General features: G+C 35.7%; 3 protein-coding genes, 1 long non-coding RNA gene and 2 other non-coding genes across 6 annotated transcripts; 4 read left to right on the forward strand and 2 right to left on the reverse strand.

Annotated features, from left to right (window-relative positions):
* Nucleotides 1-36,861: 36,861 nt before the first annotated feature.
* LOC108456435 (outer envelope pore protein 24B, chloroplastic-like) lies at nt 36,862-38,984 on the reverse strand. Its single transcript, XM_017755017.2, has 3 exons — nt 38,592-38,984; nt 38,161-38,517; nt 36,862-37,119 (listed from the first exon to the last, which is right to left on the reverse strand). The coding sequence occupies exons 1-3, from the start codon at nt 38,859-38,861 to the stop codon at nt 37,039-37,041; spliced, it is 708 nt and encodes a 235-aa protein (XP_017610506.1). The 5' UTR covers nt 38,862-38,984; the 3' UTR covers nt 36,862-37,038.
* A 2,060-nt stretch (nt 38,985-41,044) lies between these two features.
* On the forward strand, nt 41,045-45,150 carry LOC108456131 (uncharacterized). The gene is made up of 5 exons (XM_017754728.2): nt 41,045-43,302; nt 43,389-43,464; nt 44,065-44,402; nt 44,574-44,672; nt 44,819-45,150. The coding sequence occupies exons 1-5, from the start codon at nt 41,695-41,697 to the stop codon at nt 44,945-44,947; spliced, it is 2,250 nt and encodes a 749-aa protein (XP_017610217.1). The 5' UTR covers nt 41,045-41,694; the 3' UTR covers nt 44,948-45,150.
* Nucleotides 45,151-45,915: 765 nt separating this feature from the next.
* On the forward strand, nt 45,916-48,610 carry LOC128290373 (uncharacterized). Its single transcript, XR_008280176.1, has 2 exons — nt 45,916-46,230; nt 46,618-48,610. It is a non-coding gene; the product is annotated as an uncharacterized LOC128290373 (long non-coding RNA).
* Nucleotides 46,369-46,456, forward strand: LOC128290900 (small nucleolar RNA R16). The gene has a single exon (XR_008280678.1). It is a non-coding gene; the product is annotated as a small nucleolar RNA R16 (small nucleolar RNA).
* Nucleotides 46,483-46,568, forward strand: LOC128290899 (small nucleolar RNA R16). Its single transcript, XR_008280677.1, has one exon. It is a non-coding gene; the product is annotated as a small nucleolar RNA R16 (small nucleolar RNA).
* An 8,115-nt stretch (nt 48,611-56,725) lies between the features above and the next one.
* Nucleotides 56,726-58,333, reverse strand: LOC128290582 (uncharacterized). The gene is made up of 3 exons (XM_053026289.1): nt 58,123-58,333; nt 57,964-58,028; nt 56,726-57,856 (listed from the first exon to the last, which is right to left on the reverse strand). The coding sequence occupies exons 1-3, from the start codon at nt 58,226-58,228 to the stop codon at nt 56,726-56,728; spliced, it is 1,302 nt and encodes a 433-aa protein (XP_052882249.1). The 5' UTR covers nt 58,229-58,333.
* Between the last annotated feature and the right edge of the window lie 13,756 nt (nt 58,334-72,089).

Raw genomic sequence — 72,089 nt, forward strand, 5'->3', positions numbered from 1 at the left:
AATCCTTCTTCAAATCTTTTGCACATCGCAACCTCATCAGCCACACACTCCGAGCATACCGACTAAGTCTTACGAACTCATGTTCGATTCGAGATCTGATCATCCGCCTTGCTTGAGTTCCAAGAATTCCTTACGCTCGATCGATGAACTGTTGACTAATGTATTTCTTTCAAATTGGATTGGAAGAAATCCCAAGTAACTCGCTCATTTGGGACTATGGAAATTAAAGTCCTCCACCAATAGTAAGTCGAGTCTCTTAACAAGGATATAGCACACTTAAGACATTCGTCGGTGTGCATGACAGTTCATCTAACACTCTAATGGTGTTATCGAGCGTAACTCGGCCTTTTCGGCATCATCAAGAACTATGGCCTTGAACTCCTCGGCCCCACGCTTCCTAACCAAGTCCACGGTGGTTTACTCACCTCACAGGATCAAGAATCGGAGGCATTATGGAGTCTTGGGGTGGAGTATTTAAATTCGGGAATGGTTGGACAGCCGGGTTGGTTCGGGCATATTATGCGACCCACTCATTCATCATAGTGAAGAAGGCTTGTTTCGCGCCTTCATTTTGATTATTCGCGGATGACCGAGGCTCAACAGCGGTGTCCCTTGCGCAGAGCAGCCGCTACACTTTCAACGTCATCCGCCAAGGGTCTCTACCCCGGTTCCATCGCTAATCAAAACAAAAATTTCAACCGTCAAGTCATCACATTATTAAGCACTATCAATTTGGCATGTATAGCTAGACTCACACGCGCTATGGTAGTCCTAGAACCGACTAAACCATAGCTCTGATACTAATAAAATTGTAACACCTAACTCGTGACCGACACCGTGTCGGACACGAGGGGTTAACGAGACAAATCCTCTTAAAGTACCGACCAATTTGGCATTTCTGGACAGGCTGGAAAACTGCGTCACCGTCGCCTTAAAATCATATCTCGAGTTCCAAAACTCGGAAACTGGTTTCGTAAATTTTCCTGAATTTAGACTCATATATCCATCCATGGATTTATTTTTAGAATTTTGGTTGGGCCAATTGGTACAGTTTATTAGTTAAAGTCACCCATGTTACAGGGATCGACTGCTCTGACCTCCGCGCGTTACAACTTGAATATCTTTCTGTACAGGGCTTTAATACTGGTGCCGTTTGTTTCTAATGAAACTAGACTCAAAATGGAATCTGTACATATAAGGCATGACTCCTAATTCTTTCTGGATAATTTATGGTAATTTTCAAAGTCACGACAGGGGACCCAGAAATCGTTCTGGCCCTGTCTCACGAGAACTTTAATATCTCCCAGTATACTGCTCATATGGTCGTTTCGTTTTGTCCATATAAAATAGATTCATCAAGGATCAGTTCCATAATTTACTCACTATTTAATTCTACTTATACTATTTTTAGTGATTTTTCAATCTCATCTCACTGCTGCTGTCCGCAACAGTTACTGCAGTAGACTATGCCAATTTCATGAATTTTTCCTTGGCCTTAATCATCCATCATACATGACACAAATTATGGTCACCTTAACAAAATTTGAGTTTCTAAGACTCGTGGCTATAGGTTCTAGCATCCCACTCGACGACCACGTAGGCCATTTTCACATGGCTTAAAGTTTACAACCCACAATTCGACAAAATATAATAGCCTATACATGCCAAATGTTCTTCAACAACAAAAAAAAAGTAATACCACAAGATTTCAGCCGGTGTGATGACTTCAACGACGGTTCCGAGCACACAACAAAGACGAGTCCCAGTGACCTAAAATGGGTGACAAGAAAACACCGAGTGAGTTTACAACTCAGTAAGTCATAAGCATTTATCAATCCACTAATAAAGTCACTACAACATGTACAACAAACGAGGCTAGGTACTCATCCATATCGAATCTATACCATAATACCTCGGACCTTTCGGTCCAATCTCGCATCAAGTCATACATCCACATTTCATAATCTACACAACAAGATAATCAAGTATTTTTCACACATTAACTCATTTTCCAGCACAACCATACAATTTCAATCATCACATAGATTTAAGGCTTACCAATTCAACCCCAAGCATGGACGATTTTCTATTCATCATGAGCTCGAGGTACTTACCCGATCCGCTGTCCGTGATCAACTCGATAATATCGCACACTCAGTGCCAATAGTGATGCAAAAGCATATAATAAGTCCGCACACTTAGTGCTATATAATCAGCTCGCACACATAGTGCTATATAATCAAATTCGCACACTTAGTGCTGTACAAATTTTAAATCCGACACTTAGTGCCAATCTTGTCACCGTGTCCATTTATACCCGCACACTTAGTGCCAAGACCAATACGTTATGCATTTTACTACCTTTATACATTCAACAATGGCATCATTCCATACACATACATTTCCACTTACACATCAATTCATTAAACACAATTGCATATATATATTATGATCATTTAAATCAATGCCAAATATATGCTTTATGACTTACCTTATATTGGATGAAACGATTTCCAATCGACTACTCGATTATCTTTCCTTTGCCTTTGCTTGATTCTCCACCTCTAGCTTCTTGGGCTAAATTTAACAAATAAATTGGTTTTATCATTTGAGCATCGGAAGAGGAATTCAAGATGCCTAGCCAATATATAAATATCTACTCATTAGGCATCAAAGTCGCATATGTACAAAATCATGAATCGAACTCAACACCTTAGTTAGTATTCCTCTTAGCGAATTTTTTAAGCCAAGAATAGGCATCAATATGCTTGCCTCTAACCGAATGCATGCACACCAATTTCCCTCATGTGGCGAATATGCATGCCCATGTTGAGGCCGATTATGCACTTAATACCACACAAAACAGCATGCATTTTACTAACTAACGATTACATATTGTAGCTCAATACACATCTCTCATGTACTACATAACCGAAAACATCATCCCAAGCAAATATATACCTTGAAATAGTATATATGTCATACCAATTCATCATGTGCAAACACATATTCAAAGCTCAAATCTTACCTACCATGCAACATGCATGAATCATACTTGTGGATATACCATGACCGAATACATCACAACACCATCATTTTGGTCATGATTAAGCAAAGAACTTAATGTCTCACTCAAAAATACTAAAAAGAAAGTCCAAGAGCCATCAATCCCCATCACATACACCATTAACAAGCTTCATATTTAACATGCAATGGCATTAACACAAAATCCACCTTGGCCAAATACCATTTCCATGGCATAACAAGGATTTGAACCATGGCTAACATGCACATCAAGTTAGCAACCAAAACAAGTATGAATCTCATGACACAACCTCAAACATACCTTAATCTTGATGCAAGTATAGCCAAATCTCCTTCTAGTTCTCTTCTAAACCAAGCATGAAGCAAAAATCCTCCCTTTTCCTTAGTATTTTCGGCCAAAGAAGAGAAAATGGATGAACAAAATTTTCTTTTCTCTTCCACAATGCACGGCAAGGGGGGTTTCACTCACACACACACATTTTTTTTTCTTTCTTTATTACCCATACTCATTTGTTTATTGTTTCTCCCTAGTGCACCAACAAAACATGTTTCATGACATGTTTAGCCCATGATTCCTTGTCATGGCGGCCACTTCATGTTAGGGGAAATTTGACATGCAAATCCCTTATTTTTGCATGCATTATAAACTAGTCATCCCACATTTCCCATCATACTTTCAATGTTTACTACTAGGCCCTTTCTAGTGAAATTCACATTTATAACTCTAAATCGAAACATCAAAAATGTCACACATGAATTAACACATATTATAGGCATCAAAATAAATTATAAATTATTTTTATGCCTCAGTTTTGTGGTCCCGAAACCACATCCCGACTAGGGTCAATTTTGGGATGTCACACATGGTTTTTCTTAAGGTCTTACCATGGAAGAAGGTTCTGAGGTTCGGTCGCAAGGGCAAGCTGAGCCCTTGGTTTATTGGGCCGTACCAGATTTTGAAGTGAGTAGAGATAGTCGCATATCAGTTGGAGCTACCTCCAGAGTTAGACCGCATACATGATGTGTTCCACGTCTTGATGTTGAGACGCTACCGCTCTGATCCCATACATATTGTCCCTGTGGAAGAAATTAAGGTTAGACCAGTTCTAACTTTTTAAGAGGAGTCAATCCAGATCCTAGATCATGACGTTAAGGTTCTGCGTAGGAAATCTATCCCTTTAGTGAAGGTGCTATAGTGGAATCATAGCACTGAGGAGGCCACTTGGGAACCGGAGGATTTGATGCGACAGTAGTATCCTCACTTATTCCGATTAGGTAAATTTCGAGGACGAAATTTTGTTTTAAAGATTCCATAAATTTTATAAATTTGTTTCTATAATTATTTGACACACAACTGTGAATTTAGTTCAGTGGTTAAGTGTTCTAAGTGTGTGTGTGAGGTCCTAAGTTCAAGCCTTAGCTTGGGAAAAATTTTGGTTTTTATTTGATTTAAGCCTTGTCTTTGGTTATTAGGCTTATAAGTATTTAATTGTAGAAGCTTATCAGAATGGGCCTGCTGGTCTGTGGTTAAATGGAGTGTGGAGATGTTTGAGGTCTTGTGTTCGATTCGTAGGATGGGCATTATTTTTTATGTTCGATCACTCAGGGAGTTTGAGTTGGATCAAAAGTCTGAGTAGTGAGGAGTGGGGGAGTGTTTTATGGAGAAAACTAGGGGATCAAGGGGCTACCCATATCTTTTCATATTCTCCTGCCGAAAATTTCTGTAGTTTCCTCCTCTCTATCTTTTCTGTTACTTTTCCTGATCAACCAGGCTTCCCTATTGCTGCCGAATTTGGCACTTTTCCCTTAGCTCCAAACCTTAATTTCTCCTTTTCTTCGTCGTTATTTCACATCGTTGTGCTTAGAACATATTCGATAAGTTTCAATTCTTGTGTTTTGGCATGGCTGTTAGTTACGATATAAGAAGGGTTTCTTTAGATGATTAGGTGTTGATCGAAGGACTATTCTTCGTTCTCGAATAGCGAGTTAGGGTGTAGAATCTGCTGGTCTTCGTTTGAATGTAAGAGTGGTTACTTTTTTGTAGAAACTACGATTTAAGTTCGTTTAGGGTGCGTTAAAAAGTTTTTTTATTACTCGATTATTGGTTTTGGAGTGCTCGGTGGTCGTTTAGGCGTCAATCAAAACCAGGTGTATACTCTGAACTCTCTAAAAATGAGATTCGGCGAAAGCCAAAAAGCATTCTGTCGATGCCACATGGGCGTGTAGTAGGCCGTGTGGCAGTACACAGGCGTGTGGTCTACGAACCATGCCATACGCACTCGACACAGGCACGATGGACATGGCCGTGTAAAGGCTGGTAGGTCGTGTGCGAGACACGGGCTCGATTAATTAGGCCGTGTGGGCCACATGGGCGTGAGGGAATTTGGGCAAGACCATGTGATCCACACGGCCAAGGCCAATTTGGGCCATGTGGGCCACACGGGGGTGTGGGCCCACACAGGCAGGCCACATGGGCGTGCGAGTCTATTTTTCTGAAATGATCTAAAAGGTTGCACAGGTCGCCCTAGACGACTGTGACCTGTTATAGGATCAGTAAGCAATACTTAGATATGATATTGTAATGTATGTATGTATTTATGTTCTGAACTGATTATGAGTACTTATCAATTAATCTGCATTTTAGCATGCCATACTTGTATGATGCATTGCTTTGGGATAGGTTTGATGAAGTGAAGGAAGAACTCAGAGGTTTCATAAGCCCGTTATCTGGCAGCCAAGCTGCATTTGTATGACATGTGTTGTATTACGGTACTCTATGGTGTGCAGGGTCGGATGGGTTGATTTTATCCTCATATTTGGTGTGTAGGGATAGGTGGGTCAATTTTATCCCCATATGGTGTGTTGGGTTGGATGAAGATGGTGTGCAGAGTTGGTGGGCATATTTCTGTTATTCTGATATGATATGCATGCTATGTTTGAGATGGGCTAAAGCCCTAAGTTGTAATTGATTCTAATTCAGAGTGGCCACACCGATTCTGTAAAGGGCTTAGGCCAAATTATGATTGTATTTTTCTATTTGATTATGCATACCAAACTGTGGGGATGTACACACTGAGTTTACGAAAACTCACCCTTTATTTGTTTATCTGCGCAGGTAATCCCCAGCAGTAGGAGAATCGGCCGCAATCTCCCTATCTCCCTATCTTTTTATCTTGTGCATGGAATGGCTCGGCCGCAATATCCATTCTCGTATCAATTTTAGGCATTAGAGGCCTATTCACTTGTCTCGTTCAACTCCTCCACTTTCTAATCTTTTTTTTAGTAGATGATTTCATTTTGTTTGGTCAAGCAGAGAGGGCTAAGCCACAATTATGAAGAAAGTGCTGGATAGTTTCTGTGAGTATTTTAGAACAAGTTTAATGCTAATAAAATTAATATTTACTTCTCAGAAGGACTAAATGAGAACTTGGGAGGTAGCTTATGCAACCTCCTTAGATTTCGAAGAGTTCAGAATCTTAGGATCTATCTAGTGGTGCTTTTGTTTCATGACAGAGTAACTGTAACACCCCTTACCTGAGTTCAAAACTGGAATAGGATACGAGATGTTACCGGGCTTAAACACATACATACAATCATTTTTGGGTCATAAATTTTGCTCGATTTTTGAAACTTTCAAACTTTCTTTTAACGGCCCAAGTATAGACCTACGAGGTCCAAATCACGCTTTGGAAATGGTTTGAGAATAAACTAAACACTTTAGAAAACTTTGTAAAATTTCAAAGCAAATAAGGGCACACGCCCGTGTAAAAGGGCGACACGCCCGTGTGTCTTCTTAACATGGCCATGTTGAAGGCCCGTGTGGCTCACAGGGCTTGAACATATCGAGGCATGCCCATTTCCCTAGCCCGTGCGAATTTATTTCTAGATTTGGACCTACAGGGGTTATCACACGGCTTAGCACAAGCCCGTTTCCATGACCCGTGTCCCTCACACATCCATGACACACCCGTGTACAAAAACCTTGACATTCGATTTCTGATGTCAACAACCCTTTAAGGGCACATGGCCATGGTACACGCTCATGTACCAGGCAAAGTTGAGACACACAGCTGTGTCTCCGCCTATGTGGTTGCTACTTGGCATTCTATTTTGCCAACTTTAGGTGCAGGAGACATACGACCTGACTACAGTCCATTGGGCAAACCATGTGTCACACACAGTCTAGACACACGCCCGTGTGTCTGCCCATGTGGACAAAAACAAGGCTATCCACCAAGCCTTTTTGCCACCCTCATTTGGACCAACCTACACAACATCAAACATAATCTATCCAAGCATAAACATACATAATCAGAACAACCACAACCATGAGAATTTTCATCAAATGCATTTAATAATAATCAATATTAGCCAACATTAATGGCCTATACAAAATGAATATTACATCCATATACTTGTGGCTAAACTAACATGACACTAAACGAAAGGACTAAGTCCCTATACATGCCACATTCAAAACATTTAAACTAGCTATACCAAAAGCTTCAGGTGATAGTGTGATCGATGCCTCTGACGTCCCTTGATTCCCATTGCTAGTTTGGCGGCACTATATGAAGATGGAAAAGAGAGTGAGTAAGCATAGAGCTTAGTAATTTGCATATAAATAAGTAACAACATCAACCATGCATATTTAAACACATAGCATATTATAAATCAACACAACATTCTTGAGTGAACAAAGGTAAATATCACTACATGCTTATATATCACAAGTTTAAGACAAAGAATACAAAAGCGTTCCAAAATCATTTTCATAGCTAGAACATACCCATGTCATTCTTACCATTAAGGCATCCTAACAAGACTCATATCTCATTAGTTTCGAATAAGAACCTGTACCACTAACAACATGATTATATTATTCCATATATTTATCATAAGCTTTAAGATAACCCCTAAAACCATTTGGAATACTAAAGGATATCCTATAAGCTTCACACAAGTGGGTAAATTGCCAATGCCATGTCTCAGATATGGTTTTACACTGGCTCACATGTCGAGGTCGATGCCATGTCCCAGACATGGTCTTAAACTGGCTTTCATAATATCGCCGATGCCATGTTCCAAACATGGTCTTACACTACCTCTCATAACATTCCCAATGCCATGATCCAAACATGGTCTTACATTGGCTCTCATAACATTGCCGATGCAATGTTCCAATCATGGTCTTACACTGGCTCTCATAACATTATCGATGCCATGTTCCAAACATGGTCTTACACTGGCTTTCATAACATTGCTGATGCCATGTTTCAAAACATGGTCTTACACTGCTCTCATAGTGTGGCCAATGTCATGTCCCAAACATGGTCTTACACTAACACACATATCACCCAAATGTAATGGCATGGATATCCAATCTATTCTTAGGTTCAACCGGGAATTTACCACATTGAATTTCATCATACATTAATCATAAGCATATTCAACACTATTTTGCAAAATCAATCATTCCACACATAATAACGATAAAGTTGCATTACTTACGTAAGACTTACCTCGGTATACAGAAGGTGGACGACTAGTTGGTTTTTAATCCACTAGCTTGGCTTTCCCCCGGTCTAGGTCCGGATTTCATATTTCTTGATCTATAACAATAAAATTTACTAGTTTAATAATCACATTCATCAAGACATTTTAAACACCATATTTTTGGTAAAATGACAAATTTTCCCTAAACTTTCATAAAATTATGATTTTACCCCTAGGCTGGTAAATCGATTTTCATCAAATTTTCTCACTAACCAAGCCTAGCCAAATTATTTGTATACTAGAAGTAGCCCACAATTCCAATTATTTCACACATTTACCACATAATTTATAACTTATGCAAAATGGTCCTTAGTTAGGGTTTTCATGAAAGCTACTTCACAAAAGTTGTTTATTTAACAACCATAACTCATTTTCTTCTATAAAATTTTAGCAAACAACATGAATAATCTCATGGAAAAACCCTAGATTCTCAACCATTTTGCAAAATAGTCCCTCCATTAGTTAGCTTATGCTACAAATGTCTCAAAAGTACAAAAATCATCAAGAAAGACCATCAAAATCACTTACTTGCAAGAGTAAAGAGTGGCTGCAATTTTGAAGCTCCAAAACCCCTAAAATGGCTAATAATTTCAATGGTGAAGAGAAGAAATGAAAAAGATGATAGCTAGTCTTTAGGTTTATTATTATTTTATCAATTAGTCACCTAACATTTGACCATCCCTTGAATTAAAGCTCCATGTCCAACCACTAATATTTTATTGGTCTATTTACTCAATAAGGACATCTACTTTAATGTTCCATAGCTATTTGACACCTTTAACTGGTAGAACAAAACTTTCGCACTTTATGTGATTTAGTCCTTTTTCGCAATTAAGCATGCAATCGCTAAAATTATTTCACCAAACTTTTCATGCACTCATATAATCCTGCTATAACACATAAAATAATATTAAAAATAATTTCTCTGGCCTCAGATTAGTGGTTCCGAAACCACTGTTCTAACTAGGCCCAAAATCGAGTTCTTACAATTCCCCCCTTAAGGATTTTCGCCCCTGAAAATCTTACCGTTAAAAAGGTTTGGGTATTGGTCTCTCATGGTCTTCTCGGGCTCCCATGTGGCCTCTTCTATCCCATGTCTATGCCATAATACCTTTACAAGTTCTATACTCTTATTCCTCAATTGTTTAACCTCCTGAGGCAAAATTTTAATCGGTTCTCCGCTATAAGTCATATCTGGCCGAATCTCAATCTCTGTTGGTGAAAGAACATGCAAAGGGTCAGAATGGTAACAACGCAACACCGAAACATGGAAAACATTGTGGATATTCTCTAACTCGGATGGCAAGGCTAGTCGATAAGCTACCGGTCTAATTCTCTCAGTCACCTCATAAGGTCCAATAAAATGAAGACTTAATTTTCCTTTCTTATCGAATCTGAGGACTTTTTTCCATGAGGATACTTTTAAAAACACCTTATCACCGACTTAAAACTCAATTTCTTTTCGTTTTAAATCCGAGTAGGATTTCTGTCTATCAGAAGCGGTCTTTAAACAATCACGAATTACCTTTACTTTCTTTTCGGTCTTTTTGACTGATTCAACCTCGTGAATCTGATTTTCTCTGAGTTCGGTCCAAAACAAAGGCGTTTGGCACTTACGCCCGTATAAAGCCTCATAAGGCGTCATTTTCAAACTCGGCTAATAGCTATTGTTGTAGGCAAACTCTACCAACGGTAAATACTTTTCCTAACTACCTTGGAATTCAAGGACACAACGCCGCAACATGTCTTCAGGAATCTAAATCACTCTTTCCGACTGACCGTCGGTTTGCAAATGGAAAGCCGTGCTAAAATTCAACTTTGTCCCCAAAGCTTCTTGTAACTTTTTTCCAAAATCGCGAGGTGAATCTAGGATCCCTATCAAAAATAATCGACAAAGGTACTCCATGAAGTCTCACGATCTTAGAAATATACAACTCAACTAGCTTATCGAGTGAGTAGTCGGTACGTACCGGAATAAAGTGAGTTGATTTCGTTAATCGATCAACTATAACCCAAACAGCATCTTTCTTTCTTGGTCACAACGACAATCCCGTCACAAAATCCATGGTCATTTGATCCCATTTCCACTCGAGAACCATCACAGGCTGAAGTAGACCCGAATGTACTTGGTGCTCGATTTTCACCTGTTGATAAATTAAATATTTCAACACAAACTCTGAGATGTCTCTTTTCATACCCGACCACCAGTACAATCTCTTCAAGTCATTATACATCTTGGTACTACCCGGATGGATTGACATACAACTACCATGTGCTCGTGAAGAATTTTCCCAACAAGCTCATCATCTCTAGGTACACAGACCCTATCTTGGAACATTAAATAACCATCATGACTAATCCGAAAATCTAATTTAATACCCGACTCACATTGAACTCTCTTGGTTTGCAAATCACGTCACCTTTTTAAGCTTCACAAATCTCTTAAAGAAACATCGATCTATTTCTCAACTCCACTAGTATCGAACCATCATCGGGCACAATCAACTAGGTATTCATAGCTCTCAAGGCAAATAAGGATTTCCTACTCAAAGCATCAGCAACCACGTTCGCCTTCCCCGGGTGATAGTCGATCACCAGCTCATAATCTTTTATGAGCTCTAGCCATCTCCGCTGGCGAAGGTTCAATTCCTTTTGAGTCATCAAATACTTTAGACTTTTGTGGTCGGTGAATACTCGGCATCTTTTGCTATACAAGTGGTGTCTCTAAATCTTCAATGCTAACACTATGGTTGTTAACTCTAAGTCGTGTGTCGGATAATTCTTCTCATGCGGCTTTAGTTGTATCGAGGCATATGCTACCATCTTGCCTTCTTGTATGAGCACGCATCCTAATCCATTCAAGGAATCATCACTATACACTACAAATTCTTTTCCCAGTTCCGGTTGTACTAAAATTGGGGCTTCAATCAACAACGCCTTAAGTTTCTCAAAACTCTGTTGGCATTTTTCCGTCCAATATAACTTGACATCTTTCTATAGCAACCTCATCATCAAAGTAGCAATCATGGAGAATCCTTTCACTAATCGTTTGTAGTAACCCGCTAAGCCTATAAAGCTTCTAATCTCCGATACATTCCTTGGCAGTCTCCACTCAACAATAGCCGAGATCTTACTCAGGTCAACTTTAATTCCATCACTCGACACGATGTGTCCTAAGAATCTGACCCCTCGGAGCCAAAATTCACTTTTACTAAAATTGGCATACAACTAATTGTCTCTTAAAGTCTGTAAAACAGTTCTCAAATGCTCTGCGTGTTCACTCTCATCACGAGAATAGATTAATATATCATCGATAAAAACAACAACAAACTTATCCAAGTACGGTCGAAAAATATGGTTCATTAAGTCCATAAACACGGCGGGAGCATATTTTAAGCCAAAGGGCATGACAAGGAACTCATAATGACCATACCTCGTCTGAAATGTTGTTTTCGGCACATCTTGTGTAACATCCTAAATTAGGGCCTAGTTAGAATAGTGGTTTCGAGACCACAAATCTAAGATGGTAATAATTATTTTATGATTATTATAAGGTCTATGATATGTCTCTATGCTTGTGTGAAAATTTCATGAGGAAATTTTATGCGAAAAGTGTTTAGTTAGACTTTAAGGACTAAATCGAATAATTTGTAAAACTTGTGTTCTAGAAGCAATTTGTATGAAATTGAATTAGACTATTAATTAGAGGTCCTTAAAGAGTAATTTGACCAAGTTCTAAAAATTTGGACAAAAAGGGGCTTGGAAGGGTAAAATTTGAAAGAATGATAAAAAGGGCATTTTGGTCATTTAGGGGTAAAATGAATTAAAAGGCAAAAATTAAAAGCCAAATGTGTCCATCTTCCTCCCATGGCCGTGTGAATCAAGAGGGGAGCAATAGCTAGGGTTTCCAAGCTTTCAAGCTCAATAGTAAGTGATCCCGAGCCCCGTTTTTAACATTCTATGCATTTTTAAAATCCCGGTAACATGGTCTACTCATTTCTACCATTATTTTGAGCTAGGGTTTATGTTTAAAAATTTACCCATGCATTACATACTAGTATTTTGATTTCTAATGGTAGAATATGAAAGATTGAAGTGTATTTAACACCTTTTACTAAGTGATTTTTCATGAAAAAGCCTAAAAAGGACTAAATTGAAAAGGGTGTAAAATAGGTAACTAAAAATCTATTTTAGTGAGAAATTTGGGCTGCCATAACCTTGAATATGGTTTCGATAGGCTTGGATAATCAAGAAATTGAACTCATTTCATTTTACGAGCCCAGGGACTAAATTGCAAATATGTGAAAGTTTAGAGGCAAAATTGTAAATTTTCCAAAATATGATTTTTGGGTCAATTTGAATAATGTGAGTCCTAAATAGGCTATATTTGAAATGATAGATAAAGGAAATTGAAATTCGGGCTTAAATCGAGAAAATACAAGTTTTGGACTAAAATGGTAATTTTTTCGTTTCCGTATTCGAGGTAAGTTCACGTGATTTAATGAGCATATTATTTTATTATTGTTACACATGAAATATATCTTGCTATGATTGTATTGAATTTGATGTTAATGGAAATTTGATGAAAATTGACATTTTAAATGAAATGAATAAGTTTGCATGAAAACTAGGTGATATGTTATTTTTATTATATGGATTAATGCTCAAATAAACATTAAAATGTGTATTCATGCATGAATTATAATGTTGATAGACATTGTGAAATAATACATGGGGAAGGTTGTACTAATGAAAAGTTGATAAAGTGTCCCGGTTGAATAAAAAAAGGGATATCCGATGGATATATCATTTCTTACATGATATGAGATCCTGCATGTGTTGCAGTAAAGGATTTAGCCCAGGCGAGTAATCCATAGATCTTAATATAGAAAGGATCTAGCCCAGATGGGTGTTCCTTGAGTGATCAAGCCTCCCAAAGAATATGGGTACAATAAGGATGTAACACCCCTTACCCGAGACCATCGTCGGAGTCAAGCACGAGGCATTACCTAACTTAACTTACTAATTCGGGGCATAAAATTTACTTTTAAAATTAATTTATTTACATTCATTCAATATGTCCCTAAAAATGGCCCTCGAGACCCTAAAACATGCAATTGAAAGGGTCCGAGACCAAATCGGGAACATTAAAAATTTTTTGAATACTTAGACAAATCAAAACAATTTATTTCATTATTCCTTATAAAACTACCCACCTGCATCATAGTCACTAAATAAATCATAACTTAAGTAAAAAAACTCAAAATTTAAATTCATTAATTTTCCCTGAAACTAGACTCATATATCTTCTTACTAATTTTTTTTCCAGAATTTTTGGTCCAGCCAATTAGTACAGTTTATTAGTTAAAATTTCCCTTGTTGCACTGTTAGACTACTCAGACCTCTCCTCACTACGAATTAATTTTCTCCCTGTAAAGAATTCAAATAACCATGATGTTTGTTTCTCTTGAAAGTATATTCACAGGAATCTATAAATATAAACTATAACTCCTAATTATTTTTTTTACAATTTTTAGTGAATTTATAAATTCAGAACAGGGGATTCAGAAATCGCTCTGACCCTGTCTCACTAAAATTCAAATATCTCTTAATATACACTTCTGTTGCTTACTTTGTTTCTTTCATATGAAAATAGGCTCAATAATCTTTAATTATATATCTCATTCATCACCTAATTCCATTTCTACTATTCTTGGTGATTTTTCAAGATCACGTCACTGCTGCTGTTTAATACTGATTTAATGCTAATTTCACTTTTTCATGATTTCTTTGTATTAACTACCATTTAGGCATACACAACACCGAAACATGTTCTTCATTAGCCATTTCAATAGATCATCATTATCAAATATTTACATACCATTATTTAGCCATATCATAAGGACATACACACAAAATGGCTAAGTCCCCATACATGCCATAAACTAGAACGTTTGTAAACGAAGATACCCATTTGGTAACTTGATAGTCGATAGTGTGAAGTGATATCCGATGACCTCCAACCCGAGCTTGCTTTTAAGTACTCTGATGGAAATTGAAAGAAGTAAGCTTATAAAGCTTAGTAAGTTCACATGTAAAATAATAAGCATTAGCAATCAATTTAGCTTACTACTATGCTGTCATAATTTGCTTAAATAATGTTTAGTTCTTACTTTCCCATCTTACTCATCGGTAACCTTACCAAAGGCTTAGAATACAAAAGGCACCTTACTTAATAGCTTGCTTACATAACTGCAACATCTCACTTAACACATGAGTACTCTTTCATAATATAGGCATATTGCCAATCATGTCATAAAGTGTTACAAGCATAACTGAAAACTCATCACTTACTTAATACTTGATAGTCTCAATTACTTACAATCTCATTATTAAATAAGCCTTAAATGCATACCTATACTCTTTCTTCATGTTCTCACCTTGTTGTTTCTTTGACTTACTCTTTGGATTACTCGGGAACCTTTTCCTTTTTGAACTTACCATAGCCATGTCTTGACATGGTCTTACGTGGTATCCTTACCTTATAAACTCACCAATGCCATGCCTTGGCATGGTCTTTTATGGGACCTTTTCCTTATAGTAACTCATCAATGCCATGTCTTGACATGGTCTTACATGATTTCCTTACCTTATAAAACTTATCAATGCCATGCCTTGGCATGGTCTTACATGATATCCTTACCTTACCAAATGCCATGTTCCAAACATGGTCTTACATGGTATCCTTGTCTTACCAAATGCCATGTTCCAAACATGGTCCTACATGGTATACCTGTCTTAGTGCCAATGCCACATCTTGATGTGGTCTTACATGGAGTCCTTAATCAATGCCGATGCCATGTCTTGACATGGTCTTACACGAGATCCTTGCCTTACCAATGCCATGTTATGAACATCGACTTTTTCATCAATTCTTCCTTAATTGCCATGGTACAACCATGGAATTTGAGATATTAATGCCTTGTCAGGTCATAGCTGAAACATACTTGCTCAAATTCTCAAGGTTAGTCGCATAACTCAATAATAACAATACTAATAACAATAATTGCATAATAATAAAATGCTACTCAACTTACATACTTACATTCTCAATCTCATCATATCATCAACTTAATTTATTCTCATCAAACTATGCTAGTCAATACTTTCTTGTTATCATACAAAGCCATAATACAAAAATGGTCTTACATATAAATTATACAAGTTCTCTTTCCAATATTGAATTATTATCGAACATTAATCATTATATTTGAAACTCAATACTAAATTATTTAAGGCCAAAATATCAATTTATCATTCAAATATGCATAATTAAATGCTTATTAAACATATGAACTTACCTCGATACCAAAACGACCATTTTACCAACTTTCTCGATTTTCGATTTTTCTCTCGTTCGAGGTCCAAATCTCACTTTTTGGGATCTAAAACATCATATTTTACTTATTTAATTAATTTAATATTCAAAACATTCCCTAACTCAAACTTTGACAAAATTACAATTTTGCCCCTAAACCTTTACAGAATTACGATTTTTCCCCTAGACTCGAAAATTAAAATTTATCCATTTTTAATATGTTTTATGACAAGCTGAACATTTTTCCCTTGTATGGAAACATCAAATTCCCACTCTATCATGTACTTATGAACATTAGGTATTTTTACCGATTATGTCATTTTACTTGTTTTCACTCAAAATTGCTTAGCAAAAGTTGTTTAACATAATTTCAAGCTTCATATTCTACCATAAAATATCAAAATAAACACATTTAAACTATGGGTATTTTTCCAAATATGAACCCTAGCATAAATTATTGCTAGAATAAGCTAAATCAAGTTATCGGGACTCCAAAAACGTAAAAAAAAATTAAAAACGAGGCTAGAACGAACTTACTATTGAGCTTGGAAAGCTTGGAAACCCTAACCATGGCTTCCCCCATGCTATATTCGGCCTCCATGAAGAAGATGGACCAATTTTGGCTTTATTTTCCCTTTTTAATTCTTTTAATTACTAAATGACCAAAATGCCCTTAAAGGCTTTTCTTTCAAATTTGTCCTCTTCTTGCCCATTTTTGTCCAAATTTAAATATAATGGTCTAATTACTAAATAAGGACCTCCAATTTAAGAACCCATTTCAATTAAATCCCCTTTATTATCTAGAACACACATTTTGCTAATTTTACAATTTAGTCCTAATTATCAAATTAGGCATTTATACATAAAATTTCTTCACAAAATTTTCACACAATTATTCAATCAATGAATAAACCTTAAAACTTAATCAGAATGAAATTTTTTTGACCTCAGATTCGTGGTTTCGCAACCACTATTTCGTTTAGGCCCTATTTCGGGATGTTACAAAGGATTTAGCCTGGATGGGTAATCCGATTGAGGACTGAATTTAGCCTGAACTGGCAATTCAGATCCAAGCTTATGAGAGTAATTGTTGTTGAAAAGGATTTAGCCTGGACTGGTAATCCCAACAATGCTCTATGAGTTATTGCTACGGGGGATTTAGCCTAAACTGGTAATCCCGCCGTAAGATGTAAGGTTCGCGGGAGTGTGTATTGAGATGATCACTTGTATGAATTGATGGTAAATGGGCTATCCATCGAGATCCATGAGAAATTCAACGAGATTAACATGAGAAATAGAAATGGAAATACTTGAAATGATAAACTCATCTATGCTTAGATGATACTAGTATGATGCACATGATTGTCATGTTTGGATGAGTGGTTGTGCTAAGAGATAGCACAGGTACGTACTCGAAACCCATGAACATGTGTTTGACATGTGAAATGAAATGGACTTGTGGTAAGAATGCAAATAGATGAATGATACATATGAGAATAATATTTTTACGGCAATCTTATGATGAACATCATTTTGTTGCTCTAAAACTATTTCGACAGCAGCAATAGTTTGACTTTGAAAATCCACCAAAAATTTTATAAGTTGAATTAAATACTGAATTAAATATTAAATGAAAGCTTATTGATTCTAGTTTCACATAGAGAAATGGTATAATCAAAAGAATTTAATATTATGAGATATTTGAGTTCTTGTGAGATAAAGTCAGAATGAGTTTGGAATCCCCTATTTTGACTTGGGAAAATCACTATAAATTGTAAAAAAATAATTATGGGTTAGAATTCATATGACTAAGTCCTTAATGAGTCTATTTTCAATAGAAATAGACAAGAACATTATCTGAATCCCATACTAAGAGATAATTAAGTTTTAGTGAAGAGAGGTCAGAACTATTGGATAACGAAATAGGGGAGACTTTAAAGAATAAACTGTACTTATTGGCTAGACCAAAAACTTTGAAAATTTTATGATAAAAATATATGTGAGTCTAGTTTCTGGGAAAATTAACAGATATTAATTTGGTGTTAGCTCCAGATATAAATGATTTAGTGACTGTGACTCAAGAAAAGAGCTTGATTGGATTTTTAATAAATAGAGAGAAATTGAAATAGCATATTAATTCCTTACTTATTATTTTCATGCGAGCTTACTAAGCGTAAAGCTTACTCCCTCCTTTCCATTACTTTTAGTGTTGTCAGGTCAGCTCAAGGTTGGAGAACGTCGGAGGCAACATCACACTACCAAGCTATCACCTTGGGATATTGATACATAGGTTGAGAAGTTTCAAGTGAGTGGCATGTATAGGGATTAGTTTTCTTTATGATGTGTGTTCTATGATTTGGCCAAATGTATTGGCTTATTTTGATTTATTTGTATATGGCCATAGGGTGTTGCTGATATTGAGTATGGTTTGCAAATCTATCTATCCATGCTATGTTATAATGTTTGTGATGAAATGATGTGAGCATGATGGTTGGCCATGCATGATTGGTGTTGTGACATGCATGTGTGATGAATGCTTCATGACCATTCGAAGTGGTTATGACCATGGTTAATATATAATAGGGCAAGTAAGACAATAATGCCTTGAGCGTGAATGCTAGATGGATAAGGTGATAATCATGGTATAAGAGAATAAGTGGTAAAGTATTTGACTTGGTCAAATAAATGAGATACGGTATGCCTAAAATCGGTATAATGTGAGAATATATAAAACGTGAATGATGCCTTGAAAATGTCATGTTGTGTCTCAATAAAGAGTGTTTTAATCATTAAAATGCTGCTATGAATTGCGATTATGATGTGTATATATATGTAAGGGATTGTGGGTAACATGAAGGCTTGGAAAATAGCCCAAGTGTTGGCCATGAAGGCTGAGACACGGCTGTGTGTCTCATCCGTGTGAAGGGCACGACCTGGTGACACGGACGTGTGGCCTGGCCGTGTGGTTCAAACTGTGTTCTGACGTCATAAACATAGAGTTACACAGCCTGAGGACACGGGCGTGCCCTTGTGTCCACACGGGCATGTGGCTCTGTTTTGTGAGAAAAATTTCTAAGTTTTCCCAGAACTTTCCAAAGTTCTCGGTTTAGTCCCAGACCTTTTGTAATGCATGTTTTGGGCCTCGTAGGCCCATAATAGGGACCCTATGAATATTTTTGATTGGTTTTCATTTGGAACGAAATTTTATGGCTCAGATTGCATGATCGTTTGTGTTTAAGTCTAGTAATACCTCGTATCCTGTCCCGGCGTTAGACACGGGTAGGGGGTGTTACATCTTGCTCCTTAACTCTTAGCTGGTAATAACTGGATCTTAAGTCTATTTTAGAAAACACTGTGCTCCTTTAAATTGGTCAAACAGATCATCTATTCTTGGCAAAGGATACTTGTTCTTCACAGTCACCTTGTTGAGCTGTCTGTAGTCTATACATAACATCATTGACTCGTCTTTCTTTTTCACAAAAAGCACCAGAGCACCCCACGAAGAATAGCTCGGTCTCGCAAAACCCTTATCCGTTAACTCTTGTAGCTGAGCCTTCAACTCTTTTAACTCCAACGGTGCCATCCTATACGAGACAATCGATATAGGTGCAGTACTAGGAACTAACTTGATACCAAACTCGACTTCCTTAGATGGAGGCAGTCTGGGCAACTCTTCTGGAAACACATCCAAAAACTAACATACCATTGGCACTGACTCAATCTTTACCTCTGGCACTTAGGCATTCATAACAAATGCGAGATAAGACTCATACCCTTTTCTCATGTATTTCACAACAGTCATAGAAGAAATTAGTATAGGTAAGCTATCCGGTTCACCTAATTCAACCCGAATGATATCCCCATTTTCATATTTCAGCTTAATAAACTTACTACCACAGTTTACTAACACGTTATGAATAGTCAACCAATCCATTCCAAGAATTAAGTCAAATTCATCAAATGGTAGTAGCATGAGGTTAGCTGGAAAACAATGACCTCTAATCATCAAAGGGCAGTTTCTACACACTTTGTCAACTAACACATGCTTACCTAACGGGTTTGACACTTTTATCACAAATTCTGTAGACTCAACAGGCATATTCATGGTAAACACGAATTTACATAAGCATACGAATAGGTAGACCCCGGATCAATCAAAGCTACAATAGAAATATCGTCAAGAGAAAAAGTACCCGTAATTACATCCGATGACAATGCCTCTTCGCGAGCGCAAATGGCATAAGTCCTTGCTAGCACTCTGCCCTCAGACCTCACGGTGGAATCTTTAGGCACACCTCTACTTTTAGCCCTTCTTCCTGGGTTCTTCTGTGGTCTACCTCTCGAAGGAGCATTACTCGCTCTCGCATATTAATTTTCGCCTTTCTCCTCCATTTCAGGACAGTTTCAGATGAAATGGTCTAATGACCCACATTTGAAACAGCCTCTTTCATTTTCTCAGCACTCACCAAAATGGCATCTACTGTACTTGAATATTCTGGTCTGTTCAGTCGAGCACTACCAGCATTCGTGGTGGAAGTGGTTTGAGCCTTAGACGCCATGTACTACTAATTCTTATTTCTACTCAAGAATCCCACTGAAGCATTCAATCGAGTAGTGAACTCTCTCGATCTCTTGGATGAGGTCTGAAATGATTTTCCCATTTGTCTTTTCTTTGAGTCACGAGACTCGTTATTACCTTTTCTCTTCTCCTTGACCAATTCTTCTACCTTGCAAGCTCTCTCAACAAACACCACAAACTCTCTTAACTCTAAGATACCTACTAATAATCGGATGTCTTCGTTCAATCTCTCCTCAAATCTCTTACACATGATGGCTTCGATAGATACGCACTCCCTAGTGTATTTGTTGAGTCTTACAAACTCACACTCATATTTTGTTACTGTCATTCGGCCTTGCTTCAATTCTAGAAATTCATTTCTCTTCTGATCTATAAACCTCTGACTAATATACTTCCTTTGAAATTCCTCTTGTAAGAACTCCCATGTAATCCTTTCCCTTAGTACAACTGACATAAGGGTGTTCCAACACTGGTAGGCCGAGTCTCGTAGAAGTGACACAACACACTTCATGCACTCCTCAGGTGTGCAAGACAACTCATCGAATACCCTATTGGTATTTTCTAACTAGAATTCTGCCCTCTCTGGGTCATCATCTATATTCGCTCTAAACTCCTCATCCCCCTGCTTCTTAATTGTATCAACCGGAGGTGTCTCCCTTCTTAACATCTCCACCGTTTAGGGCGATATAGGGTTAGGCTAAGGGACTGGAGGGTGGGGGAGGTGGAGTGTTCGGATTTGCACAAATAAACTCTGAATACTAGGCATCCATCATATAGAGGTAGGCTTCTCTAGCCCCTCCGCTCTGACTTAGTGTCACAGGCCCACTCTCGACTGGCGTAGTCCCCTCAGTGGGAGCCAGTGCATTACTCTCCACATCATCCACCACTTCTCTGTCGATATTCATTTACTATATGAAAACACAATTTAAAGGTTAGGAGTCGTCACACTATCACAATGTATTTATGGCATGTATAGCTAGATTTGTACACTCGCTACGTTAGTCTGAGAATTGACTAAACCGTAGCTTTGATACCACTAAATGTAACACCCTTTACCCAAGTTCGATACCGGAATAAGATACGAGACGTTACCAGGCTTAAACACATACACACAATCATTTTCAGGTCATAAATTTTGCTCGATTTTTTTAATTTTCAAACTTCCTCTTAACGAACCTAATATAGACCTACGTGGTCCAAAACAAACTTTGGAAATGATTTGAGAATAAACTAAATGCTTTAGAAAACTTTGAAAATTTTCAAAGCAAATAGGGGCACACGCCCGTGTGTCTTCTTAACATGGCCATGTTGAAGGCCCATGTGGCTCACACAGCCTGAACATATCGGGGCACGCCCGTGTCCCTAGCCCTTGCGAATTTATTTCTCAATTCAAACTTACAGGGGTTTTCACACGGCTTGGCACACGCTCGTGTCCATGACCCATGTCCCCCATACGGCCATGACATGCCTGTGTCTCAGTTCGTGTACAAAAACATTGACATTCTATTTCTGACGTCAGCAACCCTTTAAGAGCACACGGCCATGGTACATGCCTATGTACTAGGCCATGTCCTCCACACAGTTGAGACACACGGCTGTGTCTCCACTCATGTGGTTGCTACTGGGCATTTTGTTTTGCTAAATTTAGGTGTAAGGGACACATGGCCTAACTACGCGCCCATGGGGCAAACCATGTGTCACACACGGTCTAGACACACGCCCGTGTGTCTGCCCATGTAGACAAAAAAAAGGCTATCTACCAAGCCTTTTTGCCACCCTTACTTGCATCAACCTACACAACATCAAATATAACCAATCCAAGCATAAACACACATAATCAGAACAGCCGCAACCATGAGAATTTTCATCAAATGCATTTAATAATAATCAATATTAGCCAACATTAATGGCCTATATAAAATGAATATCACATCCATATGAGCCAACACTTGTGGCTAAACTAACATGACACTAAAAAAAAGACCAAGTCCTTATACATGCCACACTCAAAACATTTAAACTAGCTATACCAAAAGCTTCAGGTGATAGTGTGATCGATGCCTCCGATGTCCCTTGATTCTCGATGCTAGCTTGGCAGCACTATATGAAGATGGAAAAGAGAGGGAGTAAGCATAAAGCTTAGTAAGTTGCATATAAATAAGTAACAACATCAACCATGCATATTTAAACACATAGCATATTATAAATCAACACAACATTCTTGAGTGAACAAAGGTAAATATCACTACATGCTTATATATCACAAGTATAAGCCAAAGAATACAAAATCGTTCCAAAATCATTTTCATAGCTAGAACTTACTCATGTCATTCTTACCATTAAGGCATCCTAACTAGACTTATATCTCATGAGTTTTGAATAAGTACCACTCACAACATGATTATATCATTCCATATCTTTATCATGAGCTTTAAAATAACCCGTGAAACCATTTGGAATACTAAAGGATATCCGATAAGCCTCACACAAGAGGGTAATTTACCGATGCCATGTCTCAGACATGGTCTTACACTGGCTCACATGTCAAGGCTGATGCCATGTCCTAGATATGGTCTTACACTGGCTCTGATAACATTGCCGATGCCATGTTATAAACATGGTCTTACACTGGCTCTCATAACATTGTCGATGTCATGCTCCAAACATGATCTTACACTGGCTCTCATAACATTGCCGATGCCATATTCCAAACAAGGTCTTATACTGGCTCTCATAACATTGCTGATGATATGTTCAAAACATGGTCTTACACTGGCTCACATAATGTGGCCAATGCCATGTCCCAGACATGGTCTTACACTAGCACACATATCACCCAAATGTAATGGCATGGATATCCAATCTATTCCTAGGTTCAACTGGGAATTTACCACATTGAATTTCATCATACATTAATCATAAGCATATTCAACATTATTTTGCAAAATCAATCATTCCACACATAATAATGATAAAGTTGCCTTACTTACGTACAACTTACGTCGATATACAAAAGGTGGGTGACTAGTCGATTTTTAATCCACTAGCTTGGCTTTCCCCCGGTCTAAGTCCGGATTTCGTATTTCTTGATCTATAGCGATAAAATTTACTAGTTTAATCTTCACATTAATCAAGACATTTTATAAATCATGTTTTTGGTAAAATAACAAATTTGCCCCTAGACTTTCACAAAATTACAATTTTACCCCTAGGCTCGTAAATCAATTTTCATCAAATTTTCTCACTAACCAAGCCTAGTCGAATTCTTTATATACTAGAAGCAGCTTATAATTCCAATTATTTCACACATTTACCACATTATTTATAACTTATGCAAAATGGTCCTTAGTTAGGGTTTTCATGAAAACTGCTTCGCAAAAGTTGTTTATTTAACAACCATAACTCATTTTCTTCTATAAAATTTTAGCAAACAACATGAATACTCTCTAGAAAAACCCTATATTCTCAACTATTTTGCAAAATAGTCCCCCCATTAGTTAGCTTATGCTACAAGGGTCCCAAAAATACAAAAATCATCAAGAAAGACCATCAAAATCACTTACTTACAAGAGTAAAGAGTGGATGAAATTTTGAAGCCCCAAAACCCCTAAAATGGCTGATAATTTCGATGGTGAAGAGAAGAAATGAAAAAGATGATAGCTAGTCTTTAGGTTTATTATTATTTTATCAATTTAGTCACCTAACATTTGACCATCCCTTGAATTAAGGCTCCATGTCCAGCCACTAATATTTTATTGGTCTTTTTACTCAATAAAGACCTCTACTTTAATGTTCTATAGCTATTTGACACCTTTAGCTGGTAGAACAAAACTTTCGCACTTTATGCTATTTAGTCATTTTTCGCAATTAAGCATACAATCGCTAAAATTATTTCACCAAAATTTTCATGCACTCATATAATCATGCTATAACATATAAAATAATATTAAAAATAATTTCTCTGGCCTCGAATTAGTGGTTACAAAACTACTGTTCTAACTATGCCCAAAATCGGGCTGTTACTATAACTAATAACACCTTGTGGTTTGTAGTGGATAACGTTCTAAACAAACTACAGAGTTGGGATGCTAGGTCATTGTCATTAGTTGGCAGAGCCACTCTATCCCAGTAAGTCTTGTTGGCGATTCTCAGTTATTTTATGCAGTCAATGATGATACCCAAAGGCGTTTGTGAGGAAATTGAATGTATGGTGCGTCAATTTGTGTAGGGATTTTCAAGTAGTGGGAAAAAAGTGGCTTTGATTAGTTGGGAAAATGTTTGCCAACCTAGGGATCATAGAGGTCTTGATTTTCAAAAGTTACGGACCATAACATTTCCTTCATGATGAAGCTAAACTTCAAACTTGTACTTGATATTAAACCTCTTTGGACTCAGGTTCTCCAAGCTAAGTATGAGGTTGCAAAAGGTTTTCTTGAGACCCTATTGTGTAGCAGATGTTCGTTCTTGTGGAGAGCCCTCTCAAAGGTTTGGCCACTTGTTCGGGAAAATCTACTTTGGTCAGTAGGGGATCAGAGAAGTGTCAGATGTTGGCGTAATCCTTGGGTACTAGGGGTGGGGACTCTCATTAGTATAATTCCTGGTCATTCAAATCTTGATTTAGAGTGTGTTCTGAGTGATATAGTTTTAGACGATGGCACTTAGAATCCTGAGCTATTCCATTTGATTACTTGAGGTGGTCAATGGTAAGATTATAGGGGTACTGTAACACCCCAAACCCGTGACCGTCACCGGATTTGAACACGTGGTGTTACCGGGCTTACTTCCCTTATTTCTCTCTTTGTAAAATCTGATTGCTGTTCTAGGCAGGCTAGCTAACTGCGTCACTGTCGCCTTAAAAATCATATCTCGAGTTTCAAAACTTGGAAACTGATTCCGTAAATTTTCTCTGAATTTAGACTCATATATCTATCCATGGATTTATTTCTAGAATTTTTGGTTGGGCCAATTGGTACAGTTTATTAGTTAAAGTCACCAATGTTACAGGAGTCGACTACACTGACCTTCGCGCGTTAAAACTTGAATATCTCTCTGTACAGGGCTTTAATACTGGTACCGTTTGTTTCTAATGAAACTAGACTCAAAATTGAATCTTCACATATAAGTCATGACTTCTAATTATTTCTGGATAATTTATAGTAAATTTTCAAAGTCACGACAGGGACCCAGAAACCGTTCTGGCCCTGTCTCACGAGAACTTTAATATCTCTCATTATACTGCTCATATGGTTGTTTTGTTCCGTCCATATTAAACTAGATTCATCAAGGTTCAATTGCATAATTTATTCACTATTTAATTCTACTTCTACTATTTTTAGTGATTTTTCAATCTCACCTCACTGCTGCTGTCCGCAACAGTTACTGCAGTAGACTATGCCAATTTCATGAATCTTTCCTTGGCCTTAATCATCCATCATACATGACACAAATTATGGCCACCTTATCAAAATTAAAGTTTCTAAGACTCGTGGCTATAGGTTCTAGCATCCCACTCGGCGACCACATAGGCCATTTTCACATGGCTTAAAGTTTACAACCCACAGTTCAACAAAATATAATAGCCTATACATGCCAAATGTTCTTCAACAACGAAGACAATACCAAAATATTTCAGCCGGTGTGATGACTTCAATGACGGTTCGATCACGCAAACAATACGAGTCCGAGAGACCTAAAATGGGTGACAAGAAAACACCGAGTGAGTTTATAACTCAGAAGTCATAAGCATTCATCAATCCACCGATAAAGTTACTACAACATGAACAATAAACGAGGTTAGGTACTCATCCATATCGAATCTATACCATAATTCCTCGGACCTTTTGGTCCAATCTCATACCAAGTCATACATCCACATTTCATATTCTACACAACAAGATATTTGAAGCATTTTCACACACTAACTCATTTCCACCACAATCATACAATTTCAATCATCACATAGATTTAAGGCTTACCAAATTCGACCCGAGCATGAACGTATTTTCTATTCGTCATGAGCTCGAGATACTTACCCGACCGCTGTCCATACTCAACTCGATGGAGACACACCCTCCATATATATAGAGTACGCACACACAGTGCTTAATATTCGATTTCGCACACTTAGTGCCACGCGATTTAAGCCCGCACACATAGTGCCATACCCTTCGAGCTCGCACACCCAAAGGTCAGTATTATTTTTTTTCCAGCATGCACACTTAGTGCCATATATTTCCAGCACGCACACTTAGTGCCTATCTCGTCACCATACACACGTATTTCAAGACACATAGTGCCGAAAGCAAACTTTCTACACATTTCACTATTTCTTTTACATTCAACAATTATCATCACTCCATACACATACAATTTCATTTATACATATATAGCATTCCATTAAACACAATTGCATAGATTTTCCAATCATTTAAGCAATATCAAACATATGTGCTTAATGACTTACCTTGTGTTGGGCAAAATGGTTCCAACTCGGCTACTCGATGTTCTTTCCTTTGCCTTTGCTTGTTTCTCCACCTCGAGCTTCTTGAGCTTAGTCAATAAATAAACTAGTTTAACCGTCTTGCCAAATATTTATACATATATACATGACATCAACTATACTATCATCATTAATACATCAATTCACAAAATTTTATCTCATGAGCATATGACCCATTTTTTTACCCCATATGGCCGAATGTATGTATATATATATATACAATGTCAACTATAACATCTTTTAATCACCTAATTTCATCTCAAATTCCCATGACCGATCACACCTATACTTACATTCCAATATTCGGAATATTCAAAAATCACGTTCTAAATACAATAGTCATGAACAATGCCGAATCCTTGTGTGTTCAAACATGAATTATTTTACTTAAATCAAAACGTATAAACATTCACAACTCGTATTCTTAGGAAGGCCGATTTATTTCCATAGTACATTCCTCATCAATACTTAGATGAACAACCAAAATCCCTACCTTTATACCCTAGCCGAATGCTCCTATCATCCATAAAATTACAAATTTTAGCATGGGCTAAGTAGGAATCATTTAACATGCAAATAAACTCCTATCTCCAACACTTAATCATTCGGCATATTGTCTAAATACACATGAGAAATCTCATCTTCCTTGACCTTACCAAGAGTGCACCCACACTTCAACTTAGCATATTACAAAACCAAATCAACAAATTCAATGCTTACCTCCTAGTAGCCAAAGATACTTGCCGAATTGACCTAGGTAAATCTTCCTTCCTTTCACTTTTTTTTTCAAGAACAACCAAAAGAATGAACAATGAATGAACAAAACCCTTTTTTTTTCTTTTCTTTCTCTCTAGCTACGGCACAATGGGGGGCATCCATGCTCATTTTTTTCATTTCTTTAATGCTAGTTTTTATTTTATGGCTTCTTACATACACCACTAGCAAAACATGTTGGAAACATGTTTCCTTTGCCCATAATCTTGTCATGGCCGGCCACTCACCTTAGGAAAGGGGGTTATTTGACATGCAAGGACAACCATTTTCCCACATGTATTAATAGGCCACCTTACATTTGCCTAGCACATTTCTAAATTTTCTCACATAAGTCCTATTTGATAAAATTCACTTACAATTAACAAAATCCAAACATTCAATTTTTCACACATTCATATTCACATATTCTAGACAATAAATATTACGTTAGAACATTTCGGTGACTCGATTTAGCGGTCCCGAAACCGCTTGCCGACTAGGGTCACTTTAGGGCTGTCACAGGTACCCTCACCACATTCAGCCGCTGGTGTCGATAAAATTATCTAGGGAGGTACTTCGACAAAATCCTTCTCTTTTAAAAGTACGTATAAGAAACTTTGTGAAACATCTTGGAAGTCGAAAGAGGATATGTGAAAGTTTCCTTGGAAGTTTCAAGGTCTTCAATGTGTCAAATTTATTATTTGGATTGCGTTCAAGCCCAAGTTATTGATTAATAGGAGAGAGTACGTCGGGGGTTTGGGCACAATTCGATGTGTGGAGTCTGTGGGCATAATTCTGAAGAAGTGTTGCATGCTATTAAGGATAGTACTCCAGTGAAAAGCATTTGGAATCTTTTAATCCATACAGATCGACATGATAGGTTTTATTCGGATAATCTGCAAGATTGGTTCATTTCAAACCTACAAAATCCTCATGATTTTTGCTTCGGCAAGGTTGATTGGCAATGTCTTTTTGGGATCATTATTTGGCGTATTTGGAGAAATCAAAATCTTTTCATCTTTCAAGGTACTTCATAGAGTAATAAGAATACTATTAAGGTGTCTTATAGCTGGGCCAAGCAATTTGTTTTGTCTAGATGAGGCAAATTGAGACGTTTCAGATCCCTTATCTTTGCACACACCCATTTAGGAATTTGGCTTGTTTGAAAACTTATGGCTTTGTCAGATACAAAGATGGTTCTGCTATTGCAAGAGGAATTGTGAGAAACCGAAATGGGGAATGGATCACTGGGTTTAATAGATTCTTGGGGATTTGCTCAGTGTTTGAAGCTGAATTATGGGGTATCTTAGATAGGCTAGGGATTTTAATTGATCGAGGCTATGGTGCTGTGGCAATCCAATTTGATAATCTTGAGGTGGTTAAGCCTATTTAGGAGAGACCTATAGGAGGATCCAACTTGACTTTGGTTAGAAGGATTCGTCATTTGCTGGCCTAGCTTGATCATTGGAGTATTTCATATATTTCTAGAATGGATAATCATGAGGCAGATACTTTGGACAAGCTGACATGTGAAGGAAGACATGGTTTGCAAGTTTTTGAAACATTCCGGATTAGGGGGACTGGGTTAGCTTATGTAGTCTAGATGTATCTTTTTTTTCTCTCTCATAAAAAAAAAAGTAAACCTAATGACACTAGGAGTCCAAAATCAACTAGACATCGAAGAATTGTGTTACACGGAGGAAGAAATATACAACGTGCTTTAACCTACTAACACAAGAAACAATAAAGTATTAGAATGCATAAAGGAATAATGAAAAACAAAAAAACAAATGAAGACCTAAGGCTAATAGCCAATAAAAATTGCTGAATCCCGAAAATTACGAAGCAACTTGACAAATTTTGTTCGACGTTTTCCTAATTTCCAAAAATTACAAAATTTAAACTGGAGCTTCCTTAAAAAATGTAGATTTTATCTAGAAAGTTTGACATAAGTTTCAACCCACAAAATATTCTTTTTATTTTTCTTTCTTTTTCCTATTTTCGTATTTTTTTATTTTTTTATCACTTTTTTTAAAAAAATATTCTAGGAGAGTGCCAAGAAGTAGTATGTAAAATTTCAAATCATTTGGAAAATGTTTACCCACTAATTTGTTTTCAAAAAAATTTTGGGTAAGAAAATTGTTTTGAGATTGTTTTGCTGGAAATCAATTTATAAAAACACAGAGAACACCCAAAACGCCTAATAAACTAATACAAATTGATATGAATGTGTGCGAAATAGGATTGTAATTTTGTCTAAGTTGTGGATTTGGCTTAGGGCTCTAGATGAATGATGGAGAATTTGAAGTTTGACACAACCTAAAACATAAAACAAATCTAAGTCAGATCTAAGAATTAAAAATGACAACAATTAAAGCAAGAAATAAAATATAGAAAAAGAACAGGAAATCCAAATTAAAATTAGAAACAATTAAATTAGAACAAAACAAAATAAAAAAAGAAACAGAACAAGATAGATGGAAAAGATAGAAAGTGGCGTGTAGAAGTCATAAGGAGCCTTGGAAATAAGATGAGTTGACACCCCCCTTAAATAACTCTAACTTCCCCACAAAAAAAAACTCTTGGTAAGAAAAAGCTTGAAGATGATTCTCACAATAATTGAGAAAAAAAATAAAGAACACACAAATTTTACGTGGAAACCCTTTCGGGAAAAAACCACGGGCAGAGGAGAAGAAAATTCACTATGTCGAAAAATTGAATCAATACAAGAGGAATAGACTATGTCTATTTATATGCTTGTAAAGCCATATTCTAGAAGGATTGAAACACCTTATCCTAATCAATATAAAATAGATGGAGTTTAATAAGGTTTAAAAAACCTTATTCTAAAATAAAATAAAAGAAGTCTAGTTCTATATGGATTTTACTTTTATTTTATTTTCCATCGTATTTTATTTAAATAAGAATTTGGGTCACTTAATTCTAACAATCTCCACCTTGACACAAATTCTCAATGAACAAGTTCTTCATCGTGAACTTCCAATAAACAAGTTCTCCGCCTCTTCCATAAAACCCCTTAAGGGTTTAACTTCAACAATGAACACCAACCAAGTCTAAGCAATGCTCAAACTTGGTTATAGGAAGTGACTTAGTCATCATATCTGCAGGATTTTCATGAGTACTAATTTTGCTCACAACAATATCACCACGAGCAATAATATTACGAACAAAATGATACCGAACATCAATGTGTTTTGTTCTCTCATGAAACATTTGATCTTTTGTAAGAAAGATGGCACTCTGACTGTCACAAAATACTGTGCTGATTTGAAGGTCTTCATTGAGTTCACTAAAGAGTCCCTTCAACCAAATAGCTTCTTTACAAGCCTCAGTAATCGCCATGTACTCAGCTTCAGTGGTAGACAAAGCGACTGTAGACTACAAAGTGGCTTTCCAACTGATTGCACAACCTCCGATTGTAAAGACATAACCTGTGAGAGATCTTCTTTTATCAAGGTCTCTAGCGAAATCAGCATTAACATACCCTATGATTCCATCTTTAGTTCTTCCAAACTGTAAGCAAACATCAGTAGTACCTCGTAAGTATCTTAGAATCCACTGAACTGCTTTCCAGTGTTCTTTACCAAAATTTGCCATGTATTTGCTAACTGCACTGACTGTATATGATAAATCTAGACGTGAACAAACCATAGCATACATGAGAGATCCCACTGCACTAGAGTATGGAACATGTGACATGTACTCAATCTCATCATCTAATTGTGGAGACAAATCTGATGAAAGTCTGAAATGGGCTGCTAAAGGAGTACTAACAGGCTTAGCACTCTGCATATTGAACCTGCAAAGAACTTTCTCAATGTACCCCTTTTGACTTAGGTACAATTTACTTGTTTTTCTATCTCTGAGAATCTCCATTCCAAGTATCTTCTTTACTGGTCCTAAATCTTTCATGTCAAATTCTTTACTTAGTTGGGTTTTGACATTTCTTATCTCTCCTTTATCTTTTGCTGCTATCAACATGTCATCAACATAAAGAAGTAGATACACAAAAGAACCATCACTGTTTTTCTTAAAGTAAACACAACTGTCAAAACTACTTCTTTTGAAATCATGAGAAGTCATAAAGGAATCAAACCTCTTGTACCACTATCTTGGTGACTATTTCAACCCGTAAAGGGACTTTTTCAGCAAGCAAACATAGTCCTCTTTTTTCTGAGACTATAAAACCCTCTGGTTGTTGCATATAAATATCCTCCTCAAGTTCTCCATGCAGAAATGCAGTTTTTACATCTAACTACTCAAGCTCCAAATCATGCATGGCCACAATACCAAGCGAAGCTCGAATCGAACTATGCTTAACAACTGGAGAGAACACATCTGTGAAGTCCACTCCTGGAATTTGACTGTAACCCTTTGCAACAAGCCTTGCTTTATATCTGGGTTCTTCAACTCCTAGAGTCCCTTCTTTCCTTTTAAACACCCATTTACAATGAACAACCTTTTTACCTTTAGGAAGTTTCACAAGGTCCCATGTTCTGGTTTTGTAGAGTGATTCCATCTCTTCTTGCATAGCAAACATCCACTTTTCTGAGTCTTCACAGCTAACCGCCTCAGAATAATTAGATGGATCTTGATTCGCATCTATATCTTCAGCCACATTTAAAGCATAAGTAACTAGATCAGCCTCGACATACTTTTTTGGAGGTTAAATTTCTCTTCTAGTTCTGTTTTTGGCAATAGAGTATTGTGGTGAAGAAGCAACTATATTCTCAACTTTTGTTCTGGCTTGAGGAGTTGACTCTGTATTAATCTGATGTTCCATCTGCTTTTGATTTTCTTTACTGGAAGACTCTTTAAGAGATAAGTTAGGTAGCATAGCAGTTTCATCAAAAACAACATCTCTGCTAATCACAACTTTTCTATTTTTAGGACACCATAACTTATACCCTTTTACACCAGCTTTATAACCAAGAAAAACGCATTTAATGGATCTCGGTTCCAACTTTCCATTATCAACATGAATATACGCAGGACACCCAAAAATCTTTAAATCAGAATAATTAGCAGGATTACCAGACCATACCTCTTGTGGAGTCTTTTTCTCAATGGCAACGGATGGAGATCAGTTGATTAAAAAACATGCAGTAGAGGCTGCTTCTGCCCAAAATGACTCCGATAAGTTGGCATTTGACAACATACATCGAACCTTCTCCATGATCGTTCTGTTCATTCGTTCTGCAACGCTGTTTTGCTATGGAGTATGATGAATTGTCAAGTGTCTCATGATCCCTTCTGGCTTGCACAATCTATTAAACTCATCAGAACAGAACTCTAAGCCATTATCTGTGCGGAGGTATTTTATCTGTTTTCCTGTCTGTTTTTCAATCATAATTTTCCAAGACTTAAATGCGGAAAACACATCGCTTTTCTGCTTCAGGAAGAATGCTCAAACTTTTCTGGAAAAATCATCAATAAAGGTTAGCATATAATTAGCTCCACCTCTCGAAGGCACTCTGAATGGCCCCCACAGATCAGAATGAATATACTCCAATATTCCCTTCGTGTTATGGATTCCTCTAGTGAATCGAACTCTCTTTTGCTTCCCAAAAACACAGTGCTCACAGAAATTTAGTTTGCAAATTCCTTGCCCATCAAGAAGTCCTCTTTTACTCAATTCTACCATGCCATTCTCACTCATATGCCCTAGGCGCATATGCTAAAGTTTAGTAATATCATCATCTGACAAGGAAGAGGAAGCGACAGCTGCATCACCGAGAATGATGAGAACCCGCAAAACATATAACTTGGAAGTTTTTTTTTGCCCTTTCATCACAACAAGGGAACCTTTGGAAATCTTTAAAATCCCACTTTCAACTGTATATCTGTACTCTTTTGAATCAAGAGTACTCAACGAAATTAAATTTCTCTTCAATTCTGGAACATGTCGTACCTCACTAAGTGTTCTGACAACTCCATCAAACATCTTAACTTTAACTGTTCCAACACCTGCGATTTTACACGAAGCATTATTTCCCATCAAAACAACACCTTCAGATATTGTTTCGTAAGTTGTAAACCAATCCCGATTGGGACTCATGTGGAAGGTGCAGCCTGAATCAAGTATCCATTCCTCGCTTACTTTAGAATCATTGATAAAAGCAACTAGAAGTTCACTATCGCTGTAATCTTCTACAACATCAGCTTCACCGGAATTTTCTAGTTGTTTTCCCTTTTGATTCGTAGCCTCCCTTTTAATCTTATTTTGTAGCTTATAGCACTCAGATTTAATGTGTTTTTCTTCTTGCAGAAGTTACAAGTTTTACCTCTGTTTGAAGACTTCGATCTACCTTTAGATTTACCACGAGGATTCTGTTCCTGTGTCCTACCACGATCATCATCAGCATTCCGATCTTGTCTCTCACGAATAATGAGACCCTCTCCCTGAGAGTCGGGTTTAACCACAAGATGCTTCATCTTATCATACGAGGTTAAAGAATCATAAACCTCATCAACTGTGAGAGACTCGCTGCTATATAAAATCGTGTCTCTAAAGGTTGAATAAGAGAGGGGCAACGAACAAAGTAGAATCAACCTTAGATCTTCCTTATCATACTGAACCTCCATTTCTTTAAACACTGTTAAGTGTTCGTGTACAGACGCACCTTTCTCCAAACGATGAGCATAAAGACGCTGCTTCATATGCAACTTGCTTGTTAGAGTTTTCAACATACATATTTGTTCTAGCCTCTTCCATAATGCAGCGGCAGTCTTCTCTTTCATCACATCTTGCAAAATTTCGTTGGACAAATGTAGATGTAATTGTGTTAACGCTTTTCGATCCTTACCTTCTTCTATTCATCTGTTAATGTCGAAGGCATCTTATCTATCCCTAGCAAGGCATCTTCCAGATCCATTTGTGCAAGAACTGCTTGCATCTTAATTTGCCACAACGCAAATCTGGTGTTGCGATCCAACAGCAGAATATCATACTTCAAAGACGCCATTACCGTGATCGAGATGAATAACCCGGAAGCTCTGATACCAATTTGAGAAAAAAATAAAATAAAAAATAAAAAAATAAAGAATACACAAATTTTACATGGAAACCCTTTCGGGAAAAAACCACGGGCAGAGGAGAAGAAAATTCACTATGTCGAAAAATTGAATCAATACAAGAGGAATAGACTATGTCTATTTATAGGCTTGTAAAGCCATATTCTAGTAGGATTGAAACACCTTATCTTAATCAATATAAAATAGATGGAGTTTAATAAGGTTTAAAAAACCTTATTCTAAAATAAAATAAAAGAAGTCTACTTTATATGGATTTTACTTTTATTTTATTTTCCATCGTATTTTATTTAAATAAGAATTTGGGTCACTTAATTCTAACAATAATTATTAACTCAAAAGAGAAAAGTTGATAAATGAATATTGAATTATGAAAATGAAAAGGCCTTTTATAGACTAACTAACTATATTGAAACTCTCAAGTACATTAAAACTCTAATTAATGTAAACAAGAATTAATTTTAACCTAAACTTTCTTGATATAAAATTCTAAATAACTTAAAATATCCAAAATTTGAAATAAATAAATAAATAATAAAACTTGATATAAAATTCTAAATAACTTAAAATATCCAAAATTTGAAATAAATAAATAAATAATAAAACTTAATCAATGCAATATTGAGCTCATAAATAATAAAAATTAAGCCTAAAAATCAAAACCAATATGATTTAAAAGCCCGAAATTTGCTAAAACTGTCATAACTTAAGTTCCCGAACTCATAATCGAATGATTTAAAGCGTGTTTTGAATCTAACTGATAGATCTTCGAACGCTGTACAGACATTTCAATCTAGAAATGCCTAGATCTCATCCAAAAAGCAATCGCAATTCAATTGATTTTCTAAACTTAAAATTTAGTAGTTTCGATGAATAGAATTTAATAAATTTATCCCATGTAAAAAATGGATTTTAAAATTTATCCAAACCCAATTTTCAATTCTCATATTTTGTCCAAACCCTTTTATTTTTTAAGGAAATTTTCGAGCCTATAAAGTTAAACTCCTACTTTATTTACCTCCATATAATTATCATCAATCATATTGTTAACTTACGTTAACATCTTCCCAAGCATCCCGCCTTTTACGATTGATAATGATGTTTTATTTATAATAATTAGAGGTGAGCATTCGGTCGAATCGAATCGAATAAAAAAATTTCGAGTTAATCGAGTTTACGACTCATATTTTATCATCCTAATTTGATTTAAAATTTTCTCGAATCGAGTTGAGTGAGATGGAATTCGAATCGAATAAAATCGAATATATTTGTTCAAGTTAAATTTTAAAAAAATAATTTTGAGTCCTTTTAACCACTGTCACTCATCGTAAAAAAATTTGTCCACCTTAATCAAAATTTTTATTAACTTTCATCACCTCATAATTTATTTATTAATCTTTTATATACGGGTTAGCTTCTTTGCTTGCTTAGTTGTTTCAATTATCTTGTAAAATTTTAACATGAATATTTAATGGTATAATTAATAATTCAATTTTAATATAAATATTTAATATGATTAAACAATTAAATAATATAAATAATATAAAAATTTTAGGGGAAAGTGGGATGGAGTAAAAATTTTATTAGAAAATAAAAAGTTTTGAGAGTTTTTGGCAATAAAATTTTGAGAAAAAGTAAATGGGAGAGCAAAATTTTTGTGAGAAATAGATTTTGAGTAGATTGGAGGTTGGGATGGAATGAGTAAAAGTTTTGAGGGAAAAGTAAAAAGGTTTAAGAGTTTGAGATAAAAATATAAAATACTATAGTTTGATATTCGAATTATTTAAGTTATTCGAATTCAACAATTTAATTCGATTCGAACTCGAAATTCGAAAAAATTCGAGTTGACTCAAATAACTCAATTAACTCAAATAATTCGATTCTTTTAACGCAAAATTTGAATTTTTTTAATTTTTTCGGGTCGAATCGAGTTTTACTCACCCGTAATAGTAATTGGTCATGACAGATATTTTTTTGGAAACAAAGAAAATATGGTAATTTCATTAACCGATGAATGAAGGAGTGTAAAATAATAATCTAGAGTCTGTTTACATATACATTGGGTAAAGCTTTTATTTCCTATTGATTTCGTCTCCAACTTGGCAAGCAGTTTGTCCAAACCTATGTAATTCAAAACATGCATCTGGATAAAGGTTGATGAACAACAACAACAAATCACATTTCCAAATCCCAAGTACTCTCTGCAAATACTTTAGGAATCTTCGATTCTCCAACCATGTTGATGGTTGCTGATATCTGGAAAACAAAAAAACACTAATCATGGTCAGAAATCATCTCACTCAAGGATTAAACTACCTTATATATAGTAGTTAGATCACTAAGAAAGCACCCATCATCTCAAAAACTCATATTAACGTAGTAAGTTTAACGATTTTAACATGTGCCAACAACCCAATGTAAAACTATAGCTATATAAGGTAGTTCCTGGATGTCCTTAAGTTCCTGCTAGTAAAACAAAATGTAAAGCAGTGAAAACCCGAGTTAACTAAAAGCTTTTCTTCCCCTTAATTGCTCCACTGTTTCTCTTTCTTCACAATAACCACATGGAGACATCAAATCTACAGCTTTTCTCCCATTTGTATGGAAAGGAACAATTTTCCAAGCCTCTATCTGTTGAAGCAACCTGTCATTGCTATATCTAAAATTGCATAACGCCGAGCTATATGACAAATGCAAGTAAGAAAATGACTACGGTTTGATTCCGGAGCTGTTTTATTTAGAACATTATTAAAGTAAGCAGAATTTGGTCCTGTTAGCATCTAATTTTGCTTCCAAAGCAAAGAGTATCCCATCACTGCAAAGGGTCCTCTTATTTACTTCCATAATGTCACTGCCTTGAAGCAAAATCACCTATCTTCATCTTTGATATCATTACCTACTGAAAATTAATGAGAAAACTGGCGTTTTATATATCTTATTCTACTCAGCTCATCCAATAAAAAGCCTTGTCTTAAACAAATAGAGATAACGTGCACATCTACAAAGATATCAAACAATTCAAAGCCTTGCTTTCTTCAAGATCTCCTCAGCTCTTCAAGCCTAACGCTTCAATCTTCTGGAAATATTGTCTCATTTCGATGGGCATCCGTACATGAATCCCGAGATACAACTTTTGTAAGGACCCTTCTAAAACATCAAAGAACTTCAAAATATTGATTCTAGCTAACATAGTTTCAGCTTTCAAGCAACAAGTTGCAATTTACACATTCAAACACTTAAAATTGAATAAAGAAAATCAAAAAACAGATAAAAGGAAGAAATGTGGATGTGGGTTACCTTAAATGTCCCATTGAACTTGGAATTTCGGGACCACTCCAGGGCAAAGTCCCGACTCCATGACTCAAAAGTCGCCTTAAAAACATCGTCATATAATCTCCTCGAAACTGAAAAATCCCACGCATTCTTCCCCAAATCATAACATGGCTCGTAAGTCGTAACCCCTCCGTGCACGTAACTATATTTCAGCTTAAAGTTCCTCGTTCCGAACATGTAATTAGCCGACACTTTGTTCGCCGAATCCAACACCAGTGACCCCTCCATCACCGTTCGGTTTTCCCCATGGCCGTGATTGTAAGTGAGCTTCAACGGTTTCTCCGCAACCTTGATTGAGTTCATAAACTGAAACCGAAAATCCTAACCCCCAAAAGGCAAAAATAATTCAATTGGTGATTCATGAAAGGAAAAATGGTTTTCAAGTTAAAGCGTACCTTCTTGGGGACATCATAGTCGAAGATGAAGAAGGCTGGTTTTTCAACGGTTAAAGTAAGATTGTTGAGCCTGGGACCTTTGACGACGGTGACATCACTCATGGAGGCGAGTAACTTGACATCGCCGGCGTTGACGGCAAGAGTAACGACGGCGGTGCTCTTGTCGTTTGTGTATCGGCCTTTCAGAGACGCCTTCATTTCTCTCGGAAGATACAAGGAAGGGAGATAAAGAGGGAGACGTTGGCGGAATTCGGTTTTGTATGTTTGCATGGAAAAGTTTTCAGATTTCAGGTGGACGACGAGCCTAGCTTACCCTCCACTCTTCAATCGAAACTTGGGCTTTCTCGCATAATTTGGAACTTCGACTCCGAAATTCAAGCTTTAAAATCTTTTTGTCTTGTATTCAAATATAAATTATTGGTTTAAATTCTTCTATTACTCCTTAAGCTTTACAAAAATTGTAGTTTTAGTCTCTATACTTTTTGAATTAGTCAATTTTAGTTATTGTACTTTTTAAATTTTAAAATTTTAGCCCTAACCCAATCAGTAGCTATTAAATCTATTTGTTTAAATTCAATCATTAGCCTTGTATTATAAGTAGAGTTGTAGATTTAATCCATATTTTTAATTAAATCATTCTAAGCTTACTTAACATTACACATATAATAATATTTTAGGTGTATCAATTTTAGAAATAACAAAATTTAACTTAATGAATTTAACAATTATCATTTGGTGAAAATTAAAATTTTAAAAACTGAGAAGTACCAAAACTAAAAATAACCAAATTAAATTACAAATATTAAATCCACATAACATAATTTAACCGAAGCTATTTCCTATATTTCATCTATAAAATTAAATAATTACAGTAAATATATTTAGGTAGAGTTTGAGAATTTAAATTTTAAAATAAATTTAAAAATGGTTGAATTCAAGAAATTCATATTTTTCAATGCTGAGGTTGAGATTGCCAAATATAACATAAGAATTGATGTTATAATCTAATTTCCAATTTATTAAATACAATTTTAAACATAAGTTCTTAATTCTGGCATCATAAAATAGTAATTTTAATAATTTAAAAGGAGTAATTAAGTTGGAAATAAATGTTTTGTTTAAACAAACCAATTAAAAAATTACGATTTAATAAAGTTAGATAAGAAAATTAAAATTGACTATAAAATATGTTACTAATATTGTTTATACAATCAATGCTAGGAATTATTAAAACACATCAAAGATAATTGGAAATTTTGTCTAATAATTTTGTTTAAATAAGTTATAGTTTAATGGTGTAAAAGTCTTTAATTTTTTCAAATAAAAAGTAATTAGGCTTTTTTTTACTTAATTAGATACTTAAACTTTCAAATTATACCAAAAACTCTCAAACTTTTTCAAAGAAAACAATTAAACCTTTGTTTTTTTTTTTTTTTTACACTCAATTAGATACTTAAACTGTCAAAATACATTAAAATGTCCTCAAATTTTTTCAAAAAAGCAATAAAGCTCTTTCTTTGTTTTTTACACTCAATTATTAATATGCATCAAAAATGCCCTTTGATCATTAAAACTAATCACCCCTAATTTTTTTCAGTTAAAGCCATCACATGTGACAACCACGGTTGGCATGTGACAAAAACGATAAAAATAAAAATCAATAAAAGTTATAAAATGATTAAATTTTAATAAAATAGAAAAAGTTATAAAAATAGTAAAAAATATAAAATTTTATAAAAATCATAAAATATATAGAAATATAGAAAATATAGAAAAATTTATAATGTCGTAAGAAAATGATAAAAATGTAAAGAAATATAAAATTCGTAAAAAAATTATAAAAATTATCATACCAAAAGAAGCATTATTATTGATTTTTATTTTTATTATTTTTCGTCACATGTCATGCTGTGTTGTAACATGGAATGACTTTAACTGAGAAAAGAACTAGAGATCGTTAACTTTAACAATCAACTGTTAAAGCTAATGGTTAAAGGTCTTTTGATGCATTCTATAAATTTTATGATTTTTATAAATTTATACAATTTTTATATATTTTACTATTTATATATATATATATATATTCTAATTTTTAATTTTTTATATTTTTATTAAAGTTTAATAATTTTATAATTTTTATTGATTATTATTTTTTGTAATTTTATCACATGTGAGGTAGAGGTCATGACATGGGGTGATTTTAATTAAAAATTAGAAATATTTAACTTTAATAGTCAACTGTTAAAGTTTACGATCAAAGGACATTTTGGCAATTGAGTAAAAAAAAGTAGTGTTTAATTATTTTTTTAAAAAATTTTGGATTCTTTTGATACATTTTAACAGTTTAAAATTTAAGTATTTAATTGAGTGAAAAAACATATAAACTTAATTTGAAAAAATTTGGGGATTTTTTTAATATATTTTGAAAGTTTAAATAATAGTAGATTGAAATAAAATCCAAAGACATTTTTTTTTTCTTTTAGTTTGAGCTTTTTGCACCCGCCATAATTTGTTCCTCTAGCACATTTCGAAAATAGAAAAGAAGATCAACGGTACTTCACAATATCACACGCGCGCGTCGAACGCAAACTCAGCTCTTTTCCGCTTCCTTTGAGTTCCCGCCACAAACGCGCGAGTTCCTAAACCCCCAATTTTTCATCAGCAAGCCCTAAAATCATCCCCCGCATTCCTAATACGGACCTGGAATTCCTCGACCTTATCGTCATTTTCCCTGTTGCAGATAGCTCTTCAATCTTCAGGCGAGTTCCACTTTCAAATTTGTTTCTTTTTTATTTTTGGGTAGGATTGGAGAAATGGGAGTTTCTAGTTTCATGTGCTGATGTTAAACTTGTTACTTCTAAACTTAGTGTTTTTGCTTAATAGTGATTAGTTTTCTCAGACACTGAAAATTCAAGCCTCGTTTTGAATTTATGTTAGTTACTATCTAATGTAGCTGGAGAGGCTTGACCCATTTGCACTGTCCAGGAATGTGGACACTTGTGGGCGATTGGCACTCAAGTTCCTAAAATTTATCTGAGGGATAATTAGAAGAGCTCGCCTATCCAAATATCATGTTATTGGAGTAGAGATCTCAGATTCTTTCATGAACGTAATGAAAGTTAAGAGTGAACCTGAAGATTTTGACTGCAACAGTGATGATTTTGGCTTAGACAATGTGGTGTTGAAATGGATTTCGGATAGATGCGAAACAAAGAAAAGGAAAGGCTTCAACTTTGTTGGTTTAAATAAAGAAAAGCTGGAAACCTGCTCTTCCGTGAAACTCGAGTCTCCAAACTTTCAGCACAATGGCGACATACACGATGAACTTGAAGATCCTCTTATCGGTTGGAAATCTGAACTTTTCAAGAATATCAAGAGTAGCGATGAAGATTTGCTTGAACTAAATCGGGATTGGCCTGCGCCTATTGATGTTAAAGTTGAGGTTCCTGAAAGTGAAACTGCTAATGTAAATATTTTGAAGACTGACGTGCCTTGTCCTACAACGGAACCCCAATACTGTTCTCTTAATGAAGTGTCCTATGAATACACCGAAGATTCTGAGACCAGGCTTGACGTGGGGCTTCCTGGTTGTGAAACAAAGGAGCCTCAGTATTGTTCTCTTAATGAAGTGTCCTATGAATACATGGAAGATTCTGAGACCAGGCTTGACGTGAGGCTTTCTGGCTGTGAAACAAAGGAACCTCAGTATTGTTCTCTTAATGAAGTGTCCTATGAATATAGGGAAAATTTTGAGCCCAAGTTTGATGTAGAGGTTTCTAGTTGGGAGATTGCTCAGGTACACGGTCCAGAAAGTAAAGCGTATTTTGGCTTGTCTGGATATAGGAAAGAAGATTATACCATCCATCCCCTTTCCTATGATGTCTCCTCGGAACCAATGTCTCCGATAAAGGATTATAGCTATGATGTTTGTGATAGCTGCCAAAATGAGTCTCCCAAGCCACAGATGCCATGGCAGACAAGCAGGTACAGTTTAATTCAAATTCTTGAGACAAATATTGCTTCTGATACGGAAACGGGGGTCTCACTGTACCCCATAAAATGCAGTGTTTCAAATGGGGTGTCTTATGAATCTACTGAAGATGTTGCTCCTAAATCTGGCGCCAGTTTTTCTAGTTGTGAGACTGTAAAGGTAGACAGTCTGGAAATAATCAGCTATCTATGTTCAGACCTGCAAGAATTTGGGAAAGACAGTTATACTGTAGATCCGCTAACCTATGCTGTTACCTCTGAATTAGTATCTCCTACCAAGGATCATTGTACTGATTTGCATGATAGCTTTAATTCTTCAGAGCACAAGATGTCTTCACAGACCGGCAATCGTGGCCAAGCTGAAATGCCTGAGATGGACACTGATAATTGCTTCCAATGCTTGGAAACTAACAATGAATATAGTGCGTGCTCCTTTGAGAGGAGAAGTACACATTACTGGTCTTCTAATATTAGAAACATTGTGGTCAGTCCTTCCACTGACAATGGCTTGTATTGGAGTTCATCAAGCTTGAAACATGAGAAACATTCAGGCCTTGTTTCTGCTGATTCTTCTTCATCAAAAAAGCAACCCCTGTCACCAGCGCTTATAGCTCGTAATTACTTTGATGCTTCTGGTAAGCCTTTAGCATCACCAGCACCTCAGGATTATCATCAAATGAAGCATCGGCATAGTGCTGAAAGGCTTCTCTCAGGCAGAAAGGTCTCTCAAAATAAGTTGCATATTGTTTAAGTGACTCTAGTTTTGTTCTATTGAAGTGTTTTCTAACTAAATGCTTTGACTTTCAGGCCATTTCTCCAGCTTCTCGAGAGAGACTTTGTCGGGCTATGAGGTTAAGTGGGTTGGATGAAAACGAGTGTCATCGTAAGTTAAAACAGTTATTACACTTGGATGTTAACTTGCTTTTATGCACTGCCTTTTAAATTGGTTTTCACGATATTGAAACTTTCTTATTACTATTATTTGATTGCTTCATCAAAATATATTGAACATGTAAGTGGTAGCCTGGTAGAATTCCAGGAGAATCATATGTTATTTGAGCAAAAATTGAGCTGGGAAAAAAGTTTTATCGGAATGAAATTGGTCTAATAAAACTGAAATTTCTATGTCTCTTCCATGGTTTATGCAATCAACTTGCAAGTGTTTGGAGCAAAAAAGTTATTGCGGCTACTAGACAGAATGATATTTTCTTGATATTATGTCCAGTTAGTTCTTTCCATATAATGCATGTTTATCCTCGAACAGCTAACATCTCTTGGGTTTAAAATTATAAAAGCATCTGAAAGTGCTAGAAAGTTGTTAGTTGAAGCTCTTAATGATTTGCAATGTGACCATAGCTAAAGTATTTTGCATTAAAATGCTGTAGATATATTATGGATCACCAATCTTGTTTACGGAGACATGTCAGTTTTTTCCTTGTGCATTCCAATCTACTTGATACTCATTGGGTTGTTATACTATCAGAATATAGAGGAAAGCAGAGCCATCATAGGACTTCAAGAGCTCAAGGGCTTGACCATATCTGGAAGGATGGAGTAGCTATCAAGCCAACATCAACCATGAGAAAAGCAAAACAAGATAAGAAAGAGTCGCCAATAAAGGGCAGTCTAAAGGGTACTTATCCCCCTCAATGTCGTTCACAAAGCGTGATAGCATTTACACAGCAACAAATGCAGGATTTCCAATCTTTAGCTATGAAACTCACGACAGAGTTGAAGTCAATGAAAAACCTTGTTAAGGGAAAGTTTCAGTCGGAGTCTGAGGCCTCTATAGCTACATCTGCAAATGAAAATGCTGATGAAGTAAGTCATTTTACAACATTCTTGGTTATCACTGAACTAGTTTTAACACATAAATTTGTCACGGTCCTCTTTTTAGAGGATTCTTTCATTTTGAAGTTCATACATATAATGTATATGTATATTTAGATGGATGGAGTTTATACATCTAATATCACTTTACTACCATGGCAGGTCAGGGTAGCCATTGAAAACGCAACAAGAGCTGAAGAATATGCAAGAAGATGGCTTGCTATTTTGACAAGAGATTGCAACCGCTTTTGTAAAATCATGGTATGTTTAGTTTTCTTGATACTATTGAACTGAAAGCAGAACAAAACTAAAAGGAACAGTCAGTGGATTGGGACTAGGAAATGGAGAGGAAGCAGGAAGAGAGTATGCTTACGAGTTTGCTGATTTCTTTGATGGTTTCATTGCAGAGTTTGACGGAGGATAACCCTGCTGCATCTGAACGTGTAATCAAAAAAGAAAGGAAGGTTTCTTTTGCTGATGAAGCTGGTGGCATGCCAAAGTATTTTAAGAATGACAGGCACAGCCCTTCGAATTAGCTAACATTTTTTGAGAGGTTTAAAAACGTAGATTACCGGTTGAGTAGGCTCAATCATCTTTTGCTTGTATATTTACATCTTCAAATTAAATTACCATGGCCAGGTAAATTACTCACAGAACTTCCACTTTTCCACAATCAAAATTCCCAGAAGGGGGCCATTGATTGAATTATAGATGAAGTGGTAAAAGAATTTTCTTCAAATCTTAAATGGACATCAATATCTACATAATCCTAGTTGAAATAATTGACCGAGTAAAGGAAATTCATACTCAATATCTGAATTTTTGGTAACTAAGATCATTTGGATCAATTCTTTTTATCAACCATAAGCACGAAAATGAAAAATATAAGTATCCAATACATCAAAACTCATTGTCAAAAAAATTGTTTCATCGTAAAGAAAAACAACAAAAACTAAAGCAAATATATAATAATCAAACAGTTTTATTATCCCTTCATATAATAACATATTTGTAATCATGTTAGCAATTAATTACTTTTTAAAATAAAAAAATTAATTTTTATAATTTTATATATTTTTTATAATTTTTATAATTTTAAAAATTAATTAATTGATGACATAACATTCATATGATAATTTATGTCAATAAAGTTTAAATTAACTTTTCATCAATTTTGAGATGATTTTATAAATAGAACAAGTTTAAAAATTAAAAGAACAAACAAAATTAAATAAAAATTTAAATAAAATTTTTGTAAAAGTTGAAAATATCGAATAAATTATTATGCCTATTAGATTCAGGAGTAGAAAGTTTGACCGGACCTAGAAGGTCCATGAACGTCCAAGGGTTTGAGGCCCGTCATTAAAATTGTGAAATTTTGAGCTATTTGGTCCTGTCATCGAATATATAATTGGCCCTTCATTTGATCAAAGCCCTCGAAAGGCCCAAATTCAAGGCGCCGCTCCCGCTAACTCAAACATTACGCACTTTCCCCACTAAAATAGAATGCCGCTAATTACTAAACCCTAATTCCTTTACTCCCTATTTAACCCACTCAACTCCTATTCTCTTGCTCGGATTTCCGCCTCCAAAGCTTTCCTTATCATCTATCCCTGGTTTTCTGCTTCTCTTCTCCTTTCTATACAAGTACATTTTTAATTTGCTGCGCCTATTCAATTGATTCTTTGATCATCTCTAAATAGCTCCTGCAAATTTCCATGTTATGCTTTTATTTTGGTTGCATCTGTTTACCCTCTCCTTTTGTAGCAAAGATAGGAAAAAATGCCAAAGGAGATATAACGGATGCAAACAATAAAAGGTTAGCTTACCAGCCCATTGCATTTTATTTCTTTGCCTTGGTGTCAAATGGACTTACCGACATATTTTTTCATTTCGCTTAAAAAAAATTGTTGATTTTTGCTATGTTTATAGATTCTACAACTAAAAGTTTTTTAATGATGGCAAAGGATGAATGTTTATCTTATCCTACACTCTGATGAACCGTGTAGATTCTAATTTTCGCTTATTGATATTCTGATGCTTTTTTTTTGTTTTAATTTATTTTTAAAGTGAAGGCAAATGATGTGAAAGTTTCTTATCCTACACACTGAATTATGTATGTAGACTATTAAACTCCGCTTATTATCTGATGCCTTTGCTTTTTTTGTTTTTTTGCCCTTTTTTTGTTTACGATGTCTTTGAAAAGTGAAGAGTTGTTTGAAATTTTCTATGATGAGAAGAAGCAGACGGGCGGTCTGAATCTGATGCCATGTTGTATGTCTGCAATTATCCACTTGTGGATTTTCTCTGAGCTTTTCATTATTTCAAACTTTCTCTGATTTCTAATCATATTTTTTTTAGTTCATGGTTTGAAACTGAAATAAAATACAAACTCTTTTTCAATGCAATGATGAAGTTGCTTCAATTATGTCTGGACATATGAACTCAGCTTATGATTAGCTACGCATCTTCTGAGCATTACTGTATATTTGTCAATAAACTGTATATTCAAAGGTATGAAATATTGAGAGTATACCCACCTGTATCAAGAAATTCATACAATATTGTTATCCACGGGTTTGAAAGGAAACGGCAGTTTGGGCAGGTGTTTCTCCTTAGAAACCAAAGATCAATACATTGTGTATGGAATATGTGACTACAAACGGGCAAAATCCTACATCGTTCCCCCACCTGAAAACCATCCAGGCAGACGTTGCACATCATTGTCGTTGCTGAAGCATGATTTTCTTGAGAATAATAGAACCTAGGGAGTTGCTCTATCTCTTCCATCGACAAACCTGATTCATTGCCTTCTTTGCTGCTTTCTTCGTCATTGGAGAGTAGGTAAAATATTACAAGATAAATCATAAAAAGGATCGTAATTACCAGAAAGGGAGATGGGAGAGAAGGAAGCATTTCCAGGGATGAATAAGTTTTGGAGAGGATTTAAAGCCTGAAATTGGCATGTAAAACGTTGATTGGGTTTTTATGCGTTAAGCTAAGTTTGACTCGAAATTGAATTAGAATAATCACGTTCCTTTGCCTTGAGATTTACTTAAGAGTGAGAAGCTTATGTAGTCTTTTCTATGGATTCTAAGGAACAAGCCATCAGGTAAACAGCTTTGCCAGTCCTTTCATGATATTGAAGCAATTCCAGTAACTTAAGTGGCATATCTAAAATAACAAGTGGATATATGACATTTGACTTAGAATTAAAAATGCTCTCATAATGCAATTCTAGTGTCATATGGAAGAAAAGAAAGCGAGGAAGAAGAGCTCTGTTGGAGCACTAAGAAGTTGAAGGACATGGGGACGAACTGAGCAAAAGGCTTGTCTCTTATAAGGATTTGTTTCTAGGTCTAGGATAATGTAGCAGCAGACTGAACAGTTTGCTTGAGAAAGAGATTAAACAAATGGTCATGGATTTGACAAATGATGAATCTGCGACTGAAAATGAAGCTAAGGAGGGTGAAATCAAGATTTGCCACTCTCACTCTAAAGATGGGAAGGAAACTATCAAAGGGAGATGGTGAAACACTCTCATTGATAAGGTTTTCAACAACCGGAAAGGGGAGATGAAACTCATTGATTTAGGGCATTCTTTTTTCCTTACAGAAGTTGGATAGAATCATTTGAAAATGTAATGTTAATGGGAATTTCTTCGTTAATTCACCCTATAATCTTTTACAGAAGTTGGGTTCAAAAGAGAATTCTACTTGAAATCCACAAAGTAGCGTTTGGGTTAATTTATGGAAGCTTAAATTCCGGCATAAGCTTATTAAGTCTTCCTATGGAAAGTGTGCCATAAGAGGATCTCGGTCAAAGAGATCCTTAGATCTGACAATGATGGAGAAACTGAGGACCATTGTCAAAGCCATCTTGTTTGGGAGGACCATTGTCGTTGAGAATTCATGCCTTTAGCTATGATTTGATCTCGAATTGAATCTTTTAATGGTTGCAAAGAGATAATTTAAAATGTTCTTCTATCATTGAAGTCTGACTGACAATAAGGATATGTTATCCTTCCAATGTAGGAAACAAAGAGCTAGTGATTGCAGGTTACATTGAATTGAAGGAGGTTTGAATGTCATTTGGACTCTTTGGAAGAGCGATTTTGGAAACCGATTGTATAAGTGAATGTATCTTTACAATTGAACTTTCATTTGGTGAATATATGTTAATTGAAATTGCATGGTAAATTATGCTTTGAATCTATTTTTGTATTTGATTAATTAAATACATATCAAATAATGATTTCAACACTAATCAATGCACAGTTTTTAGGAATTCTATTAATCAATGCACAATTTTAGGAATTCTATTATGACTATGTGTCTATAGCCTCTTTTCATGAATATTGTTAAAGTCAAGCTCTTGAGGTTTTAGAAGCGACCGCATTTCCATTGATATATGTAGATCTCATCAAGATTTTCCCTTTAATTTTAACACTAATATGTTTATGTTATGAGTCTATCAATAGCGTAATACTCACCACTCCCTTTATCATTATGGTATCTAACACTTTTCACTTTGGAATGATATATTATATAATATTTTAAAGTGCTATTAATTACATACTAATAATGTACTTTGTATTATTGAATTCAAAACTTAATGTAATAGCGTTAATTCAAGTTTCTATCATGAGTGACTCAAATAGTATGAGTTTGTAATTGTCTCTAAATTTCTAAATTTTCAACATAACTATGTTAATTTCTTTATCACATGGTGAAACTATATATTTATTTGTGTTATAAAAGTTATAAGACCAACATCCTCACTATGTTCAATTACTTATTCTTTTGTAAAAGAATGTTATATATTCTTTATATGATTATTAATTTACAATGATCACTTTATTATTATTATTATTATTATTATTATTATTATTATTATTATTATTATTATTATTATTATTATTATTATGTCCTTTTTACTTAGTAAGATGTTGTAAAGAGACCTTAAATCCCTTGATGAAACAAGATATGTTTGCGACTTCTTATCATAGTCAATATAACATGACTTAAAAAAACATGTACATATAGAAGTATTTCATATGTTTTAGAACATAAACATATTAGAGGGCCACCAATTGTTCAATCTTTTGACTATAACATCTCGTTGTACACCCTTTATCATGAACCTTGTTAGTCATTTTTTTGACTATAATCAAAATCATGTCCATTACCTAAATGGGTCAATTAACATTTATATTGTTATCTCCATACTCCTAAGATCATTTGATTAATGACTTCTAAAATAATTTTATGAGATTATAGATTATATTTAAGCTATAAAACTATTTACACCATCATAAATATGCATAATATTATCTCAATTTCAAATACACGATTATCACGTCCTCATTCTCACTAGAAGATTTCATATGAGAATAATGATCTTATTATATAAGTCAATGGTTTCCACTATTTTACTTTGACAAGAAAAATTAACCATGCAAGTTGCATATAACTTGTTTCGTTTCTTGTCAAAACCACTTCTAGCCCAAACTTTATTACACTAAAACAAATATGTGATCATATATAAAACCATTTAGATTATGATTATTTTAAATTAACCAAAATGATTCACATTATATGATCATTTATTTGATAAACTTTGATTTAGTGTACCAATTATTGATTAATACACTTAAATAATGTCTCGTAAATAACATCTAAATGTTAGTTACTAATGTCATGATTTCAAAAATAAATCAATAAATATCTCAAGTTCATGAGAAGTAAAGAAAATATTTGTAGTGAAAAAATTCACTCAAAATTTGGATGGAATGAATTAATTATTTCAATTCGAACCAAATATCTATTTATAATGTATCAATAAGTACATAAATATCTTTTTAAAAGTTATAAATTTTATTTTTAAAATTTACCAAATAAATATGATTATTTGGATTTGAAATCACCGAATATGTTTGTACGATAATTTCAAATCCAAATAAAGGCATATGTTTGTATGATGATTTCAAAATCCAAATAAAGGCACTAACTGAAATATATATTATAATCATGTATCAATCATAACTATGTTTGTAAAATATCTTGTATGTAATAAACTACCATTTGACTTTATTAAAATTAATCCTTGAAATACTTATAAATTAATCCATAAAATAAATACTTATATTTTTTGCATAATATAATTAATCTCAATAAAACATAACCATGAAATCCAATTCATGCAATAATAGTAAACCAAAGATTTGATGTACCTCTTATTGCTACAAAGATTTCTTCTAAATCAATAGTTAGATATCCGACTTCAATGTTGTTCCATTACTAATAGTCATCATTGTAGTACCATGATTATAATAGCATGTGAATGCACGGTAAACAAACACACCTTCTTTAATTTATCATAAATTGCGAAAATAAAATCTTAAAATTCTTGGCGCATGGGGATAAAAATAAATTTATGAGAAATTAGCAAAGGTTTCAAGGTGTGTATCAATACTACTTTTTTGAAGGTTCTATTAGAACCACCTATATTTTGGTGTGTAAAAGAGTTATTAGAAAATAAACCTCGAGGGTACAATGAAGCTTAATGATTGTCGATATTTTGCACTAACGGAAACAATCTACTAGTCATTAAGCGGAGCATAGCAAGAGTTGCCTTTTTCATCTTCTAGCACTAAATATGTTGACTTGTTTGAATTGGTTGTTTCGGATTTGTGGGGCCCAGCTGCTGTTTCATGTGAAGGAAACTTGTACTGTGTGTCCTTTATTGACATGACTAGTCGTTTTACCTGGATCTACTTCATCAGTAGAAAATCTCAAGCTTTAGAGTGTTTTGGTCAGTTTCAGAAGATGGTCTCCACTCAGTTTGGGAAGCATATTAAGCAATTTCAAAGTGACTGGGGAGGTGAGTTTCGTAAGTTCTCCTCTGTTTTAGCAAGTCAGGGAATTATTCATCGCGTCTCTTGCCCTCACACATCTGAACAGAATGGTGTTGCTGAGCGTAAACACAAACATATAGTGGAGACTGGTCTCACTCTTCTGGCTCAGGCTAATTTACCGATGGATTATTGGGGTTATGCGTTTTGTAGTGCGGTGCATCTCATTAATCGATTGCTTACTTCGGTCCTTGACGGGAAGACCCCATTTCAAAGTCTATTTGGTCATGCACCAGCTTATGATCATCTCCGTGTGTTTGGATGTTGTTGTTTTCCGTATTTACGACCGTTTGGTAAACACAAGCTTGAATTTTGATCTCAGCCATCTACATTTCTGGGGTATAGCTCGTGTCATAAAGGTTATTTCTGTCTAACGCCCGATGGGAAAATCATTGTTTCTCGACATGTTGTGTTTGATGAGAATCGATTTCTATTTCCGATTTCTCCTACAAGTACCAAGTTGCCTCTCAATACCACTACGTATGTGCCAGTGATTCGGTCTGCTGTACCTCATATGGTTCGTTTGGATCTTGTATCTGCTACTGAGGACTCTATAAATCATCCTGGTCATAATGGTACCAGAACTTAGCCTGTTTCCTCTGGTCGTGCTCATTCAAGACCTATTATCCAAGAGGAGGTTCCATCTAATGTACGATCTTTTGTTCAAGAGGAGGTCTCATCTACTGCAACTTTTCCTCCTGAGCATCCTACTATTCCTCCTGTTTCGCCTACTAATACTCATGCCATGGTGACCAAGTCTAAAGTTGGAATATTTAAACCCAAAGCCTTGTGTGCAGATAAAGTTAAGGTAGAGCCATGTTCTGTCAAAGAAGCACTTGATCATCCAGACTGGCGACTAGTTGTTCAAGCTGAGTTTGATGCTTTACTGGCTAACTCAACCTGGGAGCTGTATCCTCTCCTTCCTGGTTGGAAAGCTATCGGTTGTAAGTGGTTGTTTAGGATCAAGAAGAATCCTGATGGGACTATTAACCGGCGCAAGGCAAGCTTGGTCGCTAAGGGGTGTTCTCAGGTACCTGGCTGCAATTTTGAGGAAACGTTCAGCCCGGTAGTCAAGCCTGTTACCATTCAAACCATCCTGTCTGTTGCCGTGACCAAGGGGTGGTCTTTACGACAGGTTGATGTTAACAATGCCTTTTTGAATGGAGATTTAACCGATGAGGTGTTTATGCAGCAACCACCAGGTTTTGAGCAATCTGGTCTAACTGGTGAAAAGTTAGTATGTCGATTGACTAAAACTTTATATGGGTTACAGCAAGCTCCTCGTGCCTGGTTTGACAAATTGAAACAGTTTCTTCTTTCTGCTGGGTTTCAGTTGTCTAAGTCAGATGCCTCACTGTTTGTCCGCTCATCTTCTGGTCATATTCTCTATGTTCTTGTCTATGTGGATGATATTGTTATCACTGGTAACTCGTCTGATGTGATAAATTGCTTCGTTCAGTAGCTTCACAACAAGTTTGCTCTAAAGGATATTGGTGAGCTACATTATTTTTTGGGTATTAAGGTCAGTCGGTCATCCTCAGGTAGTCTTCATTTGTGCCAGCGTAAATACATTCGTGAGCTGCTTGCTCGGAGTTCTATGACTAATGTCAAAAGTGTTCCTACACCAATGGTAACTTCTTCTTTGTTATCAAAAGATGAGGGTGAACCTCTTGCTGATCCTACTGAATATCGTAGTATTGCTGGAGCTCTTCAGTATATCATTTTGACAAGGCCAGATATTGCTTATGCTGTTAATCGAGTGTGTCAGTTCATGCATGCTCCCACTTCTCTACACATGATAGCGTTAAAACGAATTTAACTATATTTGTATGGTACTCTTTCTCATGGTTTATTGTTTCAGAGATCTGATCGACTGTCTTTGGTCGGTTATGCTGATGCGAATTGGGGACTTGATTTTGATGATCGTCGATCTACTACGGGATTTTGTGTGTATTTTGGACACACACCTATTTCTTGGTGTTCCAAGAAACAACAAGTTGTTTCTCGCTCTACGGCAGAGGCTGAATATTGGAGTTTAGCAGCCGCCGCTAGTGATGTTACGTGTCTAGTCTCATTGTTAACAGAATTACATCTCCAGTCAATTGATCCTCCGACGGTATGGTGTGATAATTCTAGTGCTGTTGCTGTTACGGCTAACCCTGTTATGCACTCTAAGTTCAAACATGTTGAACTTGATCTGTTTTTTGTTCGTGAGAAAGTGGCCAGTGGTGAGTTGGTTGTTGGCGAAGTTCCTGCCTGTGATCAAGTAGACGATATTCTCACTAAGCTGTTATTTGTTTCGGCGTTTACCCGTTTTCGTCATCTTCTTAGGGTCGTCCCCATTGAGGAAGCTCGGTGAATGTTATAGACTGAGGTTTACCCATGTGATTAATGTGTGGATTAGGTGGTTAGGCTAATGTATGGATTAAGTGGTTAGACAGTTAGTGAGCTGGTAGTTTGTTAAAGGGTCTCTCAAGTGTATATATACATGTAGTTGGGCACTATTCAAAGTAAGCAAAGTTTAATGAAATCTGAATGAAGATTATTTTCTAATTTTCTTGTTTAGTAAAGAGATTCACTAGTTTACCAGGTTCTTATCAAAGAGTATCAATTTCTATAAAGAACTTCTATAGTATTTCTTTATAGAACAATTTAGGAATATTAGAAGACGGGAAAAATATAAACAACTTTTGGTGTGTTTTTGGTGTACCAAATAATTGAAATTTGACTCCTATTTATAGAAGTTCTTATATCTTTTCATAGAGAGATAACTATCCAAATGAATAGCCATATCTTTTAGTAATAAACATAATTATTCAATAAATATCTACTTAAATAATTATGACTTTTTAATAATAATTAAATGACACAATTTTTGGTAACAAGAGACATAACTCATTACTATAAATAGTGATAACTCTTGGTTAATGACCAAGTAACATAACATTTGATATTCAAGAGACCTAACTTATCACTGATAGTGACAACTCTTAACTAAAAGTTACAAATTTTGATTTCTTACAACATTTTGTTTGCAGCTATTAAAACATCAAGAATATTTTGGAAGAAATTCGGAAGTGTAGATTGATAAACGTGGAGAAGAAATGGAGAAATATTGTCAAAGGAAAATAAAAGAGGAGCCGGAAGATTACCCCAATGTACAACGATATTTTAGGTTTTGATGCAGGAGTTTATTATTGTCAGAACACAACATGGCAACAGATTTGCAATAAAAGAAGCAAAGGTGTGGGAAAGGAATGCTGTAGACATGATGAACTCCTTTAGTAGGCCTATGGAATTGATTTATGTGCCAAAAAAAAAAATCTTTTAAGTTGATCCATTCATCAAATTAATGTCCATCTTTATATGTATTAACATGGGTTTAGAATTTTTATATAAATTATTTTAAAAAATTAACTATAATCATTTTAAAATATATTATACAAATTAAATATATATCTATATATATATCGAAAGTAGGGGACACTTAATGATTCAAACTCCATAGTTCCCTTTAAAACTTCTCCTAATCTTGTAGTTATGCTCATTAGGTTATTAAGCAGACACACAGAAAGAAATAATAATTGTTATCAAAGTCCCTTCCAGTTTCATATCCAGTAAGTCCCTGCGTTCCTATCTTTTAAAGTTACCGTGATGGTTTGGGATTACACATTATCTTTCTTTTCAAGGTTACCCTTTCATATATGCGCATTTCATTCAATAAGATGAACTAATCCCCTGAACATGGACTCTCTTTTTCTTTCAATCAATAGAGAAATTGGAAATATACAAAAAGAAACAGTTTTAGGCACTTTACAGGTTGAAAAGCTATGGGAAACTCACGCTTAAATAGATTCGGGTTTTCTTCCCCTAAGCTGAAACACTTACGGGTGTGAAAAGATCTCTGGTAATGCCAACTAGTAGTCCATTAAGCACGTACTTCTCAACATCCCTTACAATATCATCTTTCTCTAATGCAAACATCATGCAGTTCCATCCCAACTCCCACATACAATTCAAATCTGCTTCCTTGTTGTTGACATCGACCTCAATCATCTTCGGTAGGTAGTCTTCAAAGGAACAATCTTCCTTACCCTCCCTTCCATATGACTTCAACTTACCAAAATCTTTTCACATTGGCTTCACCAAGTTATCCAAGGATTTTGCTTTGTTTGAAGTACTGCTGCTGATGGATACTTGCAGAAATGGATGAGCACTTAGTTCCTGCCTTCTTCCTCTCCTTTTCATTACTTCGTAGCTACAGTCCAAAAGGAGCTTGCTTTCTTGCTCATTATAGTTGTGGACATTTCCATGAAGAATTCCGGTAGGAATGTCCAGCTTGAAAAGCGCCTCTGTTGTGTTCGTAAATAGTTGGCTTTTGATAAGTATCTGCTTGAGGAGATTTTCACTCTCTGTCAATGGCTGGGGCATCTTTGATGCATAAGTGCTTTTCATAAGTATTTGCTTCATCGGTTCCTAAGAGACAATGAACTTTTTATGGTTCAGTCTCTATTTATTAAAACCAAACATAATATGCATGTTTTCTTATATGTGCTCGTTTGTGTGTGCGCGTGCGTAAATTTCTACTTTCCATGTAGTGGATCAGATACAATGCTCTTAAACTGGCGTTCTTCTGATCTTTCGAAATCAGGTTCTTGATCTTGCTGTTCATTTGTAACCATTGACACTGAAATTTGGCCCTGCATGAGATCAAAAGAGCTAATTGGTGGATTCATTTGTTTCATATAATAGATTAATGACTGTAGTTTGGTGATCTTACGCTATCTTCATCTAAAGCTTGTGGTTTATTGCGGTTTTCGCATTCATCTTCTACATGACAGCACAAAACTGAACCTTGCTTTGCTGCTTTCTGCATCTTTTGCGGTACACTTGATGATTGCTCGCGTGCTATGTACTTGTTGGATCTAATGACCTTTGGTTCTACTTCTTCGAATCTGCTGCCTTTCGTTTGAACTGGTTGTCTGGGGACAGCAAGTTTCTCCAGCCTTGTCTGTTTCCTCTCTTGCAAAATGGAACTCAGATTCTTCGGAGTCCTTGACAAAGTATAAACGCTTGCACCTTTTTCTGTTATTACTTCATTGGTTCGAGGGACCTCAAGTTTATACCCTTTTGTGCTTCTAGCCTTCAATAAAGTTTGAGCCAAAAAGTTTGTTGAGCTCCTATTTTTGGCTTGATTTTTATGGTGCTTACCATCTTGGAATCCATTGAAATGTGTTGCATCAATATGACCCTTGGAGCTTTTCCTACTAGCCGTTGCTTGGTTTATTCGTGGCTGCTTCTTTCGCGAATTGGTTGCAGTTGCACCAGACATTGGTTCATTTAGCTTTTGTTTCCCCTGCAATTTCTGTTTCTTGCTTCGTTGTTTCCTCTCTTCCGATTGTCACCTTCTCTCTTGAAGCTCGGATTTTTGGAGCATGCTCACCTGTTCAAATCCATGATTAATTTGCAACTTTTGTTGATCACCTCGGAGAAGCTTGTTAGCATATCTGTTTCCCCTGTGAAGCGTGTTTTGATTCAGTGGGATGATGTCACTTTGTTGTTTTCCTATCTTGATGAACGCCTTTCTCGAACTCATCATCGATTTTATGTCTTCCAAGTCCTTTCGAGGTGGTAATTTGTCATGAACAGCAACCCTTGTGCTTCCATTCCTATTTGGCAAAACTTTTCCTGGTTGCTTTCCAGACTCCTTTGTGGTGGTGACATTTGAATCTACACTTCCCGGAAGTTGATCGAGCCCCATCAACTTCGCGATTACATTTGGAATCCTCAATTTTTCTTGTTTGCACTGCAAGGAACTCAAGTTATTTTGTTCTGAGAATGTAACGAGAGTTTTAGTGTCTGTAACCGAGCCAACCGAGGCAGATACAACTTTTTTCCCATGCTTGGAATCAGTAACCTCAGAAGAAGAATAGGTAAGATGCTTGAGCCTCAGCTTGAGGTCAGTCCTTGCAGCACCTTGAATGTCATTATAATTTCTTGAGTGTATGCCAAGAAATATTGGCATAATATCCAATTGCTTCTCGTCATGCCCATCTTCTTCCTCCTCCAGCAATGTTATCCTACTTCTTCTCCGTTGTGTTATTGAGTATTTTGAATCTTCCTGCAGGTTGACAAGCATCCTCAGAGATTCCTCCAAGTCCATTGCCCCTTTCAACAGTTCCTGCCCAATTTGTATCGAGTATGTGTCGAATTTGAGGCCATTAGAGCAGGCTCCGAGGATATGATTTAACTTTTGTACACCCCTAGATATGTCTTCGATACGCAGGCGGGAGATATCAGGGAGTTTGCTATCTCTTCTTGCCATCTTCCCATAGTCCATCTGTTTCCTGCCAATCTTATGCAGAAAATCGAACAGTGAACTATTGCTTGTAGAATCTCTTCTTCCTCCATTTTCAAGTGCAAAATCCAGGACCACTGATTTTTGGCCTCTCCCAAAAGGAACAATCTGATTTGATACCGGTCTCCTGCCTCCATTAGGCCTGTTTTGTGAGTTGCCAGCTCTAGAACCAATCTGAATGAAGCCAAAACATGAAACTAAATGAAACTGCTATATCTAATTGTCTCTTATATGTAACTGATAGCTTGTGTGCATTTCAGTTTTCAACTATGGAAACTTACAGTTTTGAGTGTGTTTGGTTCCCTGGATGATTTATAGCCTGTTTTGGAGTAAGCATATGCATGATCTGCTCAAACATGCAACAAAAGCCAAGTTAGGCATACGTTGATGTAAACTATGCATTTAAGGTTGATGCTGAATTTTACAAGCTAGCTGGTGACCTGCAGCCATTCGTTCCTTGCGCAACCGAAGTTCATCTAACAGCTTCTGAGCAAACTCTGAAGTGTTGGCCATGTTGGAACTCTCTGTTAGAAGCAGAACAAGCATATAGAAATTCCATTACATACACAGATAGGAGGTGAAGACAAGAACGTCTCTTTCCTTCTTTTGTTTTTTCCGTTGTGTAGTTGGGATGGTTCTGTCGGAGTTGGATGGGTTGGGAAGTCCAGCCTCCTAGGTAATAATAAAATGGAGTTCGACCTGAAGTTAATATTATTAATTTTGTAGTGAATTAAAATCAATCCTAAAATTTAAATAAATTCATAATTAATACTAAATTTAATTTTATTAACAAAATCATAAAAATTTAAATCTAATCATATTAGTAATTAACTTTCATCAAATAACTCTAAAATTCCAAATTAAATAATATAAGATGTATAATTTTTGTGAGATACATATACCAAATTAAACCAGAATATTTATTATATGACGTCACAATTCACTCTATCAAAACTGAGTTACATCACCAGGATCATTCCTCCTTTTGATTCTATTTCAAGTAATGGCAGCAACTTCCATTCAATTTGATGGATGATAGGCCGCTGGGGCCAACTACGAACCTTTGACCCGTACCCACTTTTCATTAGGGATGAGCATTGAAGCATTAATTATTATATTTCTTCTGTTAATTATATTTAAAAATGTGTATGATTAGAGTTAAACTTAAATATTAGTTAATATATAACTCCAGCACTAGTTAAGTGATAATTAAAAGATAAATTTAAATATAATTTTTTGATGTTTTCTCTCTATGAAAATTTTGGTTTTGATATTCCTAGTGTGGAGGAATTGATTCCTAAAAAGGTTTTATTCAGAGACAAAGATGCAGATGTGCACAGTGACATGATGATTGATCTGACTTCTAGCCAATCTATCTCTTGGAAAGATAAGCTTGTCGGCCATTCTGTCAAGGCCGCGCCCTTAACGGCTCGAAAGAAAAGGAAGATTTTGACATACTAGAAGGGGACATTCATAAATCATTTGTGAATGGCATGCCGTCTATCACCTTTTCGAATAGGATCCAACAAATTCTCATTCAGGGTATGGATAACACTGTGATTTTAAAACTTCTAAGTCATAATATTGGCTTTTCGACTTTGCAAAATAAGATATATAGTTTATGGAAACCCTCGATGCCTGTTCATGTAACGACCTAATAGTCACAGGTGTCAGAAAGTGCATTTTCGAGACTCCGTTTCCGTAAATTAGACTCATAAATATTTATTAAAAATACTTACGAAGCTAGTTGTGTAGTTAATTAGGTTTTGGTTAAGTGAATTTGCATGAATTAAGAGTAATTAGATATAAGGACTAAATTTCATAAAGAGTGAAAGTTGGATTATAGATTAAAGAAAAATTAAAAGAACTAAAGAATCAATTAAACCTTATTCCAACAAGTGGATGGTATTAATGATTACATGTGTAAATTTAATATATATATATATATTAATAAAATATGTTTACTTAATATTTAAGTATTTATATTATATTATTATAATAATAATAAGTAAATGAATAAGAAAAAGAGAGAAAGAAAGCCAAGAAGGCTAAACGAAACAGAAAAAAAAAAAAGAAAGAAAAGAAAAAAAAAGAAAGAAAGAAGGAGAAAGACATAAAGCTAGGGTTTCAAATTGTTCAAAACTCAATTGGTTAGTCAATTTAGTCTATTTTTCTTGTAATTTTTATGTTTTTGGAATCTCGGTGTTAAGTACTACCTGACTTATGTCAAAATTTTAGCAATTATTGCGTTTTTAAATGTTGTTAATGTTGAGTAATTTTAGTATTAGGGATTAAATTGATAGATTTAAAAGTTAGAAATGAAAAAGGATTGAATTGTAGAATAAATTGTAAATTTTGAGTAATAGGGGCTAAATTGTGAAAATTTTGAAATTTAGGGATTTAAGTGAACATAGAGAGTTAAATTTAGTTTAAAGTGAAATTTGTGTGAAAATATAAAACTAATTGTAAAGAAATAAAGTTAGTCTTGGTTTGGGGACTAAATTAAAAATTAGACAAATATTAAGTCAAAATTGAAATATTCAATATGAAATTTAATTGTGTTATATTGATGAATTTTAATTGTTTTAACTCTGTAGCTAACGTCGTACCGGAATCCTCGACTAAAAAGGGGAAAGATAAAATCAACATCGAATAGCTCGGAATTCTTGGTTTGTATTTCTATAATCCGAACTTAGTTGTTAATTGTTGTATTTTAAATTAATGTATATGGTAAGTGGTTAAGGTGAGTATATGGCACTTTGATTATTGAGTTGATTTGAAGTGGATTGAATTGGATTGAATTGATATATATATTCATAATATATATATATGTGCAAATATGATATTGGATATTTGTTGTATTTGGAAAGCGAATTGGAACCCTATTAACTGTATTGGGCTGAATCAGATATAGATGGCATGCCATAGGATTGGAAGAGTTTAGGGATTTCTTCGACATCAAGTCGAGGAGGCACTGGGTGCCAATTTACTTCAATTTAACCGATGAGACACTGGGTGTCAAATTTATATAGCGTTGGGCGTAGCTATTACTTCGGATTTATCCGATGAGACACTAGGTGCCAAATTGGTGTGTCGGTTGGATCCGTGTACCCGTCCAAGTCTGAGTCATGTTAATAGGAGTAATTAAGTAAAATGATACTATGATTGATATTGGATGATATTGTATGTGAATTGAAATTGAAATAATGTTTTGAAACATGAAAATGAGACACATGAATTATGTATTCATGAATTGGATATTGTTATTGTTTCAAATGATATGTGGATTAAATTGTGAGAAGCTATTATATAGCAAGTGATGAGAGTATGGTATTGTAACACCCTTAACCCGTAATCGTCGCTAAAATAGGTTAAGAGGCATTACGGAACTTATAACTCAATTCAGAACATTCATTTATCAGTAATAACTCATTTCAATCAAAGTCATTCATTTACACTTGTAACATGCTTAAATCGAGCATAAATTAACTTAAAACATGCATTCAAGACTGAATCGTTAACATACAAGAACTTAGGGAAAATTTGGAAATTTTCTTGAATACAGAGGTCATACGCCAGTGTGCCCAGGCCGTGTGCCTCATACGGCCACCAGACACGCCCGTGTCATAAGCTGTGTGGAAACAGGGCATACATGCTGACTTGGGTCACACGGCTGACTACACGCCCATTTGTCAACCCATGTGCCACACACGGTCAATAGACACGCCCGTGTGTTTAGACCATGTAACTCACTGACTTATTTTAACTAAGCTTCAGCAGACACACGGTCGAATCACACGCTCGTGTGTTCAACCATGTGGACAAGAAATAGGCTTGTTTTAAGCCACTTTTCCTCACCCAAACTTCAATCACCTAAGCTCACATATAACACCATACTTTCATTCAATTTGGCAATCAAAACAACCATTTCAGATACACATTATATGCCATTACAAAACCAAACATTTATATACTCAAATCAATATGATTCATTAGCCAATATACACATATAACCTATTCAATAATTCAACCTTAAACATCTAAGTACCAACTATCATTCAAACAATTTTGATTCATATTTCCATCATATATCCATACATTTGCATATCCTCATTCTATCAACTACTTATCAAAACATGCCATATTTAGTACACATAAACGTAACCTAATATTTAACCAAGTTAAGCCAAATCACTTGGCTTAAACACATCAATACATATAAGCTTCAATAGCTAAAATAACTTATACATCTCATATGATCAACTAGCCTATACTTGCCATATACCACATTTCAAAGAGTTCAAAAATACTAAATTGACTCTTGATAGTGTGATGATATCTTCGATGACTTCCAACTTGAGCGAGCTTTCAAAATACTATAAAATACCAAAAATAAACAGAGTAAGCTAATAAGCTTAGTAAGCTCGTATGACTAGAATGTACTATATACAATTTAACAATTAATTCAGAATTAGAGAAACATGAGGACATCTAAATCAGCTTCCTCAAAATCAACGCGTAATACAATAACAACCTGGCAATTCCTGTATGTATTCATCGATTTTCACTTACATATCATATGAAATTATTAAATATCACTTATCGAGCGTTTCACGTATACCTGAACTGATTCATATCATCATTTCAATTCTCAAATCGTTATAATCTCTGTTGAACCATGGAAATAACATCAGATATTCTAATATTGCACACTAATAGGCATGCACGTGGTTAAACCATTTAGATCTCAAGTACATATAACTTCATTCCATATTCTAATTCATCAAATAACATCAATACCATGTAATTCACATAACATTGTTGCAATTCATTTTTATTCATATAAACTGTAATTCATTCATATAACCAATAATTCATCAGTAATAATAGTAATTTGTCCGTATCAACAGTAATTCATTCATTTCAACAGTAATTCATCCATTTCAACATAACTTATTCATATGATCGGTAAGAGTAATTATTCCCGTTGAATACGTAGAATATGGATAGATACTCGGGTGATACACACTAAGTGTATTTATCGGTAATCCATCAATTCATTATCCTTTTCGATCTTTCGAGCCATGATCGGTAAGCTCCTCCTAAGGTAATAATTAGTAAGCTCTATTGAGCTGAAATGGTAAGCTCTATCGAGCTGAATAGTAAGCTCATACAAGCTGAATCAGTAAGCTCTAATGAGCTAAAAACAGTAAGCTCTTACGAGCTGATATATATGTAAGCTCATACGAGCTGTGGTGAGTCTAAAACAAATGCAGGAACTCGACCAAATTGGTAACCCTAGTGACATGTCACTCGTATCTAACAAATTCCTACGGTTCAACGGGGCTCGATAATTATCCAACTTCATCATTTAAGCATTCATTGATCAAAAATTCAATTTCTCAAATTATATATATTCAATTCAACTAAGTACATACATTTAAATACTCAATTTACATACTCAATGCATATTATCATATCGAATCCATGAAACGTATATAACATTTGTAACATTTCACTTTCATTCATGTAAACAGTAATATAATCATATAACCGGTAATTCAAATTTCAAGTAGGTTATTCATTTAACTTATACACATTCATTTTAAACAATTTCAAGTATTTAATAGTTTGATTCTAGCTATACGAACTTACCTCGTGTCGCTCAAATAAAACTATCGGCCATTCGTCCACTTTTCGTTTTCCCCGATCTAGTTCGGGTAATTGCTTATCTTGATCTATATATAATATCAAATTCAGCATATTAACTTTCCTTTCTATTCAATTTGATACTATATACATATTTTGGTAAAATTATCTTTTGCCCCTAAAGTTTCACACTTTTACAATTTAGTCCCTAATCTCGTAAAATGAAATTCATTTAATTTTTACCAAACCCAAGCCTAGCCGAATTTAATACAACTTTATAGTAGCCCATATTTTCATTTATTTTCCACTTTTAACCACAACATTTCACAAATTCACAAATTAGCCCATAATTTGCATTTTTACTCAAAATCACTTTGTAAAATATGTAAAGCTATCATCTAACTTCCGTATTTCTTCATCAATCATCAAAAAGCATGAATATTCATCAATGGCATCTCACAAAATCTATAACAGTTTCAAAAACGTTGATATGGGCTAGCTAGATTAAGCTGCAATGATCTAAAAAATGTAGAAATTATTAAAAACCGAGACAAAATGGACTTTCATGCATTCAATTCTCCATGACCGAATGCTTCAAGCTATTATGGCTTTCTCTTCTTCCATTTTCGATTGAAGAAACAAGAGAAATAAAAATGCATGTGTTATTTTGTTTAATTTAACTTAACTTATTAACTAATTTACCAAAATATCCTTTGATTAAAACATTAAAAATTCATTATTTCATGCATAGAACCGTCCACTTGCATTATAAAAGGGCTATTTGCAACATATAACCCTTAACTATTTAATTTCATAGCCATTAGATACTTTTAACTAATAGAACACAAGTTTTACGTTTTACGCGATTTAGTCCTTTTTATCGAATTAAACACTTAAACGATAAAATTTATTCACAAATTTTTCACACAACTCTAATATCATGCTATAAATATTAAAAAAAAAAATTTTTGACTTCGGATTGTATAACAGCCCGATTTTGGGCCTAGTTAGAATAGTAGTTTCGGGACCACCAATCTAAAGTCAGTGAAAGTATTTTATTATTATTTTAGACTTATAACGTGTTTATTATAGTGCATGAAAATTTTGGTGAATTAATTTTAGCATTTGAGAGCTTAATTGCAAAAAAGGACTAAATCGCATAAAGTACAAAAGTCTTAATTTGATAGCTAAGGGAGTTAAATTGCCATGCATCATAAATTGGGGGTCTTTAAAGTTAAATTAGTCCCTAAAATAGTGCTTGGCTGGCTATTAGACAAGGATTTTAACTTAGTCAAATGTTAGATGAAGTTGGTGACTTATTTGACTAAAAAGAAAATAAAATAAACATAGGATGATATCATCCCTTTCCCATCTTCTTCTTGACAAAAATATCAGCCATAGGAGGGTTTTGAAGCTTGAAAATTTCAGCCACTGAATCTCTCTACAAGTAAGTGATCTTGATGATTTTTCTTGATGATTTTTGTACTTTTAGAACCCTTGTAACATAAGCTTTCAAATGAGGGGACTATTTTGCAAAATGGTTGAAAGTATAGGTTTTACCATGAGTGTGTTCATGTTTTTTTTTTTCTGAAATCTTATGCAAGAAAATGAGTTATGGTAGTGTAATAAACAACTTTTGTGAAGTAGTTTTCATGAAAACCCTAACTAAGGATCATTTTGCCTAAGTTGTAAACTAGGTGATAAATGTGTGAAATAATGAGAATTTTGGGCTGCTTCTAGTATAAAAAGTAATCGGCTAGGCTTGGTTAGTGAGAAAATTTAATAAAAATTAATTTTCAGACATAGGGGTAAAGTGGTCATTTTGTGAAAGTCTAAGGGCAAAACGGTCATTTTGCCTAATTATGAATTCTTGAGTGTCTAGAGTAATATGCTGATGAGATGAATGAATTTCTATCATTTTAGATCAAGAATTACAAAATCCGGAACTAGACCGGGGAAAAGTGAAGCAAATGGACTAAGCCGAGCTAGTCGTCTATAGTTTGTAATTCGAGGTAAGTTGTATGAAAATAATACAACTACATTGTTATTATATGTGTTTGAATTGTTATAGCATAAATTGCTTGATTGTGGAAATGATTATGTATGATGAATATTGAGATAGTAGAACTCTCGTTTGAACCTTAAGAAATAAATCGAATATTCATGCCATAACATTCGGGTTATTTGTGTGCTAGTGTAAGACATGTCTGAGACATGCATTGGCCACATTATGAGAGCCAGTGTAAGACCATGTCTGGGACATGGTGTGACAGCCCTAAAGTGACCCTAGTCGGAAAACGGTTTCGGGACCGCTAAACCGAGTCACTAAATTATTTGAGTATGATAGTTACTGTCTAAATATGTGAATATGCATGTGTGAAAATTTCTTAATTGAATTTTTGCTTAATTATAGGTGAATTTTAGTGATTAGGACTTATGTGAGAAAATTTAGAAATGTGCTAGGCAAATGTAAGGTGGCCTATTAATACATGTGGGAAAATGGTTGTCCTTGCATGTCAAATAACCCCTTTCCTAAGGTGAGTGGCTGGCCATGACAAGGTTATGGGCAAGGGAACATGTTTCCAACATGTTATGCTAGTGGTGTATGTAGGAAGCCATAAAATAATAGCTAGCATTAAAGAAATGAACAAAAAAATGAGCATGGATGCCCCCCCCATTGTGCCGTAACTAGAGAGAAAAAAAAACAAAAAAAAAAGGGAAAATGCTCATTCTATTCTCCATTGCCGTGGCTTGAAGGAGGAAGAAGGGAATTCTTTTGTGCATGATTTGGCTTGGTTGATGCTTAGGAAGAGGTAAGCACTTTGAAACCCTTGGAAATTTAGATGTAAATGAGGTGATTAGTTCAAGTTCTATTCATTCCATGGATTAAATTTGGTTGTTTGGAGGTTTGGTATTTGGCGAAGTAGTTGAAGCTCTTGGTACATATATTTTTCATGAAAGTTGAAATTGGTTTGTTCTTAAGGGGAGAGGGTGCCGAATGTGGCCAATGAAAGGCCTTGATGAACTATATGTGGCTTGGTTTTATGACATTCGGTTAAGGGATATTGTGTGCTAGCAATGTTGGATAAATTTTTAGTAGAGTTGTGCTTAGGCATTCGGTCATTGATGAGCATTGTTGTAACCTAGTTGTAGTTGCAACTCTTAATTTTGAGATGGAATTTGCACACATAAGTTAAGTGAGTGGTTAGGGCCGAATGGGGTGTATAGAATATTAAAGACAATGTGTTTGAAAGAATAAAAACGATACTACATTGATAGTATAGGTATTCGGCCATTCTATCAAGGGTATAGGTGATGTTAGATCAATCTTAGCACATTCAGCCATATAAGTATACCCATTTATGATATTGCCTTTGATTGTATAAAATCAACTAAAATGGGTGGTTAGTAAGGGTGGTTATCTAATATACTGAATATGTATATGTGTATGTGTGATCGGATTATTGATAGTATAGTTGATGTCATGTATATATGTATAAATATTTGGTAAGACGGTTAAACTAGTTAATTGATTGATTTAGCTCAAGAAGCTAGAGGTGGAGAATCAAGCAAAGGCAAAGGAAAGATAATCGAGTAGTCGATTGGAAATCGTTCATCCAATATAAGGTAAGTCATTAAGCATGTATTTGGTATTGATTTAAATGGTCATAATATCCATGCAAATTGTGTTTAATGAGATGGTGTGTATATAAAATGTATGTGTATGGAATGATGACATTGCTGAATGTATAAAAGTAGTAACTTGCGTAGAGCGTTTGGTCTCGGCACTAAGTGTGCGGGCAATAAATGGGCACGGTGACAAGGTTGGCACTAAGTGTGCGGGCTTGGAAGGTATGGCACTAAGTGTGCAAACTTAAATCATATGGCACTAAGTGTGCGAACTTAAATTATATGGCACTAACTGTGCAAACTTAAATTATATGGCACTATGTGTGCGAGCTTAAATCGCATGGCACTAAGTGTGCGAGATCGTTTATTAAGCACTATGTGTGCGAATTTAATATGTATGTCCTATCGATTGAATATTTATATGGAGGTGTGATTTTATCGAGCTGAGTATGGACAGCGGAAAGAGTAAGCACCTTGAGTTCATGGCTAATAGATGCCATGTTCATGCTCGGGGTTGAGTTGGTAAGTTTTAAATCTTTGTGATGGTTTCAAATGCATGATTGTTGCGGAAATGAAATGATGTACGAAAATTGCTTCAAATATCCTATTGAATAGTATATGAAATGTAAATGTATGACTTGGTATGAGATTGATCCGAAAGGTCCAAGGAACTATGGTATAGTTCGATATGGATGGGGTACCTAGCCTCGTGCATTGTTTCATGTTGTGATAATTTTATTAATGGATGGTTGTAGAATGCTTACGACTTACTGAGTTATAAACTCACTCGGTGTTTTCTTGTCACCCATTTTAGGTCTCTTGGACTCGTCTCCTTTTGGGTGCTCGGAACCTTCAACGAAGTCATCACACCGGCGAGCAAACTTTTGGTATTGTCTTCTTAGTTGAACTAGGAGAACGTTTGGCATGTATAGGCTATTTTGTTTTGTTGAATTGTGGGTTGTAAACTTTAAGCCATGTGAAAATGGCATATGTGGTCGGTTGAGTGGGATGCTAGAACCTATAGCCACGAGTCTTAGAAACCTTAATTTTGATAAGGTAGCCATAATTTGTGTCATGTATGATGGACGATTAGTAAGGCCAAGAAAAGATTCATGAAATTGGCATAGTCTACTGCAGTAACTGTTGCAGATAGCAGCAGTGATATGAGATCGAAAAATCACTAAAAATAGTAGGAGTGGAATTAATTGCTAAAAAAATTATGTACTCGAAGCTTGATGGGTATATTTTCATATGGACAAAACGAAACGACCATATGAGCTGTATTTTAAGAGATATTCAAGATTTCGTGAGACAGGGCCAGAACGGTTTCTGGATCCTCTATTTCGACTTTGAAAATTTACAATAAATTATCCAGAAACAATTAGAAGTCATGCCTTATATGCATAGATTCGCTTTTGAGTCTAGTTTCATTAGAAACAAACGGAATGAGCATTGGAGCTCTGTACGAGATGATATCCAGGTCGTAATGCGCAAAGGTCAGTGTAGCCGAACCCTGAAACAGGGGTGACTTTAACTAATAAACTGTACCAATTGGCCTGACCAAAAATTCTAGAAATAAATCCATGGATGGATATATGAGTCTAAATTCGGGGAAAATTTACGGAACTGGTTTTTGAGTTCTAGAACTCGAGATATGACTTTTAAGGTGACAGGGACGCAGTTGCCAGCTGGACTGGAAATGTGAAAAATAGTCTGTGTGACACATGAGAGTTGGTCTGAGAACCCCTCGTGTCCGACTCCGGCGGCGGTATCGGGAACGGGGTGTTACACATGGCATCAGCATTGATATAAGAGCTAGTGTAAGACATGTCTGGGACATGCATCGGCCTCGAGATGTAAGCCAGTGTAAGACACTTCTGGGATATGCATCGGCTATGAGATGTGTCAGTGTAAGACTATGTCTGGGACATGACATCGGCACGAATATGTGAGAACTAGTGTAAGACTATGTCTGGGACATGACGTCGGCCTCGATTTTGATAGTCAGTGTAAGACCATGTCTGGGGTATGGCATCGGCATTATACCCTATGTTTGAGGCTTAGTGAATATCCGATAGCTTTCCAAATGGTTCAACGGTGAGAGTTACAATTTCGGTTAAACGAGAAAAGTATAACCATGTTTTGAGTGGTACAGGTACCTATTTGAAATGTATAAGACGTGAGCTTAATATATATATGCTGTGTGAATTGTATTGGTTAGTGATGAGTAAGTTGTGCTTATGCCTACTTTTGTACTATAAGCAGATGATGAATGGTAAGTTGCTATTATGTTTATTTGCATGCAACTTACTAAGCTTCAAGGATCGACAGACGTCGGAGGCATCGATCACACTATCAACTGAAGCACTAGGTATAATTAGACTTATCATTTTGAATATGGCATGTATAGATACTTAGACTTTTGAGTTTTGTGTCATTGTTAATTGGCGAAATGTGATGGCCTAACTTGGCATTTGATTCATTTTGTATAAGGCCATGAAAAATGGCTAATATTGAAAGTTATTATATGAATGCAAGATAGTCTTTTATGAATGTGAAATTGTTGGCATGTTTGAGTACATGAAATATGTATATAAGTCTTAACTATGGTTGTTTGGTTGAGAAATCATATTAAGTTAGATTTTGATATGTTGGTCGGCATTAGATTGTGTTTCAGGTGGAAAAAAGGCTTGGTAGATAGCCTTGTATTATCCAAATGGGTAGATATACGAGCGTGTGTCTAAGCCGTGTGACACACACGGTCAGCCCCATGGGTGTGTTATCCTGTCGTGTGTCCCCTGCACGTAAAAATTGCAAGTCAGTATGCATGGTAGTAAACACACAGGCAGAGACACAACCGTGCGTCTCAGCCATGTGAAGGGCACGGCCTAGCACATGGGCATGTGCCTTGGCCGTGTGACCTTTAAGGTTTGCTGACGTCAGAAAAAAATGTCAAGGTTTTCGAACACGGGTAGAGACACGGGCATGTCGCGGCCGTGTGAGGGACATGGGCCAAGAACACGGACTTGTGCCAGGCCATGTGAAAACCCCTATAGGTTCAATTTGAAAAATAAATCTACAGGGGTATGGGACATGGGCGTGTCCCTAGGTGTTTAGGCCGTGTGTGCCACACGGGCCATCAACACGACCATGTTCAAGTCTCACATAGGCGTGTTGCCTATCCAAATGGGTGTGTGCCCTGTTTCAAGGATTATTTTTCTAAAGTTGGTTAAGGACCCAAACTGGTCCCAAATGATTTCCGATGGACGTTTGAGGACTCGTAGGCCCATGTTAAGGAATTTTAAATAAGTTTGAAAAAGTTTTAAATTTGGTCAAGTCTTGATGATTCAAAAAAGTTAGAATGCATGTATTAAGTAAGGTGACACCTCGTAACCCGTCCTGGTGTAGGACTCAGGTGTGAGGTATTACATTTAGTAGTATCAGAGCTATGGTTTTGTCGGTTCTAGGACTAACCTAGCGTGAGTACGAGTCTAGCTATACATGCCATAATTGTATATTAATAGTGTGACGACTCCTGAAGAGATAAATTGTGTTTTTATTTATATAGTAAATGGATCCTGATGTAGCTACGGCAGATGATATGGAGAGTAATGCGCTGGTTCCTTCTGAAGGGATCGCGCCAGTAGATAGTGGGCCCGTAACAATGAGTTAGGGCTGAGGAGCTAGAGAAGGCCACTTCTACATGACAGACGCGTATTCGAAGTTCATTCATACGAATTCGAACACTCCACCTCCCCCACCTCCTCCGATTACTCAGTATGCCCCCGTAGCTTCGCAAGGAGTGGATATGGTTTGGAGAGAGAAAACCCTAGTAGATAAAATACGAAAGCAATGGGCCGAGGAATTTCGGGCTAAAATTGATGATGACCCAAAAGAGCAGAGTTCTGGTTGGAAAATACCATTAGGGTATTTGATGAGTTATCGTGCACGCTTGAAGAGTGCGTGAGTGTGCAGTGTCACTCTTACGAGACTCGGCCTACTAATGGTAGAATACTATTGTAATTATTGTACTGAGAGAGAGGATAGCATATGAATTCTTCCAGGAAGAGTTCCAGAAGAAGTACATTAGTCAGATTATTTATAGACCAAAAGAGGAAAGAATTTTTAGAGCTGAAGCAAGACCGTAGGACAGTGACGGAGTACAAGCGTGAGTTTGTGAGATTCAGCAAATATGCACAGGAGTGCATATCTATAGAAGCTATCATGTGCAAGAGGTTTGAAGATGGTCTAAACAAAGATATCCGTCTATTAGTGGGCATTTTAGAATTGAAGAAATTTGTAGTGCTCGTTGAGAGAACATGTAAGGCTGAGGAATTGGCCAAATAGAAGATAAGAGCTAACATTGAATCCTGAGACTCAAGGAAAAGACAGATGGAGAAATCACAGCATACCTGATCTAAGAGATCGAGAAAGTTTCCTACCCTATCGAACCCATCAATGGGATTCTCAAATAAGAGCAAGAACAAGCAAAATATGGCTTCTAAAGCCCAGACCACTTCTGTCGCGAGTGTCGGTAGTGCTCGGCCAAATAGGCCAGAGTGTTCGCAGTGTGGTAGGCGTCATTTCGGCAAGTGTCGAGGGAATGAAAGAGGTTGCTTTAAATGTGAATCTTTGGACCACTTCATTCGAGACTGCCCTGAATTAGATGAGAAAGAGAAAAAGCAAGATGTGAGGGCGAGTAGTGCTCCTACGAGGGGTAGACCACAGAAGAAAATGGGCAGTAGGGCTAGTAGTAGAGGAGCTCCTAGAGATTCAGCTGTGAGGTCTGAGGGCCGAACGCCTACAAGGACTTATGCCATTTGTGCTCGCAAAGAGGCATCTTCACCAGATGTTATTACGGGTACTTTTTCTGTGACAGCCTTAAAATGACCCTAGTCGGAATGTGGTTTCGGGACCACAAAACCAAGGCATAAAAATAATTTGATATTTATTTTGATGCCTATAATATGTGTTAATTCATGTGTGACATTTTGATGCTTTAATTTAGAGTTATAAATGTGAATTTCACTAGAAAGGACCTAGTAGAAAACTTTGAAAGTATGATGGGGAAATGTATGATGACTAATTAAAGCATGCATGCAAAACAATGGCCTTGCATGTCAAATAC

This window comes from Gossypium arboreum, chromosome 3 (assembly GCF_025698485.1).
Source record: "Gossypium arboreum isolate Shixiya-1 chromosome 3, ASM2569848v2, whole genome shotgun sequence".
NCBI classification, from domain to species: Eukaryota; Viridiplantae; Streptophyta; class Magnoliopsida; order Malvales; family Malvaceae; genus Gossypium; species Gossypium arboreum.

What these genes read in the sequence shown, in the direction of transcription:
- LOC108456435 (XM_017755017.2), bottom strand. Translation starts at nt 38,861, where the DNA reads ATGCAAACATACAAAACCGAATTCCGCCAACGTCTCCCTCTTTATCTC. An exon ending in ACTATGATGTCCCCAAGAAG is followed by an intron (nt 38,518 to 38,591) that starts GTACGCTTTAAC and finishes TTTGGGGGTTAG; the next exon opens with GATTTTCGGTTTCAGTTTAT. An exon ending in AGTTCAATGGGACATTTAAG is followed by an intron (nt 37,120 to 38,160) that starts GTAACCCACATC and finishes TTTGTTTTCCAG; the next exon opens with ATATCAGCAACCATCAACAT.
- LOC128290582 (XM_053026289.1), bottom strand. Translation starts at nt 58,228, where the DNA reads ATGCTTGTTCTGCTTCTAACAGAGAGTTCCAACATGGCCAACACTTCA. An exon ending in CAAGGAACGAATGGCTGCAG is followed by an intron (nt 58,029 to 58,122) that starts GTCACCAGCTAG and finishes ATGTTTGAGCAG; the next exon opens with ATCATGCATATGCTTACTCC. An exon ending in AACCAAACACACTCAAAACT is followed by an intron (nt 57,857 to 57,963) that starts GTAAGTTTCCAT and finishes GGCTTCATTCAG; the next exon opens with ATTGGTTCTAGAGCTGGCAA.
- LOC108456131 (XM_017754728.2), top strand. Translation starts at nt 41,695, where the DNA reads ATGAACGTAATGAAAGTTAAGAGTGAACCTGAAGATTTTGACTGCAAC. An exon ending in CAAATGAAAATGCTGATGAA is followed by an intron (nt 44,403 to 44,573) that starts GTAAGTCATTTT and finishes CTACCATGGCAG; the next exon opens with GTCAGGGTAGCCATTGAAAA. An exon ending in ACCGCTTTTGTAAAATCATG is followed by an intron (nt 44,673 to 44,818) that starts GTATGTTTAGTT and finishes GTTTCATTGCAG; the next exon opens with AGTTTGACGGAGGATAACCC.